We start from the raw sequence: 72,089 nt of genomic DNA, 5'->3' as shown, positions 1-72,089 counted from the left end.
TTTGTTTATAATTTTTAGAGATAGAGTCTCACTTTGTCATCCAGGCTGGAGTGCAGTGGCACTATTATAGCTCACTGCCACCTCATATTATTGGGCTCAAGGGACTCTTCTGCCTTGGCCTCCCAAGTATCTGGACCCATAGTTGCATGACACCATGGCCAGCTAATTTTTAAACTGTTTGCAGAGATAATGTCTCAGCATCTTGACAAGGCTGATCTCAAACTCCTGGGCTCAAGTAATCCACCCACCAACTCCTAGAGAATTTTAAAATTTTCTTCCTATTTTCTGCATTGTTTCAGTGGTTGCCCAGGAGCATATTGTCTAATTTCCATGTGTTTGTGCAAGTTTCCAAAGTTCTTGTTACTGATTTCCAGTTTTATTCCGTTGTGGTCAGAAAAGATAATTGACTGATTTCACGTTTTTCTTTTCTTTTCTTTTCTTTTTTTTTGAAATTTTTTGAGACTTGTTTTGTGATCTAACATTTGCTCTATTTTTGAGAATGTTCCATGTGCTGAGGAGAAGAATGTATAATCTGCAGCTGTTGGATAAAATATCCTATAATTGTTTATTAGACCCATTTAGTTTATGGTACAGATTGAGTCCAGTGTTTCTACATGTCAAGGGAGGGACCTGTAATTCCTATGTGTCAACAGAGGAAAGTGATTGGATTATGGGAGATTTTCCCCTGTGCTGTTTTCATGATAGTGACTGAATTCTCGTGCGATCTGATGGTTTTATAGTTGGTTGTTTCTTCTGCACTCTCACATGCTGTCCTCTCTCCTGCTGCCATGTGAAGAAGGTCCATGCTTCCTTCTTGATTGTAAGTTTCCTGAGGCCTCTCCAGCCATGTAGAACTGTCAGTCAATTAAACCTTTTTCTTTTATAAATTACCCAGTCACAGGTAGTATCTTTAGAGCAGTGTGGAACTGGACTTATACTATTTTCTTCTAGACTCTGTCCCATTCTAAAAGTGGAGTGTGAGTCAAACTCACAGCTGGTATTATTTTGAAAGAGGAAAAATGGAAAGCCCTTCCTCTAAGATCTGGAACAAGACGAGATGACCACCTCCATCACCTTTATTGAACATAGCAATGAAAGTCACAGCCAAAGTAATTAGACAAGAGAAAGAAATAAAGGACGTCCAAACTGGAATGGAAGATGTCAAACTTTTCTTGTTCACAGATGATACAATTTTATATTTAGTAAAACTTAAAAACTCTACCTAAAACAACTATTAGGACCGACAAACAAATTCAGTAAAGTTGCAAAATACAAAATGAACATACAAAACTCGGTAGCATTTTTATATACCTGCAGCAAATAAATCTGAAAAGGAAACCAAGACAGTAATCCCATTTAAAGTTGCTACAAATGAGATAAAATACCTGGAAATTAACTAACCAAAGAAGTAAGAGATCCCCAAAATGAGAACTATAAAATATTGATGAAACAATTTGAATAGAATATAAAAATATGAAAAGATATTCATGTTAGTGGATTGGAATAATCAATATTTTTAAAATGTTCATACTACTCAAAGTGATCTACAGATTTAATGTAATCCCTATCAAAATAGCAATTACTTCTATTTCACAGAAATAGAAAAAAATCCTAGAATTTATATGAAACCACAAAAGACCCAAAAATAGTCAAAGAAATACTGAGTGAAAATAACAAAGTTGGAGGCATCACATTACCTGACTTCAAATTTTACTACCGAGCAATAGTAAACTAAACAGTGTAAAAACAGACACATAGACCGATGAAACAAAATAAACAACCCAGAAATAAATTCACACATTCAGAGTCAACTTATTTTTGACAAAGGCACCAAGAACATACGTTGGGTAAGGGATGGTATCTTCAATGAATGGTGCCTGGAAAACTGGATATCCACAGGTAGAAGAATCAAACTAGACCTCCTTCTCTTGCCATATAGAAAAATCAAGTCAACATGAATGAAAGACTTAAATCTAAGACTTAAATTTTCAAAATTACTAGAAAATAACATTGGGAAAACTCTCCAGGACTTTGGTTTGGGCAAAGATTTCTTGAATATGACATCGAAAGCACAGGCAACAAAAGTAAAAATGGATAAATAGGCTCACATCAAGCTAAAAGCTTCTGCACAGCAAAGAAAACAATCAAAAAAGTGAAGAGACAACCCACAGATTGGGAGAAAATATTTTCAAACTATCCATCTAACAAGGGATTAATAATCAGACTATATAAGGAGCTCAATCAATTCGGTAGGAGAAAAACCCCAAATGATACAATTTAAAAATGGGCAAAACACTTGAATAGACATTTCTCAAAAGAAGATATGCAAATGACCAACAAGTATATAAAAAGGGCTCAAGGTCACTGATCATCAGAAAAATGTAAGTCAAAATTACCATGAGGTATCATCTTACTCCAGTTAAAATGGCTTTTATCAAAAATATAGGCAATCATGGATGCTGGTGAGGATAGAGGGAAAAGAGACCCCTTCTCCATTGTTGGTGGGAATATAAATTAGTACAATGACTATGGACAATAGTATAGAGGTTCCTCAACACACTGAAAATAGAACTATCATATGATCCAGCAATTTCACTGCTGGGCATATATCCAAAATAAAGGAAATCAGCATATCAAAGAGATGTCTGCCCTTGCATATTCATTGCAGTATTATTTACAATAGTCCACATATGAAAACAACCTAAGTGTCCATCAACAGATGAGTGGGTAAAGACAATGTGGTGTATATATACACTATGGAATATTGTTCAGCCATGAAAAAGAATGAAATCCTGTCATTCATGGTAACATGGACGGAACTGGAGGTCATAACATTAAGTTAAATAAGCCATGCACAGAAAAATATCACATGTTCTTACTAATATGTGGGAACCAAAAAAACTGAACTCCTGGAGGTAGAGAGTAAATGATGGTTGCCAGAGACTGGGAAGGAGAGTGAAGGGGAGGAGGAGATAAAAAAGAGATGGTTAATGGGCATAAAAAATGCAGTCAGATAGAAGGAATAAGATGTGTTTGCAATAGAACCAACATAGTCAGCAACAATTTATTGTATACTTCAAAATAAACAGAAAAGTGGAATTAGTATGTTCCTAACACAAAGAAATGCTGCTTGCCCTTCTGCATTGGTAGGATGTGTGGCTTAGCACAACATCCAGCCTGTATTCACCAGCCATCTCCTGCCTTTCCTCCCCACTCAGATCTCCAGAAATGCAATGTGGCATGCTCAAAAGCTAGCTCCAAGCCTATCCTCTTCTGGAAGCTTCTATCTCCAAATTGAATTGCAGAGGTGCGGAGTAAGGTGCTTGTCTACTATGAAAAACAATGCCGGAAGTAGAGGAATAGGTCTCTGGGTTTTGCGCTATTACAGAATTGGCGATACTGAATCACGTGACATGGAATGGGAAACAAACATGGTATTTTTCCAGCATTTTTAAACGTTAGTACTATTTGAAGAGGCAAAGAACAGATGGAATACTGGCCACAAAACAAATGTCTTCATTTATTTGTCATCACTCCCTCTATTTAAAAATGTGTTTTATTATCATTATACAGGTATGATGAATCATCATTGAACCGGCATTCAACGGTCATTGAAAAACTGGTGGTGCTGTTTGTCCTTTTGATGAGTAGAAATCCTTGCACATTATCTATCCATCTTAGATTTACCTTGGTTATGTTAGTTTTTTTCTTTCTCTTTTTCTCACTCCACCTCTCTCTCTTATTTTCCTTGTACTGTTGATATGCCCTTCAATTTCACTTTAACTGGAATGTTTTGCAGTATTAAGTTTTAAGTTAGATTTGGATGCTAACATTTGGATGTTTGGATACTGAGCAGTCTCTTAACTCTGGGATTCTTCATTTTCCTGTCTGTAAATGGGACATGAGACTACCAATTTTACATGCCTGTGGAAAAAAATAAAAGAGAAAGGCAATTTCTGTAAAGGCAAAAGACACTTAAATGTTGTTTTTACCTACTTACCTACCTATCAATCAAAGAAGGTTGATTTATTTCAGGTTCCATTGTGACTTTTGTAGTACACTCAGGCACTATCTTCTCCTATCTATACTATAGAATTAATCTCCACTACCATTTCATTCATCTGTACAAAACTTCATGTGGTCTAACTTCCATCCATTGACCTTTTTGTTGATCAAGCAAAATTTCTTAATTTGACTTTGATTCTGGTGCTGTTTCTGTGGACACAGCATTTTCCTCCTCTGTCTTTCAAACACTTTCAGTGTTTTATACATTGGGCCAATGCTATACTCTTCTTGAAGCCTGACTTGCGTACATGATGTCTCCATTTATTTGTCATCACTTTCTCTATCTAAACATGTATTTTATTATTGTTATTCAGGTATGGTGAATCATCATTGAAATGTCATTCAATAGTCATTGAAAAGATAGTTTGTTACTCACAGATCCCAAGAGGAGTAGGAATGCCATACCATGGAGGTCCACATGGGGAAATACTAGGTTAGCTAGAAGGCAGAGGGAATAAGAGGCAAACATGAGCAAGAGCCTGCATTGTGGTTTCTGCAGGAAAGAACAGGCTGAGACAGTACAGACAGGCTTTGAATTGGCTAGTTTCAATAATTTCAGCACGCGCTGGGGGATAGGAGGTGTCCCTTATCTGCCACCTGATGCTGGTGTAATTAGGACAGGAAAGTAGCAGCCCTGAGTGTAAGTGTCAAAGTTGGTGGTCCAAGGTATAAGCTCTGGATTGGCTGATTTGCATATGGAAGGTACATTTGCAGGCAAGTCCTTTAATATATCTGGCAATTAGTTAGCCCTGGAAGGGGCAATCTTTCCAGAGATGTGGAAAGATTATCCATGTCTTGGGTTTAGAAAGGTGATTATAAATTGTCTCAGGCACAGTGGTGACCAATAAATGAAATTAAATAGAATATGCATGCTTTGTCTATCCAATACTCATTATTTGACCTCTAAATGAATCATTAATTAGTAATTTTAGCCTCATTGCTTTTCTTTCTTTCATTTTTTCATCTCTTAAAAATCTAATGTTTCTATCCTGCTGTCACATTTTTATCATGTGCTATATTCTACATATGTATTGAATCTCTAAAGAAAACCTCACAAAATGTGAAAGTGCTAGTAATTCATAAAAGAACTGAAGCATAAGCCCTCCTATTTAAACAATGCTTATCTTTCCTTGACTTGCTATGTATTTTCATGTCTTTATTCTCAGCAAATCCTAACAAAGCTCACTATTAACTCAGTGACAGTGACAGCCCAGGGGACTTTTCTAATTAAGTAGGCTGAATATAAAAATGCACATTTATTTTACACATGTGTGTATGAATATGTATGGTGACTGAATTCATTTCCTTTTGGTCACTTGAGGAATCTGGAGAGGTGTTCTCCAACTGCTCCCGGCAGCTTGGGCTTGGTGGCCCTGCTCACACTGCTGAGGTGATTCCAGGAGACAAATGCAGGGTCAGAGACCCAGAAAACCACAAGACTCTGGGAAGCTTGCCATAGCTTTTCTTCAAACCAATCTTTCAAATTAGATTTGCAGTCGCCTCTTTTTCTCAGTGGGGAATTTGGAGGATAATGGAATATTTGTACAGTATGTGTTAATCTAATGATCTATCTCTTTTAACAACTTCAAAGCATCATAAACACAAGACACTCGTTAATGCTTACATGTGAGGCACACAGCTGGCCGGACCATTCTGATTCTGAGTCTTGACAACAGCTTTTGGGAATTGCTTATGTCTCGCTGTTACATGAGACACCATCTCGAGAAACATCTTTTAACTTTCCTTTTTGGGCACAGAATTTCAGGAGTAAGTATGCCACAAGTGTTCAGTAGAACTGTCTACAATATAGGGCTGATGAGTTGAATGAGCTGATCCCATATTGCCACCCACTTACTAGGGTAGTCCTCTTGCCTCACCAATCCACACAATGAACTTCATGTATGTGTCGGATAAACTTAAGGGCACATTCATCACATCAGTGATGTTGCAGCTGGGGAAGAATTGCAGGTGGTGTCGCTGGTTCCAAGCTCCTCTGCCGTGCTTCTGTTTTAGATGGACAAGCGCTCCTCCTCTCTATCAATGCCGTTTCTTCTGTCCACGCTCTGGATTCTGTCTCCTGAACTCCTAGCTTGCCCTGGATTCTTGCTGCTAGTACCTCAGTTCTCTCTCCTGTTTCTTCTGTATTTTTCTCTTATGTGGCTCTCTTTCTTTTAAGAACGTACCCACTTCTTTCCTACCATTAAAAGGGTTTTCGGAGTCCGTGGCTTGCTTAAGCTACTATCATAATGTTCTTCTCTTTACTGCAAAAAGCCTGAACATCTCCCTTTCCACATCCTACATACCCCGAGCAAATACCAGAAACTTCTCTGTAAATGTCACTCATGTCATCTGGATTGCCAAATACGATAGCCTTTTTTTGTTTTTCTAGCTAAATTGCTTCTTCTCACATTCTTTTTCTTTAAAAGACAGGCCCTAAATTCTGTGTTCTTCCATTCTCAACAGATGGTGCCTAAATCCACAGTATTGTAACCACAGGTCTGTTCTGGATGCTATCTAGAGCAGCAATAAGGAACACAGACGCCAGACTCCACTCCCTGTGGGACCTGGGCAGGTCACTCCATGTCTCTGTAATCATCTTTAAATAAGGTTAACTACAGCCTCTACTCACAAGATTGCCACAAGCTTTGGATGTGCGAATATATGAAAAGTTTTTGAACAGTTCCTAGAATGCAATAGGCTTGGTCATCTTTGTTATGTTTTTGTTTTGCTTTATTTTATTTTATTTCTAGTCTTAGCCTCCACTTATTTCTGGTCAAACACTGATGTTCATGCTAGATATTGGGCACAGGCTTTATATAGGAACTCAATCTATGTTTTTTCTCATCACACCGCATAAGATGAACATTTTTTGTCACCCTTTGTCACCAGCTGTCCAGTATTTGGTTTCTGAAGAGATGGAGACCTACTGGCAAGAACAGAGAAGACTGGCCACTTTGCATGTGGGTTTGAATTGTACGTAAGAGGAGGACCGATCGTATGTCCGGAGTTAGAGCAGAGAGCTTCTCAACTCTTCAATACCACTATTTACCTTTGTTAAGGAGTAAAATTTCGGAATTAATTCAAGTGGCACTGTGAGACTTTTCCAGATTTGGCTAACACTTGTCGAGAGCCACTCATTTCTAGTGTATTTCGTGTAAGCTGTGCACTAATTCTGTTGGGTGGTTACTATTTTCCATTCACAAAGAGGAAAACTTAAAAAATCCCAAACCAGAGAACATTATTTTATCATTTAGGGAGTGGCAAATATAGTACTTGACTCAGAGCTCCTGGGTCTAATTTTATTTTATCACAATCTACTAACAAAGTGAATTTGAATTTTAGTAATAAAGAAAAGAAGATATGAAAAAGACAATAAATCATGAAAGAAAGATATGCCTCCTGATCTTTGGAGGGCAGCCACTGGCTGGGGGTCTTCCCTACTCAGTTCCTCCTGCCCTGTGCCTACGTTGCCCTGCAGGCTGGTAATTATGAGAGTCAAGTATGGTTCATGCAATACTGGAGCCGTTCTCATTAAAATATGACACCTTTCATGACAAGTGGCCTTGATATTTCAGGGGCATTTGTAGACCTCAGGCTCTCGCCTCTTTCTTCACCATTGCTATGATAAAAACCCGAAGCCTTCTCCTACACTTTCTCCTAAAGGAACAACAACAACAACAACAAATGCACCTCCAGTCACATTGCTAAGTTTCATTGTCTTTATTCAAGGTCATCAAAGAGAAAGACAGACCACTGTAAACAATGACAATAACAAACATACTTAATGAATAATTTTAATATAACAAGTGGCAGTTTTTATAACCAAGAAGATGATGCTTGCAAATGAACAACCAGAAAATAAAATGTTTAGAGATTAAAGGATTAAACAAACAGAAAACATTTTCAAATATTGATTGAAAACTAGAGTTTCCACAATTTTGAGCAAGAAGAATAAAGCTGGAGGCATCACAATTCTTGATTTCAAAATATATTTAAAAACTACAGTAATCCAAACAGCATGCTACTGTTGTAGACACAGACATATAGATCAAAGAAGCAATAGAAGAGAAGGGAGTCCTTGTACACTGTTGGTAGAAATGTAAACTAATACAGCCATTATGGAAAACAGTATGGAGATTCCTCAGAAAAATAAAAATATTTACTATTAGTATTAAACATAACATATCACCCAGCAATCTCTCTTCTAGGTGTATATTCAAATGAACTGGAAAAAGTGTATTGAAGAGTTATCTGTACTTCCATATTCATCTGTACTTGGCTATTATTCACAATAGCCAAGACATGGAAGCAAGTTAAATGACCTTCGATGAATGAATGAAGAAAAAAATTGTGGTATATATACACAATGATATATTATTCTACATTAAAAAAGAAAAAGAAGATTCTTCCATTTGTAACAACATGAATAGATGTGGAGGGTATTATATTCAGTTAAATAAGCAAATCCCAGAAATACAAATACTATATGATTTCATTTACATATGGAATCTAAAATAGTCAAACTTACAGAATCAGAAAATAGAATGCTGGTTTCCAGGAACTGGATAGAAGAAAATAGGAAGGTGACAGTTGAAGGATACAGAGTTTCAATTATGCAAAATAAATAATTTTTGCGACCCTACTATGCAGCATAGTGCCTAGAGTTGATAATACTTTATTATACACTTTACAGTCATGAAAAGAGTGGAAGAAGTTAAGTGTTTTTATCACTATAATAATAATAATAATAAATAAAAGGGTAGAAGGAAAGTTTTGGAGGTGAGGAATAGGTTCATGGCATAGATTGTGGTGGTGGCTTCATAGGTGTATACTTATCTCCAAACTCATCAAGTGCTACACATTAAATATCTACAACTTTTTCTTCATTAATTTAACAGAATGGTTAAAAAGACTAGACTTTATATAAAATATAACTTGTTTGTTTGTTTTTCCATGAAACAACGACTTAGAGAGGCATATAAAGAATGGTTAATTTTGTTTCAGCAATACAAGAAAAACAAATGTGTTTGGTTTATTAAATATAACCAATTTAACACATCCAGCACTATTACCTTTGTTAAATTTTTTCAGCTCAAATAAAATTCTCTTGCCACTTCTAAAACATGTGTTTTTCCTGGCTAACATAGTGAAACCCCATCTCTACTAAAAATACAAGAAATTAGCCAGGCGTAGTGGCAGGTGCCTGTAGTCCCAGCTACTCCGGAAGCTGAGGCAAGAGAATGGCTAAAGGCGGGAGGCGGAGCTTGCAGTGAGCAGAGATGGTGCCACTGCACTCCAGCCTGGGAGACAGTGAGACTCCATCTCAAACAAACAAACATTTGTTTTATGATTTTCTATTGAACTGTTACTGATTGAGCATCCATTACAGCCTTCCCACTGGTGTTTCAGGTCAGGTTCTGGATGAAGATCTGATCCCCCTTACTGCCTCCTCAATTTCTAGTAAGTGAAAAGAAGAATGGGGTAAATGGAAGAAAACTGGCATTGGCACTGACACATGGGAAAAGAAATCCAATATGCCATCCATACACAAGAAACGCTGAAGAGTTTCTGCAGGGCAGAGGAAAGGCAGGGCTTGAGGTAAGAACCAACAGGTAAATAATGTGAGACAATGCCCACTGGGGAAATCAGCCCAAAGGGAATCTGGGAACACAAGCCACTGGGGAGACAGGGCTGGAAGCCAAGACCAGAGCAGGCGGGGACAGAGATGAAGGGCAGAACCAGACCAGAACCTTACACAGTCAGTGCCTACACTCCAGAGCTGAGATAGAAGAGGCTGGGATCATTGATAATGGGAATGGTGTCAGGGAAAGCCAATGGGTGGGAATCTGAGGTCTGGGTCTGCAGGTGACCCTTGCACCTGGACAATGAATGGGAGAATCAAAGGGAGCATGCCTGCAAGAGACCCTGAGAGGGGACAGGGAGGCTAGATGAGGGATGGGAACAAAGTTTAGGAGACTCCCAAGTGAAGATGATGCACAGAATACCATTTGGAATTCTTTTTTTTTTTTTTTTTTTTTTTTTTTTTTTTTTTTTGAGACGGAGTCTCGCTCTGTCGCCCGGACTGGAGTGCAGTGGCCGGATCTCAGCTCACTGCAAGCTCTGCCTCCTGGGTTTACACCATTCTCCTGCCTCAGCCTCCCGAGTAGCTGGGACTACAGGCGCCAGCCACCTCGCCCGGCTAGTTTTTGTATTTTTAGTAGAGACAGGGTTTCAGCGTATTAGCCAGGATGGTCTCGATCTCCTGACCTCGTGATCCGCCCGTCTCGGCCTCCCAAAGTGCTGGGATTACAGGCTTGAGCCACCGCGGAATTCTGACCATTGAAAATTCACTTTGTGAAACTATTTTTAAGACAGAATAGCCTTTTCTAATTAATTTGTAAGAGCTTGCTATGGTCTGAATGTTTATATCTTTTTCAAATTCACATGTTGAAACTGTGGCCTTCAAGGTAATGGTATTGGGGGTGGGGTCTTTGGGAATTGGATTAGTGCCCTTATAAAAGAGAGCCCTGAAAGCTGCTTGCCCTTCCAGCAGCTGAGAACGCTGTGAGAAGATGGCCATCTATGAACCGGAAAGTGACCCTCACCAGATATGGGATATAGTGTCTTGATCTTGGACTTCCCAGCCTCCAGAACCATAAGAAATAAATGTGCTGTTTATAAGCCACCAGCTTAGGGTATTTTATTTTAGCAGCCCAGATAAACTAAGACGGAGCTCATTAATATTAAAATAGGAACATTTTCTCTTATACTGTTTGTGTTACACACATTTTCTTCCCAGTGGACAATGGACTTTTAGCTTTCTTCTAAATCTTTTAAGCACATGGGTTCTCAGGTCAATCAATGTTTTCCTGCGTGGGTTTTGGCTGTGGTGTCCCCTGAAAGGTCTTTCCCAAACTCTTCACCTCCCACTGGTGCCTCTTCCCCACTGAGTGATGGGAGGTTCTCCATTTATTCACATCTTTATGTCCTCTGAAAAGGCCTTATAGTTCTGTTCACAAAAGTCCTGTATTTAAATTCTGTGCCTCCTATTAATATTGTTTTCCAATAACATTTTCTAAGCAGTTACTTCTAATTTTTAGAAGCACTGGGGTTTTTTTCATTTATTTTTTAACCAGTCTTGATTTTCTTGTGTGTTTCAGCACACCAATGTGCTTTTTATAAATAATGATTATTTACTGCTAAAACTTTCCGTTATTTGTGACTTCTCATGTTCCTTCTGGTCTTGTAGTAATACTTATTGCTTACAGAAAAATGTGAATTACAAAAATAACGACAAATAACCTTGCTTCATTACAAACTTCAACAAAAATAACACTACTATTCCAAATTATTTATAACAACAGCCAGGCATTAGTCAATCACTAAGTGTGGATCCGGAGTATGCAATTGTTTCTTGGTATCCACAGGGGATTGGTTCCAGGACTCCAGTGGATACCAAAATCCTCAGATGCTCAAGTTCCTTATATAAAATGACATAATACTGTTGGCCCTGTGTATTTGAGAGTTCTGAACATGAGGAGTCAACCAACTGTGAATGGAAAATACTTTTTAAGAAAGAATAAAATAATAATACAATAATAAAAATTAATACAAACAAAAAGTAGCAGTATAAGTATTTACATAGCATTTATATTGCATTAGGTATTACAAGTAATTTAGAGTTGATTAAAGTTATATGGATGTTCATAGTTCTATGCAAATACTGTGCCACTTTATATAAAAGATCTGAGCATCCACAGATTTTGGTATCCATGGAGGTCCTGGAACCAATCCCCCATAAATACCAAGGGATGAGAGTATTTGCATGTATAACAGTCTACACATCCTACTGTAGACTTTTAAACAACTCTGGATTACTTATAATACTTAATACAATATAAATGCCATCTAAATAGTTGTTATACTGCATTGCTCATTTGTTGTTGTTGTTGTTTTGAGACAATGTCTTGCTCTGTCGCCTAGGCTGGAGTGCAGTGACCCGATCTCACCTCACTGCAACCTCTGCCTCCTGGGTTGAAGCAATTCTCTTGCCTCAGCCACGCAAGTCGCTGGGACTACAAGCATGTGCCACCACGCCTGACTAACTTTTGTATTTTTAGTAGAAAGGGTGTTTCATCATGTTGGACAGGCTGCTCTCGAGTTCCTGACCTCAAGTGATCCTCCCGCCTCGGCCTCCCAAAGTGCTGAGATTACAGGCATGAGCCACCACACCTGGCCTCTGTATATCTCTTTATTTATATTTTTAAAAATTGTTATATTGTTATTTCTATTGTTAGTTATTTTTTCAAAGACTGTTGATCTGAGGTTCGTAGAATCTACAGATGTGGAACCTGAGGATACTGAAGGCCAACTTTATACAGTATAAAATTCTATAAAAAACTTTGTGAAACTACTAAAGTAGATTTTGTTTAATCCCTTGATACCACAATGTGATGAACTCTATTAATCTCCTAAAGTTAAATTATTCTCCAGTCAATATGGACTTCTGGGTTGATAGAATTTTCCCCCTCAGAGCATTGTTTTGGCAGATTTTGTTGGGAGTGAGATGCCTGCTCTCAATTTAACAGTGGTTCCATTGTTGGTATTTTTATTTTCTCTCCTGCAGAACCACCATACACAGTTGTTCATGTTATATACTTTACAAACTAAAAAGTGCCATTACAAAACTGTCCATGTGCAGTGCACAGCCAGTGAAGCTATGAGCAAAAGACTTTTAGCTTTCAGGTTTTCTAAAACACATTTATTTCCATTGATTCTAGTCAGCATATGACGTACACGTGGAATCTGGATTCTCATGTCTCTTTTATTCTGGAAACGCTTTAGCCATTAGCCATCGCCGGTTTCAATATTGGCTTTCTGTCACTCTTTCCTTCTCTCTTCTGGAGATCCTGTTTAGACATGTCCTTATTTCTGTCAATCTGCCCTACATATTTCTTAACTACTTCTCCTATTTTGTTTCAAAATCTTTTTATCTAATTAGATTCTATATCTGTTTATTGTTTTTCATCTTGTTTTTATTTTATTTTTTCACTCTGGGCTTAATCCTTAAAAAATTCTTTTTAGTACAACTATCTAATGTATTAACTATTTATTTGTAGCCAGCATATAGTTTCTCCCATCTGTTGTTAATTTCCATTTTAATGACTATTTTTAACTTTAAGTTTTGTTTATATTTTTGGAAGTATTTTTTATTTAAGTAAACTTGTTGATTCTAGCATGGTTTTAGAGTTTCAGAGAAATTGCAAAGATAACAGAGTTCTCTTATACTCTGCACCTGGTTTCCTTTATTGTTAGTGAATATTTCAGGTTAGTATTATACATGTGTCACAACTAATAAAGCAAAATAATACATTATTATTAACTAAATCCTTTACTTTATTAATATCTCCTTAGTTTCACCTACTCTTCTTTTTTATTCTAGAATCTCACTCAGGATATCATGTTACATTTAATCATTGAGGCACCTTGGTCTTTTCTTGGCTGTAAGTGTTTTAATTGAATATCCCAAAAACTTTATTAGGAAAAACTGGGACAAGCTCTTTTTTACTAACAGAAAAGCTGAGATCCTTTTTTTATATCTGTAGAACCCATACTGAATTTTTGTCTTCATGTGCACATGCTCTATAGGGAACTGTTAGATGAAAGTTGCTCGAGTGGCTTCCTGACTTGCTGAAATGGTGTAAAAAGGTATCTAAGTAGTGATCGTATCAACTGCTGGCATCAACCTGTTGTAGAATATACATTTTTTTCTTTTTCGAGATGGAGTCTCATTTTGTAGCCCAGGCTGCAGTGCAGTGGCACAATCCTGGCTCACCACAAACTCTGCCTCTTGGGTTCAAACAATTCTCCTGCCTCAGCCTCCTGAATAGCTGGGATTACAGGCATGTGCCATCATGCCTGGTATTTTTAGTAGAGATGGAGTTTCACCATGTTGGCCAGGCTGGTCTTGAACTCTTGACTTCAAGTGATCCGCCCATGTCAGCCTCCCAAAGTGCTGAGATTACAGGTGTGAGCCACCACGCCTGGCCAGAATATACTTTTAATTAATAATTTTAATCTTGATGCTTCTACTTTACTTTTTTTTTTTTTTTTTTTTTGAGACAGAGTCTCACCTTCTTACCCAGGCTGGAGTTTTAATTGTTTTAATGTAATAAAGTTTTCAAAAATCCATTTGGAAAGCAAGGAAGAATGCAGTAGAAAAATGGCAAAAGATCTTAACAAGAACTTCATATACCCTAAATCTAAATAAATATAATGAAATAAATATTAAACATGCTAACATTTATTCACAATGAAAAATGTAAGTCTACTTGGTGTCAATCAAATATATAGCACAATTGACTGATCAAGAGAACAGTAAGATGCTAACTCTCTTAGGTAACAGAATTATCAGTGGTGCACAAGCTTAAGAGGATTCTATGACAATGCTGGTGGCAGCAGATGCTGTTGCTGCCCCACCCACATCTCCTCTGTACCATAATGTCAAAGCAGACTAGTCTGACTTCCAGCTGCTGAGCACCGGCTTCTCTTCCACCAAGGGCTCACTCTGCCCCAGGCTGCTCATTCAGAGAACATAGGAGGTGGAGAAAATCACACCCACCCTCTAACCAATAACTTACTGGAGTTGGTGGTGGACACCTCAGTGCCCAGCCTTCTCTGGGGTGTATACACTGAGGTATATGCTTCATTCTCACTCTCAGGGTTCCTCGCTTGGTGGCTGGCTCAAACACTTACTACTTTTCTTTGCTTCTCTTCTGATGTTTCCCATCATCTGTTGACAGAGAAACTATTTGCCTTTGAATTTTTATGTCAGGGTCTGTTTTTTGGGGGAACCTAAACTGAAACACTGATATTTGTGTAACTGTGAACAGCTTACAAGGGGCTTTCCATTCATGATGTCAGCCTTATGACGTGCATAGGAGGAGTTACCGTGTGAATTTTACATCTACGTTGAGGTTCAGAGAGATTGAGCGATGTGCTCATGTTGGCAAAGCTAATTGAGGAGCAAATACTAAAACCAGTGCTCTTGAGTACCATCTCCTTTCCTCATCTCCAAATTTGCCAGTCAAGTAGAGAGAGTCAGTACACAATTCTCAGTTAGAAGGGATAAAAACTGAAACAGTTTTGTAACTAGTCACATACATGAAAGCTACTTGCCTCTACTTTAAGAATTTTTCGTTTTAAGGAGAGTAGCCAGGCACAGTTTGCCAACAGAAGTTATAGTAGGAGAGAAGGTTTAAAGCATAATCTTTGAAACTCAGATTTACCCACAAGTAGATCAAAGTTATGTAATGAACACATTTTCTTTGCAAGAAAGAAAAACCTCCCTAAGGTACAGAGAACTGGGCAAGATCCTGCATGAGGCCAGTAAGTGCTAGGCTGATTGATCTGCTAAACTCAGTTCTACACCTGGCTTGTTCTCTGAAAACAGGGCTCTTAGTTCATGTTGGCACAGGGCTACTTGACAAAGTTGGACCCAAATGTTGTGCTCTCATTTGATAATTACATTCCAGCCTTATTTTTGGCAAGTTTTTAACATGGAAAACTATGTAAAACATACACAATATAAAGTAACAAAAGTAAAATCATGAAGTTTAACTCAAAAATACGTGAACTAAGAACTCTTGAGGTATGAAAATATATTTTATGGAGAATTTCTTGGAAAAGGGGCAGAATGTGAAAAACAAACAAAAATACAGCAGGTGCGTGTACATATCTATCCACGCACGCACTTAAGCCCAGGATGAAGAGAGACCAGAATTAGCAAACCTGCTTGCATTTCCAAGTCCTTATTGAGATTATAGCCACCAAAGAAATATTTTATAAGAAATTCATGTTGGAAAGAATAAAATGAATATGCTTGCAGCCAAGAGAATACTTCTCAACATGTGAAAGTCATATACAACCTGCATCCATGAAGCCAATGAAATCTATGATCCCATGTTGGCCAGGGGGCCCAGTGCCACCACTACGTTGCTGATGGAATCAAAACAAGAATGAAGGTTTTCTATTTGGAAGGTTGTGGAAACATTCTGGGTGTCAGGCTTCAGATGGCATAGGAGCCACGTGTGGCCAGAGGGGTGACTAAAGGAGCCAGCAGTCTGTGGGGGTGCTTGGAGCACTCCAGGCTGTCTACCTGAACCCTACAAATCAATCTTACCCAGGACCTTGGGCAGAACTCTTCCTCTTCCATACTACGATGCTTTCAGATGCAAACTTAGTCCTGGTCACTGGGCCATCTGGGATAGTCACAGAACTTAATGCATTTATGTAAAACAAGAACTGTCGTTTGTAATATTGTAAGCATATCCTTTTTAAAAAAAAATCCGGAATACTTGTGAATCTTTTGCTTTTCCTACATGCTTTATGGGGCATTACAGGATAGAGATCATTTCAGTCTAGAATGTCTGAAGCACTGTCAGCTGGCCCTGGATGTCTGTTTGTGGGAACCATGGTTTATATCTTGGAAGAGCCATTTAACCTCCTGAGAATTAATTGTCCAAATAAAGATTGTCAACCGTTCATTTGTTATACAGAATGACTTTTGAGGCCCACCATTTTTCTCTTAACAACCCAACATTTTATTATTGATGTAATACATATTCATACTTATAGACCCAGTTTACTTACTTAAATTGCTATGTAATATTCCAATCTATGAATATGGATTATTTACCTGTATAACCTTTCCAATGACTATAGTAGGGTGGAAGTGGAAGTGGCACCACTCACCATCACCCCTAGTAATCCACTAGCAAAACTTTTGCTCCCTGTTCTGCGACATTATGTTCTGCTGGCCTAGAGGTCTTGGTTCCAGAGTGAGGAATGCTGCCACCAGGAGACACAACAATGATTCCATTAAACTGGAAGTTAAGGTTGCCACCTGGACACTTTGGGCTCCTCCTGACTCTAAGTCAATAGGCTAAGAAGAGAGTTACAGTGTTGGCTGAGGTGACTGATTCAGACTATCAAGATGAAGTCAGTCTACTACTCCACAACAGAGGTAAGGAAGAGTATGCATGGAATAGAGGAGAGACGCTTCAGGAATGAAGGTTTGGGTCACCCCACCAGGTAAAAAACCACTGCCTGCTGAGGTGCTTGCTGAAGGAAAAGGGAATACAGAATGGGTAATAGAAGAAGGTAGTCATCAATACCAGCTATGACTGCATGACCAGTTGCAGAAACGGGGACTGTAATTGTCATGAGTGCTTCTTCCTTATTTTGTTAAGAACCTGTTTGTGTGTGTATAAATGTACACTAAAAAATCTTTATTTCTTTTTTCCTTTATTATGTGACATAAGATTTATTGACTCATATCAGAATTTAAGTGTTGTTAACTTTATGTAATAGCATTTAGGTTAAGGATTAATGTGCTTCTGTTGTATGAAGGATAGCTGTATTATGTTAGATGTAATTATGACTTTATTATTGTCTTCATTGAAGATTATGTCTGATTTCAGGAGATGTGTACGGGTTCAAGTTGACAAGGGGTGGACTTGTGATGGTTAATATTGAGTGTTAACTTGATTGGATTGAAGGATGTAAAGTATTGTTCCTGGGTGTGTCTGTGAGGGTGCTGCCAAAGGAGATTCACATTTGAGTCAGTGGCCTGGGAGAGGCAGACCCACCCTCAGTCTGTGTGGGCACCATCTAATCAGCTGCCAGTGTGGCTAGAATAAGGCAGGCAGAAGGAGGTGGAAGGAGCTGATTTGCTGAGTCTTCCAGCCTTCATCTTTCTCCCATGCTGGATGCTTTCTGCCCTCAAACATCAGACTCCACGTTCTTCGACTTTTAGACACTTGGACCTACACCAGTGGTTTGCCAGGGACTCCAGGGTCTTCAGCCATAGGCTGAAGGCTGCCCTGTTGGCTTCCCTACTTTTGAGGTTTTGGGACTCAGACTGGCTTCCCTGCTCCTCAGCATGCAGATGGCCTGTCGTGGGACTTCACCTTGTGATCATGTGAGTCAATTCTCCTAATGAACTCCTCTTTCTATAAACATATATCCTGTTAGTTCTGCCCCTTTAGAGAATGCTAATATACCGTTTTGGGGAATTATCAACCCAGCATCTGGGATTGCAAAACCACAATATCTGATACCTAATATGTGCTAGTCTGTCAGGAAACACTGGTGGAGTTTTTCTTTGGGGTACTATTTATTCTTTATTTACAGTGTTTATAAATTCAACTGGAATTAACTTCTCTTATTAAAACTTTATAAATATATTAGTTTCATTTTTAAAAAAAAGAAAAAACCTATCAAAGCATTTGGAAACCTATTTCCACTTCCTCTTTGGGCTCCTTTGAGGTAACTGGCATAATGGTAAAGTGAGGAAATGAATGTGAAGGTCAAGTTCATGAGCTAAGGTCCTGTGCTGTGTATAGAGAGACAATGAGGAAGAGATAAGACTTTCATTTGCCTTTGAAATTCTGAGTTGCTAGTTACAGAAACTAATGTAAATCGCATAATAATTTTGACTCAATATCCACATTTGTACCTGAGAATAATTCCTTTCTTGACCATTTTACACTTATGACTGTGAAAATCACGTAAGATGACTTAGGCCAAACCGTATAACAGCACAAAAAGTTAAGTAATTTAATATTATGCTATTGATAGTTACAATCTTCCCTAGAACTGTATACCTTTATAGCATCATTTTTCTAGTAATTTAGAAGACCTTATTAGTAATAGGGGAAAAGTATTAAAGGAATTAGGGGAAGGGAAGGTGGAAGGGAAAAGAGGGAGAAGGCAGGAAAGGGCTCTTTCCACACTGTTGGTATCTCATCCACCAGCTGTCTTTACTCTAGAGTTCAAATACGGTTTTAGAAAGCCGTAGGTAATAATAGTTTTTACTGAAACAAAATTAATTACAGGTAGTGAGGGTGAAGCTGGTTTTGAGGGAGCTCCCGGATTATAGTCCCAGGGACCATAAGTAGAAAATCAGCAGGGTTTGGTTAATATCTGACTATCAGAGAAAGACACGGCTTTCCTCTGTACTCATACCCAACACTTGTGTGACGAGATGTGTGTGTGTGTGTGTATGTGTTTTCCCCGACACCAACCCATTCCTCAACTTTCCAGAAACCAACTGGATGTTCTACAACCAAATTCAGTTCTGACATTCTCTCTCTGGAGTTGATGTTGGATCCCATAAGATAAAGGCTCTGCCCACGTCACATGCCAATCACAATCCATGTTGTCCCTAGAGCTGCTCTCCTTTCTTCTGACCAACTGTCTATAAACCAGAAGTTCCTATGACCCCCTCCTTGGGCTTGATCATTTGCTTTAATGGCAAACAGAACTCAGGGAAAAACTCACATTGCTGATTTATTAGAAAGAATATGATCAAGAATACAGAAGAACAGCCAGATGAAAAGGTGCATAGGGCAATGTCTGGAAGAGACCTAAGCACGGAAACTTCTGTCTCCATGGAGTTGGGATGCCCTACCCCCTTGGCATAAAGATGCATTCTCCAACACAGAAGCTCTCTAAACACTCCAGTTCAAAGATTTGTATGGAGTCTTCACCATATAGGTATGATCAATTATTAACTCAGTCTCCAGTCCCTCTCCATTTCTCACAGGATAGGGGTGTGGGACTGAAAGTTCCAAGCTTTTAGCCATGGCTCACTATTTCTGGTGACCAGCCCCCATCCAGGAACACACCAAACCATAGGAACAATAGATGCTCCTATTGCTAGAAAATTCTATGGGATTAGGGGCTATATGTCAAGAACTTTGGTCAATGAACAAATATTCGAACAGAAGATGCACATAGCATTTCTGTCACTCAAAAATTACAAGGATTTTAATTGCTGTGCCAGAAACCAGGGGCAGAGATCAAATAAATATTTCTTATTATAAACCACAATATCCCAATACCACATAAAATAAAATACTCATATAAATGCTAAGAGTCTCAACATAACAATTCATCTCTGGGGAAAAAACTGGCAAGAATGAGGCATATAAATTCATATTAACAAACCCGTCATTGGATTCGAAACAATAGCCGTGTAAAGAAAACTGGCCACTAAATTCGTTTTGAAACCACAATAAATTGGCTTGTCTATGCTTATAGGGAATTAAGTACAAGCAAAGTCTGCAGCATCTTACTGCCATGTCATCTAAAAATGCATTTTAGTTTAACCAAGTCTCAGGATATAGTGTGAGGTCCCACCTTGCCTGACCAGGCACTACAGTGGACTGTGTCTAGAACTATGCCTGTGAGGTTATGTTACTTCCTTCCCATCTCTTACTATGTTACTTACCATCTATAAGCCTCAATTTCTGCACCTATAGAAAGGGAGTGGGGTAATATTTCTACCTATTTTTAGATTCTCTTGTAGCAGGACAAGCCGCAGACAAGAACCCCTCAGACACCGAGTTGTAGAAGGAAAGGGCTTTATCCAGCTGGGAACATGGGTGGGCTTACATCTCCAAAAGACTGAACTCACATCTCCAAAAAACTGAGCTCTGCGAGTGGGCAATTCCTCTCCCTTTTAAGGGCTTACTACTCTGAGGGGGTCCGCGTGAGAGGGTCGTGACTGATTGAGCAAGCAGTGGATATGTGACTGGGGGCTGCATGCACCAGTAATCAGAAAGGTACAGAACAGGACAGGGATTTTCACAGTACTTTTCCATACAATGTCTGGAATCTATAGATGTAACGGGTTACGTCAGGGGTTGATCGTTAACTACCAGGCCCAGGGCATGGCTCCGGGCTGTCTGCCTGTGGATTTCGTTTCTGCCTTTTAGTTTTTACTTCTTCTTTCTTTAGAGGCAAAAATTGGGCATAAGATAATATGAGGAGTGGTCTCCTACCTTACTCTGAGAAAAAATAATTTGTTACAGGCAAAGTTAACACACACACGTATTACAGTGGTGAGTGTCCACAGTGGCAACTGGAGGAAAGAAATCTTTTGGATTCCTCACAGAAACCATATAAAAATGACCATCCTGTTTCCTGGATAAGATAACGGCATGTGGAGTCTGCCAGTCACTGGGACTGTTCAGAAATTAGGAAGGCCTATGGTCTATGAGCCTGGGATGTGAAGGCATGATATTGTGATTTTGGTGATCCTCATGGGCTGATCAAGAAGTCTATACCAAAAGGATAATTCCCAATAGGTTGTTAGACACGTTTATCAATTATAGGATAAAAACTTAGAATGACAACACAACAGGCATATGGACTAAAGTTGTAGTTGTACTTCCAAAATGCACTTAAAGGGAATTGTAATGGTTGAATTACACATTTCAATGCATGTTAAGATGCGGTATTTTTAGAAACAGCTCAAGTATCAGAAAAGTAGAAAACAAGCATCCAGTTGTGGGGCCTAGGGAATGTTTACTCTTTACCTTCTGAAGGTTCACTGAAAATCAAATGACAAATGGAAGCTTAATAGGAGAAAAGAGGCATACAAATTTATTTGACTGTGCTTAGCATGGGGGAGTCCCAGGCATATGGTCACTCAGTAACTCAATAGGGTACGAATGCTTATGTATTCATCTTCCTAGGGGAAGGGAAGCTGAAATGTGTAGGAGCAAGTGATCTTCAAGGGAATGAACAGACCCGAAAGACAGAAATTATCTTGTGAATGATTCTTTTTGGGAATTAAATGGGACCTACAAACAGACAACAGTTTAAAACAAAATGCGAAGTGATTTTTTAAAAAAGCGAAGTTGACTAGCTTCAACTTCAGGAAAAATTTTTTAGTGATTCCAAGCCAGAAGGGTGGGAGAAAAATGGAAAACATTAGTCTGGAGGATCAACCAAGCCCAGATATTGGAAGAAACTAAAAATTCAGGATTGCAATCCAGATTTTTTTTTAAAGACAAAATCTCAGAAACAGACTGACAAGGGTAGAATCAAATAAGTACAGTACAGTTTTTTATTTTTTCTGAAACATGATTTTTCTTTTTCTAGTCTCTTCATTTTTACCAAAGATAATCACAGTAGGATCAATTTGTTTGCAAAATTAGTCTTTGTTCTGATTATTTATATACCTATACATACAGCAAGGATAGTGATGTATGATATAGAACTTTGCTAAGTCGGGTTTGTTGAAACTTTTTCATAAGGAATCTCAAATCAAACCATTAGAAGCTTCTTTAGAGGCCGGGCGCGGTGGCTCAAGCCTGTAATCCCAGCACTTTGGGAGGCGGAGACGGGCGGATCACGAGGTCAGGAGATCGAGACCATCCTGGCTAACCCGGTGAAACCCCGTCTCTACTAAAAATACAAAAAACTAGCCGGGCGAGGTGGCGGGCGCCTGTAGTCCCAGCTACTCGGGAGGCTGAGGCAGGAGAATGGCGTGAACCCGGGAGGCGGAGCTTGCAGTGAGCTGAGATCCGGCCACTGCACTCCAGTCCGGGCGACAGATCTAGAACAAGTAGCCAACCCAAAGATTTGACTTGCCCCACACTGCCTGTTTAAGTTGGGTTAATTATTCTCTTCTTGAGGTCTTCCAAGTATCTTGAGGTTCCTAGGCCTGTCAGAAAATGACATTATTTACTTAACGATGGTGTCAGTAATCTTGTAAGGAAACTGTGTAGAAAAGGTGCCAGGCCAGTCTTTCCAAGAGACTTTTTCTTGGTTCCATGAAAGTTAACCTCAATCCCTCAAAGCAGTCTGTTCACATATGAAAATATGATATTCCATTCTTATCTGTGGTAAAATAACCAGTGTTTCTAATTGTGTCCTGCTACAAAAGAAAACAGATTCATACTGAATATATGCAAATAACGATAGTGTCATCAAAAATATCCGTGAATAGCTTCTAAATTCTGGAGGGATCAGGTAGAAAGAATGATAAATGCTTTGATTCTATTTACAAAAGTATACCAAATTGCTGCGAGTAATAGATAACTTAAAAAAAAAAAGTTGTATAAACTCTGGAAAACAAAACATGAAAAAGAATCAGAACAAGTCTTAGAAGAGCCAATTAGGGGAGATGTTAAGCTTTCCAAAAGGCCAGTAATGTTTTAGTTAACAAGGCTTAGAAAAAATTTTGTCTAGTTGACTAAGACATTCCCACTGAAGATATAGTATTTAAAAGAGATCACAAAAGAATCAGAGCTCCTAATTAAGCTGACATTTGACTGTAGAGCTCTAAAAAATTCTTTTAAATATATGAGTAGAAAACCTTCTGTCACACAAGCAGCTGGCCTCTGCTGGAGCCAAAGGAATGGCAGCTGTGAGTGCAATGTTCCCCCACCCAGTCCCCTGTCTGGGAGGATCCCAGCTTATCTGTTCACCAATTCAGATACCAGAGGTGGTGGGAGGCATGTCTCTTCGGCCCATTAAAGGAAGAAAAATAAATGAGAAACAAGATACTATCGCACTCTAGATATAAACCAAAGCTTTAAGCCAGAGATATACCTAAACAAATGACTTAAAACCAAAACAAATAAGCACATGTGATACTAAAACCAAGAAGCCCTTTATGGGGTTAACCAAGGTCTCTAAAAAGGAAGCAAAAGCTGCAGCCTTTTCAAGATCCAGACCCCTCACAATGACAGTTGAAAGAAGGGAAAGTTTGCTGGTGGCAAATGGGGAGTGGCCCACATCTCTGGCCATATTCTCCAGGGCTCTCACCTTTTTGGTTGGCTACCTGTACTCAAAAACCCAACAAGCTTGTATACTGATCGATGGAAAATTCAAAGAGACAAACAGTAAAACAAATAGGAAATCAAAAGCTATCGCTGGAGGAAGAAAGAATGATAATAAGTGGGTACCCCAAAGGTCAAGGAACATACAAATAGTTTAAACTAATTCTCATAAATGCTTTCTTTTTCTCCCCTGAGGAAAGGGCTTACGTTTCCAAGGGACTGGCCCCCTGAAAGGGAGTCAGGGAATTGAACCACATTCAGGCTACAGCAGTGTAAGTGCCCAGTTTTAACCACTGGTCTAAGAGTAGGTGCCTTTTTTTACAAACCCCTCAGGAAATCCAAAGAAGACAGTTGGAGCATTCAAGGATTTTAACTATTGTTTCAGGTTAGATTTTTGTTCTTCTGTTTGGTCAAGAGAATTTTAAGGCTAGTCATGACATTATTATGCATCTTTCTCTTAACTTGATCCTTCCATAAATATAAATAAGACCTTGCTTAGAATGAACGATTTCTACAATATTTTTAAAATATAGGGGTCTTCTAATGCAAATAATTTATCTTCTGGTCACAGATGATTAGACCTTCCAGTGGTGTACTTATTTCGATAGTGACTCAATCTAATAAGCCTCTTTACAGAAAGACCAGGAGGTCACCTTCCAGGCTTAAGATATGTTTTTACTATATAAACAAGAAGCATTCCTGGAGAGGGCATAGAAGGGGCAGTCCTTACGATCCTCAAAAATTCCAAGCTAAGAAAGCAAAAGGACTTTGCTGCCCTGGGCGGTTAAGGATGGTGCACTGTGAGGGATGCCTCTGGTCTCAGAATCACATGGATCCAGGGGCATGTGGAGGTGGCTCCAGTAACAGGCCTGCTAACCTGGGTTGCCAGGCGAGCACTTCTGGGACTGAACTTTTCCAGTACCAGCCAGACAATAGAGATGGAACTTATTAAGACAAACTCTCCTGAGAGCTTGGCACATTCAGAACAAAGAGTGCTGCTTACAATTTTACATGTCTTGAGATTCCCAGTCCTTTCAGAATGGTCACTAGGTGAAATCTGAAGTCATGCTCCCAGCTGGCAGAGACCGGGGGAGAAACTTCTCACTTCGTTACAAAAGCCAGGTACTCAGGGTATAAATCAAGATGAAGGGAAACCTTATCAGGTTTTCCTAAGGTATCCCTCTTTACAACAAAATGACAAGAAGACAAAGACAAAAGAAAAACGAAGACTATTGCTGGAAGGAAAAGGTTCAGACCGTATAAATATTCATACCAAAAGTATACCAGAGTTGCTACCCCTAAGACTGGCCATACAATACTTTGCTCTCATTAATCTTAAATTTGGAAGGGAAAAAGAGATGTGTAGTGATGACATTTCACAGAGAGAAAGATTTCAGAGAGAGAGAGACTGGGAGTGTGAGAACTTATCATCTTTTTTTTGTTTCTTTGTCATATCCTGGGTTCGCTTGACTGTGGCTTCCAGAAGAGCAGAGTGGTTTGGGTCTACCCTGCTCACTGTGCCAAATCTGTGGGAGTGAAGGGAAAGATTCCCCTTTATCCCCTGAAGGTTGGCTGAAAATCAACCCACAAAAGGCAGATTAATAGGACAAAAAGTCTGTATTAGTCTGTCCTCATGCTGCTAATAAAGGCATATCCTGGACTAGGTAATTTATAAAGGAAAGAGGTTTAATTGACTCACAGTTCAGCATGGCTGGGGAGGCCTCAGGGAACTTAACAATCATGATGGAGAGGGAAGCAAACACATCCTTCTTCACATGGCAGCAGCAAGAAGAAGTGCCGAGGAAAGGAGGAAAAGCCCCTCATAAAACCATCAGATCTTGTGAGAACTCACCATCACGAGGACAGCATGGGAGTAACTTAACTGCCCCATGATTCAATTACCTTTCACCAGGTCCCTCCCACCACATGTGGGGATTATGGAAACTACAAGTCAAGATGAGATTTGGGTGCGGACACAGCCAAACCATGTCCAGGAGGTACAAACTTATTTTAATGTGCATAGAAGGGAGAAATCACAGGAATATGGTTACCCAATAATCCAATGGGGTATGGATTCTTATATGCACTTCATCATAGGAAAAGGGGAGATGGGGCTGTAGGAGCAAATGACCTTAGGGGAGAATGAATGGACCCATGGGGCAGACATCATCTTGTGAACAATTATTTTTGGGAATTGAATGAGACCCGTGAACAGAAAAAGCTCAAAGTCTCTCTGGGATCCGGGTGTGGTATGTAATTTTCAATCTCTTCCTCTGTGACACGAGTTTTAATCTTCTCCGGTTAACGAAATATCAGGGAAGGCAAATGTGTTTCCCTCTGACATGTCTGGTTTCTCGATAGATAAGGACATTTCAGAGAAGTTTTGTCCTGTGCTTTGGGAGAGTCAGAAGATTGAGAGGTGATGGTGTGATGGTGCGGTGAGGGAAGGACTGACAGATTTTGTGACTTTTACTTTTTTGGTTCACACATATTTCAAAGGGAAATATTCTAGTTTCCTACACAGTCATGGCTCCAAATAACCCAGAAACATAAAAAGAACTTGTAGCACAAGGTGAGTTTCACCTCCGTGAACACTTGAACAATCTACTCATGTCATAAGATGAACGAACATGACTGAGCTGGTCCAGTAGCTCCCAGTAGGGGTTTTCCCTTCTTGCTGAGTAATAAGACCCCTTGTTTTTTATTCTAAGTTGGGCACAGGGGCCATACTGAATAAAGACTACATTTTCCAGTTTTTGCTGAAGCTTGTTGATGTCAAGAGGTCAGTTCTAGCTAGCAGAATATAAGCAGAGCAGAAACAGGTAATGTCCTCGGAGGAAGAATGCTCTTTTCTGCCTCCTTCTTGCTGGATGGAAATAGATACAATGGTTGGAGCACTAGTGACAATCTTGGACAATGAACTGGTAATTGTGTGCGGAGAGCTGAGGAGGGTGCTGTCCTCAAAGATCAGGGGCCTCGAAAATCCTGCAAAGCCCATCCCACAGCCTGCCACCACCTGGCCAGCTTGTCTTTCATGACAAAGAAATGCATATCGGTTTTGTTTAACCCAAGTCTACTATTCCTAGGGACAGAAGAAGTGATTAACTCTCCTATATGTGACCGCCAGGTTAGAAGACTAAAACTCAGTTCCAGAATGACTCACAGTTATCTATAAAGATGAGATAAGAATAGATATTTTAGGACACAAAGGGGGCAATAATTTCCTAAAACGATAGAAGGAATTAATGTTCACTTTTTCAAGCCTTGTTAATAGTTGAAGTAAGAGCAATATGTTTTTTCTTTATTTATATTGGTATTCACATGTTAACTATTCCCATGTTAATGAATTGATGTGTTTCTTACAGTTTGTCACCATAATAGGGTGGCTGTTTTGAATGTTATTACTTTGCTCACTGTCAGTGTACTAACCACCATTGTTTTTTCTTGGATATCAAGAACTGAAATACACATATTCAGCTTGTAGATTTAAGTGTCCGAGTCCTTCTGCACATTGCCAGTTTTCATGCTGGGTTTTACATGAAGCCTGCAGGCACATGGGAGTGAAACTGAGGACATAAGACAGCCAAGATGTGATGAAGCAAACTGGTCTCCCTTTTGCATGATGAGCAGTGATGGACGCTGTGAAACAGCATCCTACCTGACCCAGAGCTGATGGGACAATGCCTGGGTGACCTGTGTTGCTCAAACCAACTCTCGACCTCGGTTAATTGTTCACTCTTTACATAACTTATTTCTGACCCCAAGTGGTATTTCTACTGTTCCAGTGACCACACTCATCACTGAGTAACTGAGGTTAACACAACACACTGCCGTAGTCTCTCAAATTCTTTTTGAGCCTCCTTACTATATCCTATCCTGGGACTTCAATTTCCCTCCAGCCGAGAGAGTCCCCCTTCTTCCAAGAAGAGTGAACTCCTTAGCTCCCAGGGTGGTGGAGCCACACTGAGGATCTTGGCTGAGGTATGGCCACAGACCAGCTCACCCTGTGCTAAAAGTGGAGGTTGTGGCAATCTTGCCTGAACAGGCATAGTAGCTCTCCCCCGACAAACACACAATACACACACAAATACACATCCACTCCACTGTGGGCAGAGACAGAGAGGAAAAGAGAGAGAGAATGTTCCCCCATATTCCCTGGAGTGTTCTCAGTTTTTTTTTTTGAGACAGGATCTCACTGTCATCCAGACTGGAGTGCAGTGGCGCAATCATGGCTCACTGCAGCCTTGACCTCTTGGGCTCAAGCGATCCTCCCACCTCAGTCTCTGGAGTAGCTGGGACTACAGATGTGTGCCAGCACACCTGGCTAATTTTTGTATTTTTTGTTGCCATGTTGCCCAGGCAGTATTCATCTGACACTCTGGCTTATAAAAATAATTTTCTAAAGTATCAACTTTTTCCAAAGTTGAACATACTGAAGCAGTTTGTCCAAAGCTAATGTTTTAAATAAATACTGAAAAATAAACAGAAGTGACCAGCATGGTGGCGACGTCACCCACAGCAGCCCCTGTTGGGTGATTAAAGGTTCGGTGGTCCTGCCTCCTGTATATACAACTTCCCACTCATTGCATGGGTAGAAAAGCTCATCCTGAGGCCCCCAGCTTGTATGCCAGCATCTCCTCAGTGCCAGCAAGGCCTGGAGCATGTGTGGGGCAATAGCAGTGAATGGAAGAGCAGCGATGTGTGAAGTTCAAGTTCTCCCCTGTTTCCCATGAGGTCCACTGCTGTTGTGTTCTCTTCTCCCTATCAGGTTACTCTAGGCAGGTTAAGAGCAACCCTAATTATCCAGAGAATCTTAAAGTCAGACCTGGCCACAGTGTTCCTAAGTGTACCAGGAACACAACAACCTCCATTCTGATGAACAACTCCGGGTAACAGTCATACAGCACACACTCTGTGCCGGAGACTCTGTTTATTAATTCTTTAATCACCACCAGTCACCCTTTAAAGGAGTAACTGTCAGAGGCATTCGAACCAGAGTGACTCCATCTTGAATGAAGGCTAGGGAAAATGAAGCTGGGACTGGTTGGGCTGCATTCCCAGGAGTTTGGCATTCCTAGCCTCTAGATGTTTACAGCTAAGAGAACAGATTAATAATGTTTACTAAACAGACCCAGGCTCAGGAATGTCCTGATATTCTGATATCTTGAGAACAAAAGCATTCCTAATTTTGCTTTAAAGATAACAATATTGATTCATGCAAGGTATAGTAATTAATGAAAATTAATCCTTTATCACAAACTCTTGTAGTAGAGCCCATCTCCCATGATTTGTTGTTGTTGTTGTGATCCTGTATATAAACAAGCATTATACCTAGGGTGGGTGCCTTCCTCCTCTTATTTTCGGGAACACCCTGCTCTGCCTATGGAGTAGCCATCCTTCCTCACTCTCCTGATAAACTTGTTTTTTCTTTATTTTATGATTTTGTCTCAAATTCTTTCTTACATGAGATCCAAGATCCCTCTTTTAGGGTCTGGATCAGGACGACTTTCTGGTAATAATACTGTTATTATCCCTACCTACAGATGAGGATGAATTGTGACAAAGAGGTGTTAAGTGGTGGTCACAGCTGGAGAGCACCAGGCCATGCTGGGGTTGGATGGGTTCTCCTGGCTCAGAGTCTCTGCTGTCATCAAGTATCCCCTGAAGGATGCTCCTGTCTTCCCCAGGAACCCTTTTCAGGTTCTCAGAGTTTTGTGTCCCATTTTACTCAAGGGGTTTCTTTGGCCCTGGATGTGGAGGACATGCTTGCTATTGACAGCTAGGGGTCATCGCGCTCAAGAGAGGACTATCTTCATCTCACTGTTTTGGCCAGGACTTAAAAATTTACCACTTTCACGATGATTCTCCACTCCTCCGTTCCCCTGGAACACCAGCTTTCTGTGCATGAATATCCTAACCTCCCGGAGGGAAATCATCACTGGCACAGGCTGCCTTTTGAGGTTAAGAAGGTCCTTAACAATGAATCCTTATGCTAAGCACATGGCTTATGCTTGCTTTTTTTTTTTACCCCACTAGGGAATGAGGAAATGCAAGGTAATCACCTGGTTTATACTCTGGTTTCCTTTCAGTGCATTAAAGAATGCCCTTAGGTTGACAATCCAAGCATTAACAGTTAGCACGTGTTTGTTTCATGTTTGCACATTTCTTTTGGCAAACACTCAGTTTCCTCTCTACCATTTCTGACCATCAAGGCTCACTCTTGTCTTGGGGGTAACTTGAAAATTGAGTAACCAGGATTTTAGTTAACATAACCAAAGTCACAGGTGCATGATATAAGTGCTGATTTTGTCCCTGGGATGCCCTTGCAGTTAGCTTTTGAGTGCTCTCCACATGACCAAGCTGTGCTAAGCACCTTTTCATTGTGCTTCACATGCCTTTTGGGGGTTGTTTATCACAGATGAAAAAGAACAAAGACAAAAACAAAACTATTTTGGTGCTTTAAAACATCATGATCGGTAACCAGTTCCTATTCTACACAAGAAAACTTTCTAGGATCACACCCTCCCAAAGGGCATGCTACAGTTAGTTGTTTCTTGATCCAAGATATCTGTGATCAAACAAGTTCCAGAAACGCAGGATTAGACCAAGCAAGGTGGGTTTCTTGGAGCAGAACAGTCCTAGCCTTTATTCTGCTGGGGAATCTGTAGCTCCCTGTGAGGGAAGTCCATCACTGGACAGCACAGGCTTAACAGACAGAGGAGAGCTTTCCTGAGGGTCATTGCAAGGGATCAGTATCTGTTAAGATATTATTTACAAAATGATATACTCGATTTACGATTCTAAAGGTGAATTTCTGTGGCTTCTGCTTGCAAACTTTCACGTATTCTAGCTAGGCATACATAAACCAAAACTAAAATTCTAAGCCGCCCAGCCAACGGGATGAACCTCCCTTCTTGGCCAAGGGAATCCCAAAGAAACTTCAAAAACCAGTTCAGGTCATGATGGAAAAGGCAGCCAGACATGCATTATTATGCCCTCCTCCCTTTAGGAATTTAGGTACAACAGACCAGCATTAATACTGAAATGGAGATCTTCAGACTGATAACACGGACTCTTTGTAGCAACAAGATACCAAATTCGAATTCCATCCTGACTCTGGTATAGCATCACATGACAGAAAACAGATCCTGAAGGAAATCAAAGTATTTTACCCCACTATATATTAATATTTCTTTGACATATTTTGGAAGGGCTCTGCATAGCCTTCCCTTGTGAGGGAAATTTGCATTTTGTAGAGAATCTCCTTCCCTTACTAGATCTTTTCCACAGAGTCTGACACCTTTTAAGGTTTGAAAAGAGACATTTACCGTGAGTGTCTCTGAAGTCTGCTAACTGGAGGCTTCATCTACATGACAAGAACCTTGGCTTCTACAACCTCCTTTATCTTAACTCAAGTATGTCTTTCTGCTGACTACAAAGCTTTCAACAAAGCTTAACTCTTTCAACCAATTGCCAATCAGAAAATCTTTAAATTCAACCTATGACCTATGAGTCCCCTCGCTTCTAGATGTTCTGCCTTTCCAGGCTAACTGAATGTAAAACTTACCAATGTATGTCTTTATCAATGTATGTCTTTATCAATAACTTATCAATGTATGTCTTTGCCTGTAACTTCTGCCTCCCTAAAATGTGTAGAATTAAGCTGTAACCTGACCACCTTGGCGTGTTCTCAGGATCTCTGAATATTGTGTCCTGGGCCAGGGTCACTCAAATTTGGCTCAGAATAAACCTCTTCAAGTATTTTACAGAGTTTAGCTCTTTTTGTTTTCATTAACGCATGTAAGACAAAGTGAAAAATTAAGTAAATTAACTATAACATTATGCATTTACATTTGGAAAGTTCCAAAGGTGTGGTGGGTGGTGGAAGGATTCATGAGAGAAGTGCCTAGGACAAGCAGCATGCCATTTAACAAATGCTTTCATGTTGCTCTCCTTGAATAACTATTGCTTTTTCTCTTTACAAACTAAAGTTTATAAACCAAAGTTCTGCTCACATGGATGCTAGAAAACATTTTCTACAAGCAGCCTGGCAACTCATTTGATGGCATATATGACCATCATATATATATGTACATATATATGTACACACACGTACACATATATACACATGTATACATATATACCTGTATATACATATATGTACACACGTATATACATATATACACATATGCATATGTACACAAACACACACATATACATAACTGACAAATGGATGCCCATTTTTTTCTGAGGATAATGAGACATAATTTATACATTGTGGAAAGAAAAGAATGAACAGTTAAATATTGTGCTTTAAAGTCAATTTTGAATCATGATGTAATTCTTCTCCTATATTATCTGCCTATTTACTTCATAAATAAATGTACTAACTGCCTCTGGATTGTACACTTAAAATGGTTACACTTTAAACTGTTTAATTCTATACTATGTGTAATTTAGTTCAACAAAAACAAATCAGCAGAGGCTGGATGTATCCATTAATATTTATTGTCTCACCAATCAAAACTGAAATGGTATACTTTACAAAGAATAGGGTTCATTGATATATGATAGTTTTGCCAGAGTTCTCTATTTGTTAAAATAATTTTAAGTAATTTGTTTTCACGTATGAAGTCAATGTAAAAAAAAATTACAGCATCTTACCAAAAATCTGTAACTTCAGTCTAATCATGAGAAGACATTAAATAAATCCAAGTTGAGGAATATTCAACAAAACACCTGACAAGCAATCTTCAAAACTGTCAAATACAAGGAAAGACTGAGAAGTTGCCACAGTCAGAGGAGATGAAGGTAACGTGAATAAATGCAACTTGAAGAATTGGCCGGGTCCTGGCACTGCTTGGGCTTCATGCCCAGGAAACCACTCTGATGAAGTGGAATCCTGCACCGGACAGAAAGGCATGTTCTGTGGAAAGACTGCTGAAGTCTGAATGAAGCCTGGAATTTAGTTACTAATACTGCACTCATATAATTCTTTTACTTTTGATAAATATACAACAATAAATTATATGTTGGGGCAAGAGAACCCTCTGTCTCCCCTGTTGAGGTCTGATACTTGAGTCTGAGAAATGAACTGAAATATACTGATTAACAGGAGATAAGACATAAATTTATTAGGTGCTTGGAGACACACAATACCTAACAATCCAATGAGACTTATATAACCTTTTTCATAGGGGAAACAGAAGCAGGGACTCTAGGCACTGTTAGAAGAAAAGTAAAAGATTTTCAGGGGAGATGAGTGGGCTTGAAGAACAGACAAATGCCTGGGACAGTCTATCTGGGCTCTGGGTGTGATGTCCAATCTAGTATCTTCTCCCATGAGTTAATCTTCATTGTTTTATGAAATTATAAGAAGCAGGCTCTGGACAACTGCATTTGTTCCAGAGGAACTTCCCTTAGTTCAGGAAGTGAACCTCAGATAAGGTCTCCTTGCCTGTATTTCTGAAGTGGCAGAAGGACAAGAGTCTTGTACGTGGGGTCATAGAGACCTTGGTTCTGGGGCCACTCCTTTAGTTCGAAGAGGCCAGCAGGTCAAAGCATTGTACTTTGAGGCTTTGTTTTCTGAACCCCAATGTATGTAAACTGATGGCATTAGAGGCAGCTGGGTGGAAGATACTTGGAACTCTCTGTAATATCTTTGCAACTCTTCTGTAAATTTAATATTATTTCAATGAGAAAAATTTTTAAGTAAGAAAATAATGAGATTGAGAATTTTAAAAAGTCTCTTTTAAAAGTTTATAAATAAATGGGACTCAATCATCTAGAAATTCAGGTAATTTTATTTAGGTTATCTAGAAATCGAATGCTTCTGTCAGCTTCAAATTAATTGGTTGGATGCATGTCAACTGAAATAGATGAAAGTTTCAACCCCCTTCCATCTTGGGTTGTATGTCTAGGGGAGGTTCATTAACCTCTTGGTGCTTCAGTTCCTCGTCTGAGAAACAAGGTATTTTAGTCAGTTCTGGCAGTCATAACAAAACCCCATAAGTTGTGAGCTTAAACAACTGAAATGCATTTTCTCAGAGTTCTGGAGGCTGGAAGTCTGAGATCAGGGTGCCAGCTTGGCTGGTTTCTGGTGAGGGCTCTCCCTGGCTTGCTAACAGCCACCTTCTTGCTTATGGGTCTTTCTTGCTTGTGGGAAGGGACAGTGTGAGCTCTCCAAAGTCTCGTCTTATAAGGGCATTAATTCTGTCATGGGTACCTGTATTTAATCCTTTCTCACACTGCTATAAAGAACCACCTGAAACTGGGTAATTCATGAAGAAAGAAGTTTAATGGACTCATAGTTCTGCAGGCTTAACAGGAAGCATGACTGGGAGGCCTCAGGAAACTTACAATCATGGTGGAAGGTGAAGGGGAAGCAAGCACCTTCTTCATATGGCAGCAGAAGAGAAAGAGTGGGGAGGAAGTGTCACACAGTTTTAAACCATCAGATCTCATGAGAACTCACTCACTATCATAAGAATAGCAAGGGAGAAATTCGTCTCCATGATCCAATCACCTACCATAAGATTTGTCCTCCAGTTGGATATGAGATTTGGGCAGGGACACAAATCCAAACGTATCAGAATCCCACTCTCGAGACCCCATGTAAACACAATTATATCCCAGCGTCTCACCTCCCAATACCATCACACTGGAGATTGGGGGTTTAATTTATGAATTTCAGGGGGACGCAATTAAGTCCATTGCATGGGGACCTGCACACCAACAAGGCAACTTGTTTCTGCTGAGTGACATTATGTTTACAATGTTCTGTGAAGTTGCTGCCACGTGGCTGCCCTTCACTGAGCACCAGTACTGTTGTGTGACTGTCAACGTGATTCCCCAGCACCTCTGTGGATATGGACAGTGATTCATGGATTTAGGTTCAGCATCTCCCTAACAACAAAAGGGTAAGATATTTAACTACATTAAAAAGTGACAGATGACACCACTGTCAGGAATAGATACAAACTTGTCAACTCTTAATTTAATCCAGATCATTTACTTGACACAAGTAACTTCGCATCCATCAGGAGCAAAACGGGTTTAAAAATCCATCCATACCAGAGTGATAAGCTCAGACAGTGCAGGATAGGGGACAATAATGCCACATTAGAAAGGAGGATGACACAGCATGGAAGGCAGAAGGCAGGACCTCCATCCACACAACAGTGATGGTAGCAATGCCACCAGAATAGAAAAGGTGTCAGGGAACCCTCTCTGTGGAAGGGCATTAGAACGGGATCCCGAAAGATCTGGATCTGAGGGACTCACCGGAATAGAAAGGGGACAAGGAAAATGCAATGACTGCAAAACAGTCTGCAGGCCTGTCCCCAGAGATTTCAGGCTGGAAACAAATCTGACTGGGCTGTTCTATAGGTACACCTCTCTGCATTTCTTTGACCATGGTAAAATACTTGGGAACACAAAGCCAGCCAGCAGGACCGTCACCACCACTTTATTTTGACTGAGCCCCAGCTCCAGAGAAGAAGCTTAGAGCCAGGACAACTTCCTCCTGAAGACATCCTCTCACTCACCTCCTCTGTTCCCTGAGCTGTGCCTGAAGAAAGGGCTGTAATCAGGAAGTGAGTTTTTGTCTAAAAGGGTTGAATTTCAATGGGTCAAGACTTGGATGTCATAGTGTGTGATGGTTAATACTGAGTATCAACTTGATTGGATTGAAAGATGTAAAGTATTGTTCCTGGGGGTGTCTGTGAGGGTGCTGCCAAAGGAGATTCACATTTGAGTCAGTGGCCTGGGAGAGGCAGACCCACCTTCAATCTGTGTGGGCATAATCTAATCAGCTGCCAGCATGGCCAGAATAAAAGTAGGCAGAAGAATATGGTTCAGTCTCCCAGCCTACATCTTTCTCCTGTGGTGGATGCTTCCTGCCCATGAACATGGGACTCCAAGTTCTTCAGATTTGGGACTCTTGGGCCTTTGACCACAGACTGAAGGCTGCATTGTCAGCTTCCTTACTTTTGGGGTTCTGGGACTTGGATTGACTTTCTTGCCCTTCAGCATGCAGACAGCCTAGTGTGGGACCTCACCTTGTGATAGTGTGAATCAATATTCCTTAATAAACTCCCCTTTTTAGATACATCTATCCTATTAGTTCTGTTCCTCTAAAGAACCCTGATTAATACACAGTGCCATATGCAGCTTTTATTCCAATGAAGTTAAACCTGAGAAAGAGGCCACACAGGTTCTCCTTGGTTCTCCTCTCTGCTCCTCAGAGGAGAAGTCCGCTTGCTTTCCTGGTGACTGACATGCTCTGAGGTTCCTGTCTCATCATTGGTCATCCTTTTTCCACCCCAAACTCGACAACAGGTCAGGACGCTCAGAAGCTCAGAGAACTGTGCATGTTTCTACACTGCTGGACAGCTTGATGCTTATGTCCTTCGAGCTCTCCAAGGCTGACCTTCATGTCCTACAGGAAGGACATTTCAGCCAGCCTGCATCCCCCACAAAGCAGAGCCTGGGGTGAGAAGTAGGTGCCAGTCCTTCATGAGGTGGTGAGGGTGGAGGATAAGGGAGGTGAGACAAGAACACTGTGAAGCAGAAGTGGTGTGATGTCCAGCATTGCCCCTGCTCCAGGGGCTCCCAGGAGACCCACCAGCCTCTCAGCAGGTGGCCCTATGGTCCACAGGACTTCTCCAGGAGAGCTGATGGGAGGCATCGCACCTCAGAAAATTCTGGAGAGGGAGGGAGGGGTTCTTCCATCTACCTTGCTTCCTCCTACCTCCCTCCACCTTAGAAGAGCTGCCTTATAGGCACTTTCAGGTGTCCCCTCCTGTCCTGGGCAGTGGGAAGTCAGGTCAATGTTCTGGGTCATGGAATTGCATCAGTGTCAAGAAGGAGGCTGACCAGACACAGGCAGAGCACAGAGCCTGAGGGAGAAAGAAAGAAGGGTCAGAGGAGGCTGAGAAGGGTCACAGGGCTGAGCTCTCAAAATGGCCCTAGAAGTGTTTTATCTTTCCTCGTTTTTGGCATTTAAAAAAATGTCATTCAGGTATGACACAGCAGGGCTGGCCCAGAATATTCCGCTCACCGAAACATGCTCAGCTGTTGTTCTGGATAAAGGATGTGAGGTAATGAATAATTCCTGAAGTTTGGTGGAGAATTTGGCCACATTTTAAAGGCACTGGAAAGAAAAACATTGTTTCTGCATGTTAGTGAAAGAGTAGTGAAGAGCACAGCGGGGCAGTGAGGGTCAGGGGTGAGAAGCAGCCAGGGAAACAGGATCCTGAAGAGGATGCATGGTCTTGATTATCTGGGATGATGCTGGGAATGCTGATGTGGAACCTGCTCCTTTTTAAGTACCACCTTAGTGCCATCAAAGGACTATGGCTGTGAGTGTGTTGAATAACATGTAGATACGCAATCTGAATGTCTTAGTACAGATTGCCAGGTCTAAGAGAGAGTATGTTTTCATTTAATAATAGCTTTGGAGTTCTCATTTATCTCTGGTGGCATTATTTGTGTCCCTCGGGCTCCTGGTTTAAAATGAAGGGTTCATGGATTGGTCTGATATCAAACCACCAACACAGCCAACACCAAAGTGAAAAGAGAGTCCCAGCAAGGGCAACGAGCCCAGGGATCTCGCCTTTTTGATGGTTCTCATAAATCCAAGCATTTGCTAAAATTAAAATGGCAACCTCAAAGTCAGGCACAGTAGTAATCGAGAAGCAAAATTAGTACATTGCTGGAGAAAATAAAGAGAGAAATTAGAGACTAAAGCCCATTTAGACTGACAAAGGATGGAGAGGGAGAATTCAGAGGAAACAAAGGGAAATTATACATTATACACATACACACTTAGGATCAGGGACTACAAAGCCACACTGTTACCATGAAAAGCAGACTGTTAAGTTTTATGATGCTAGGAGACAAATGCCTTCCAAGAAGAAGTAAAAAATCCCACTAGGTCTATACAATCCTAGCCAGCAAAGTTTATGCTTTCAGAAAAATGTGTCTGAAAACAGGGAATTACAACACAAACCATTGTGTACTACCCCCTCCTGCCCTGGGGTTCCATGAGGGCTTTCACAGATGGACATAGGAGATATTGAGCTCGAATTCTGCGGTGCATGGGGTTTCTTTGCCTCTGGTGGAATTCCTTTCCCTCTGAAATGCTGTTATTCTCAAGGACACTTTTCTTTCTCCCTGGTTTATTGTCTGAGCAAGGCTTTGTTGCAGGCAAGGAATCTTTGGCTACACTGGGCAGTGCCAAGAACAGTCAACAGTAAACAAATAGTCATAAAATTCAGCAGCATGTCAGTTATTGGAATGCGTAAGATAATTGTGGAGCAGGCTCAGGGGGCTTTGCATGTCTCTCCCTCCAGTCCCGGGGATTGCTTGCAAGTTTTCCGTCACGTTTTAAAAATATTGGAGCTGCTCCTTAAATATTTTAATGGCCTTTTGCTCCCTCACATTCACTTGGACCCAGCTTTCTGACTTAGCTCTAACAGGACACGAAGCTCTCATCTCTAGCCAGTACTTGCTGTGTCTACTCAGAAGCCTACTGTTTAAGTTTATTGCCTATTTCTTAGCTGGTATTCTTAGCTATCTCTTTCTGATATGGTCAACTCATAGATTTTGCTCTCTCATGCTTTGTGTCTATGCTTCTCTGCCAGGCAGCAAACCCTGCAATTTGCTTTTGAATCCTACGACTGAGTACTTGGATGGACGGGGTGGTTGCAGGATACCTTTGAGGGATACCTGTGAAGGCGGAACACCGTGGCGTGGAAGCTTCACAAATGTTGCTGTCTCCATGGATCAATTGCAAACACAATGACCTGATGAGCAGAGAAATCCCATCTTGGAAAAAAGAGAAAGCTGAGTCTACAGAGCCCCTACTTAGGAGTCTAAGACTTGATAATCAATTGTGAAATGTGGAATCTAACAGAAATTTAAATTCTGTCTCTATTATATTAGGGTTAATAAAAAAGGGGCATATATGAGTAGTCTTTAAAAATTCCTTCTTCTGACTCCAGTTAAATAGGCTGAAATGAATTCGTTTAATATGCCTTTCCACATTCTCTGTTAGCCATTTTATTCTTTGAATGATCACATACACAACATTCAATACTATTTTAAAAATTAATATCCTAGAGTCCCACCTCATACCATTTGCTGAGATTTTCCATTTAATTTTCTTTGACGTGGCTCCTGGTAATGTGGATGTGCCTGTGTGTGGATGCGTGTGTGTGTGTGTATGAGAGACAGAGACAGAGAGAGAGAGAAATAAATGTGTACAGTCACCCTGGAACAGCAGGGGATTAAGGAAGCCAATCCCTGCAGAGAAAAAAAATCCATGCATAACTTTTGACTCCTCAAAACCTGAATCACTAATAGCCTACTGTTGACTGGAAGCCTTACTGATAACATAAACAGTAGATTAATGTGTATATTTTATGCATTCATAACATATCTAACATTTTGTAATTGTAAAAATATTTCTAGGCTACACAATTCATCTGTGAGTTTTTAAAAATTGTTGAAAACCTCCAAAATTGTTCCAATATATTGATTGAAAAAAAAATCCACATATAAAAACCTGTGCAATTGAAACCTGTGATGTTAAAGAGACTATTGTACTATGCTTTCAGCATGCGGGCATTTAGTTGGTGCGGGGTTGGTTGGCTGGGAAACTTACCCTAAAGCTTTCGCTGATGTAGAATACACTGGGTATACAGCACAAAACAACATTACCAGGAGGACTGCGTTTCAATGGAGTGAAAAGAATGTTCAAAATGAATAAAAGATTTTCAGTGAAGGTCAGCACATTTGAAGAAGTAGGTAAAAACGTAGATAAATCTTATGTAATATTTACTCAGGATAGATGATTTTTGTTGTTGTTGTTTCTGAATAAACTTTATTTTTAGAGCAATTTTAGGTTTATAGAAAAATTACACAGAAAGTACAGAGTTCTCATACACCACCCCCTCCTCTCCAGTTCCCCTTTTATTATTAACAGTGTGCATGACTGTGGTATATTTGCAACAACTAAGGAACCAATACTGATGAGGTAGTTTGAATACTGATTTGGACACCTAAGAGTTCCCTGCAGAATGGCTGACTTAAGATCTGAATCTGGGTTCACCTTCTTTTGCATTTACGATAATGATAGCCTACCTGGTTTTATTTGACTTTCTTCAAATTGAAGCCTTCTTCTAAAGCAAATTTATGGAGGTTGTCTGCAGGAAGAAAGTGGCTGAAGAAGCTCTTCTTGCAGTCCACTTCCAGGAAAGACACTGCAGGAGCAGAAGAGCCAGGGCTCCACTTTTTACTACTCTCATATCCTCAGCAGGACTTGGTGTGAAATCGGGAACCGGGTACTGTGAAGGCAACTATAAATTACTAGGAAAGAGTACAACTTATTTCGTAAGTGTATTTACACACCCTTTTTAACAAAAATACGTAGTTTGAAACACGCCAATTCAACCCAGCAGAGTTGCTGACTGCCGAAAGCATACGGTCTGCGACTTCACAGTCCTGTAGGTCTTATGAGCTCAGATTTCTGAAAATATGTTTTTATTCATCTGGACAGCCCTTACTCAGAAATCGGAATTGAGGGAGAAATGTCAAAATGGAGAGGACATTAAGTGTTTGCTAATGCATTTGACTTTAGTTTCCTTGAATTCAATTTGGCAGCACGTATTTAACTTAAAACTCCCTTAATTGTTTCTAAGAATAAATGGAAAGAAAAAAATTCCCTTGGCAGAGACAGAGATTAAATGTGTGAGACCTGGAGTGTGTTGGGGTGGTCGGGAGATGGCCAGCACTGGCTCTGCCTCCGCAGTGGGATGATCACGACTCGACTTTATCTGTCTGGATTGCCATTCATTTTAATTCTAAAATGAGTCCTTCTAGCTCTAAAGATAACTGTATCTGCAGTTAAATAATTCTTAGTACATGATCATAGGAGGACCAGAAATATAATATTTCTTGAAATCAAATTAAACTCAGTGTCAAGTTAAATCCATTTATTTGTTCCAAAAGTTGTTGAATTGCCCTTAATATTTCATCTATTGCAATGCCACACCAGGTGTTTTCATGGCACACTCTCCACGGTGTTGACATCTTTCTGCGGAAAGAAGGTTGAGGAGGAGAGGGACATCTGTGCTTTGGAAGCATCATGCACTGTTCATCTCTTGGAGACACTGTGATAGTGAGTAATTTCTTATCACAGTTGTCATCGACTTCATTGGGCAATCTGTTAACTAATGGTGTTTCAACTGCTTTTCCTGAGGAAAGAAAAGAGAATTAGATCAGTGCCAAAAAAAAAAAAAGTGGGCTTTTTGTCTTCTTCTTTTAAAAATTTTAAAATAAATTACTTTCTTTTCTCCTCCTTAATCAGTGTTTCTCAACCCTGGAAGGATGTCAGAACCACCTGGAGAGCAATAAAAATACCAATGACATCATCTGGGCCCAGGCCAACTAAACCAGACTCTCAGGGGAAGAGGGCTGACTTCCCCCCACCCCCTTGAGGGTGGGGGCCTGTTTTTGTTTCAGTTCTTTTCAGTTCTTTCCCCATAGAAAGAACTGGTGCTGCCAGTTGTCCAGAGACGACACTTTGAGCCACTGCCTCCTCAGTGACTTTTAAGGCAGTAGTTCTAAAGTGTGGTCTCCGGACAACTAGCAGCACCAGTATCTCCTGCACAGGAAGTGCCAATTTCCTCCCAGCCCTGCTGGCTGAGAAGCTCTGGGTGTGGGTCCAGCAGTCCGTGCTGTAAGGAACCCTCCAGGTGCTGCGGCGGTGGGCTGAAGTCTGAGAACCACTCATCTAAGATCTGTGGCTTCAACTCTCCCATCTCAAGTGCAGTTTCAACTTTCTCTCTCCACCTTCGTTCAGCTGGCTCCCGGTGTGCATCTAGGTATCCCAGCAATGCCTTGTATTCATGTCCAATACAAGACCGAGCCTTTCCTTGTTGTTTCTTAAACTATCTGTGCTCCTCACCATGATTCTGACGTTTGGGCTCAACAACTAGGAGCTGTCTTCAGTTTCACCTTGTTTCCTATGTCTGGCAATTGATCTGTCCTCGAGCTTGTGTGCCTCTCCCTCGCCCTCCCCTTTGCCACGGGGCTGACTATGCTCTAATTATCACTCTGCCATGAGCTCCTACTGCCATGAGCTCCCACAGAAAGCCTTCTGGAGAGGAGGAGAACTCTTTCTTCATCTCCCCGTCTATCATCCTTATCACCGTGTTGCTTCATTCCAAAAAACCTTCAGTTCTCATCAAAGCCCTCTGCCTCCCTTAGCACCATAAACAAACAGATCCATTACTTCACAAAAATTAGTACCAGAGCCAAGTCCCTGTCTCCCATCTGATCTGGTGACATTTATCCAAAAGCAACCAAGTTGCTTTTCTGTGTGCCCTCCTCAGACCCCAGAGGCTGGCAGCATGAGCCACCCCAGGCTTCCTGCCTCTACAGCTGGCATCACATCACATCGCAGCTTCTGCTGGAAGCTCCCTCCTGAGGTTCAGCCTGGATCTGTCCTCATATCTGTCATTCATCCTTCAAGAGTCAGCTAAATTTTGACTGCCTCCCACCCAGAAGGAATCACTTCCTCATTTGTGCTCCTGTAGGATTTTCTTCATAACATTTATAACACTTGGAATGAGTCTAGCTTTTTTAATGACAAACAGGACCTAACCTTAGGAGTCAGTTCTCTCTCTCGACACTCAGGCTTCATACATGGGTTAAGTGTTGGCTTATTTCTTTCTCTCCTTGGATTTTACTCCTTTACCTTTAACTTCTTTTTTTTTTTTTTTTTTTTTTTTTTTGAGACGGAGTCTCGCTCTGTCACCCGGGCTGGAGTGCAGTGGCCGGATCCTGGCTCACTGCAAGCTCCGTCTCCCGGGTTCACGCCATTCTCCTGCCTCAGCCTCCCGGGTAGCTGGGACTACAGGCGCCCGCCACCTCACCCGGCTAGTTTTTTGTATTTTTTAGTAGAGACGGGGTTTCACCGTGTTAGCCAAGATGGTCTCGATCTCCTGACCTCGTGATCCGCCTGTCTCGGCCTCCCAAAGTGCTGGAATTACAGGCTTGAGCCACCGCGCCCGGCCACCTTTAACTTCTTTAACCTTTTGCTCCTATCATCTGCTTGGATGTCCGTGGCATCAGTCAACACGTATAAGCAACGCTTTGTCAGGGGCCTCTCCAAACAGGTTCCCTATAGAATTTTTTCTAATTTTCTTAATGGTATGACTACTGTCAATGATTCAACGTGACTCCTTGAAGGTGTTTCTGACATATTCCCCTTCCATTCCCATATCTATAACTTGCTCTGAAGTGTTGACTCTTTCATTTTATTTATTTTTTATTTTTTTGAGACTGAGTCTCGTTCTATCACCCAGGCTGAAGTACAGTGGTGCCACCTCATCTCACTGCAACCTCTGCCTCCCGGGTTCAAGGGATTCTCGTGCCTCAGCCTCCCGAGTAGTTGGGATTATAGGCACCTGCCACCACATCCAGCTAATTTTTGTATTTTTAGTAGAGATGGGGTTTGACCATGTTGGCCAGGCTGGTCTTGAATTCCTGACCTCAAGTGATCCACTTGCCTCAGCCTCCCATAATGCTGGGATTACAGGCATGAGCCGCCATGCCCAGCTCGTTTTATTCTTTATGATAGGAATTTTCCTCCTTAGTCAACAACCCACTTGATCTCTTATACGTTTATGCCGGCTAAATGTGGAGCAAACAGGCTGGAGCAAGTCTTTGGGCAAGGATGACCTTCTCCTGTGTTCTCCACTGTGAGTGCTAAAACCCTAATGTCATAGCCAGGCAGGACAGGACCCCTGGCAGCTATAGCTCTGTACAGAAGGGACAATTGTTAAGAATCTAAAGAAGGCAAATGCAGATATGCTTATGGATGATTACCCCACATTAGGGTAATCATGGTGCACATTTCACTTCCATTCATAAACAAGAAATTAACTTCACTGTCTTTTGCCTCACCTCTGGACACATTCTCAGCTTATCAAATCTCCTGTCTCACCCTTGAACACTTTGTCAAACAGGTTTTCCATCTTTTCCATTAGTTTCAGTAGGACATGCTCATTTTTTAGCAATTTAGAAAGTTGAGACTGTTTCTTATTTCAATTTCTCATGACACCCAAGACATCCATCCTTCCCTATGGAGAGACTATCACCAGCTTGAGAATTTGGAGCAGGAGAATGCCAGCCTGCCTGGTTTTCCTCACTCCTCCTCTTGGGTGGAGGCCAGGACTTGGAAAGTGGAGACATAAAGGGTTAGAAACTCTTTCTTGATGAGACAGCAGTCATCTGGGTTAGTGCCATGTTCCTGACAAGCAGTAGGGGCATGCTGGCTCTGTCTCTCTCTCACGGTACCTACAGAAACCTCACAGACCTGCTGTCCACTCTGAGCCTGTGGTTCCCTGGCAAGGTCTGAGCTCTGCTCCTATACTCGATTGTGGCACCCTATGCCTTCTGTTCCAGGATACCCCGAAGTTCCTTTCTGCTAGAATTGCATCCACTGGTAGGCAGGGTTCTTGGTAGGGCCTTCCTCATGATGCAATCCTAGCTACTTCTGGAAGCATCTTCTTGGGCCATGGGACAGGTCAGTGTCATGCCCTAACCACTGGCACAACAGCTCCCCTCAGCTGGCCAGCAGGGGCTGCTCCTACCTGCCCAGGCGAGAGTCTAGTGTCAGTGTTGGTCTCCGACAAACTCTGGGAGGCGCACATTGAATGCTGTCCCCAGAGAGCTCCCCGAAGGCTTCCCAGGGAGCTTCTGCAGCTCAGAAAGCCCCCAGCAGGGGTAAGGGTAGGGAGATAGATGTGAGTCTTCATTCCAGCAGATCACCTTTGCTCTCTGATTATTTCTCTCCAAGACACTTGTTTGTTTTGATGTGGGAAAGGAATGTAGAGCATTCCAATAACTGTGCCTGATAAATCCTCAACCTTTTTCTCACTGTAAATCATTAACATTCTCTGTTATACTCCAGAGGTGAGTGAATAGTCTCAGAACCAGTTTTGGGCCACCACATGGACTATATGCACAGTTCTGCATCTCTTTTCAGAATGTGGAATGATTGAGACACGTTTTTCTCAGCTTTGACGCCTCAGGTGAGACCAGAAAAAAAAAAAAATTAACATCTGGCTGCACAGTTAATTGTAGCAAAATATATATGAGGTGCCTTAGAGTAGCAAGTTCAAATCCAGATCAGAGCTAACTCACTCCAGAAAAGACAGAAGCTCCATAGCCTAGGTAGTATCTGTCTCATTCAGTCCAACTGCGTCTTCTCCCACATTGGCCATGTTTCGTGGTCTCATCTGCTTTTCATTCTCTTATTTTTCTCGTCAAGCCTCCTGTAGCATGGGAGATTTCCCATGTGCCTCTGTGTGTGCACACATGCTCATGTCCACTTAGTGTACACTTAGCTGAGCATATATTCTCAGATTTTAGAAATTTACTTGATCAATATTAAAATTGAAAGGGGAAATTTTAGTCAGTTTTGTTCTCAGGGCAGTTTTTCTTCTTCTGTTAAGCTTTACAAAACTATGTATTATCAGTGTGTGACTCCTCTCCCAATTCGCAGCTCCCTGGGGCTTACACTTTTAAATTATTTTAATAACATCCTGGTGCACAGTGCTCTCTGCATTTTCTGACTGAGCACCCTGGGAAGGCTTAGGAGGGTCCCAGAGGGAGTCAGAGACAGGAATCTTCTTTTCCCAAAGCCTCAGTGGTTGGTGTTTAAATAGTAAGTAATTTCCTTTTGTCTCTAGAAGTTCCATAGGCAGATTGCCAGCTGCCTTGGGTCTGCAGCTCTTGACTTTGTCAACCTTGAAGATATTGACTAAGCATAGTAGATTAAAAAGGAAAACTCTCTTTTCCCATTATTTATAATTACTATGTTTCCAATTCAGTTTCTGTAAATATGTATCATTATTATTGAACAAATTCTACATTAAATTAAAATGAAAACATTTCATTTTACTTATAATTCACAACCATGCTTATTTCCTAATTATTTTACTTTGAATTATTAGATCAGCTTTCCAAGTTTAGCTCCGTGTTAATTTGCACAAATGATTGGAGGTGGTTTGGGGAGTGTATAAAAAGCTCAACCATTTTTCTATCCACAAGGTGAACATGTTCTTTGCAGTAGTAGAAACCGAACTCTTCTGTTTTTGGTCACTGAAACATCCATATTAAAAAAACAGTTTTAAAGGAAACCCTTTAAATGCACATCAGCAAACACATGAAAAGAGTCTCCCCAAAACGATAGATTAGTTTTATTCCAGGAGGGCAGCAGAAAGAATCACGGGAAGGGTCACTGACACGGGTGTTTTCTTCTTTTACCGAGAGGCTGACCAAGAATTGCCTGTGGAAAGCACCTCTAAAAAGAAAGAATTCATCAGGACGTGGGCGGCTAGAACTCAAATCATATATGGTCGCCATCTTGTCGCCTCACTCCATATCCTTCATTTTGGTTCTTCATTAACAGCAGAGGCCTCGGCCTTCCTTGGAGGACTTTTTGAAAAGGTTTTCCATTCTGCAATTTCACACTCACATTTTGAAAGAACATATAGTCAAATCTCGATTTCTTAATTAACATCAAGAGTGAAATAATACCTCCTGGATGAGTATTACTCTTCTTCCTTTATCCAGTTACTATTTCTGAGTTTGGAGTGAAGTCATACAACATTTTCAGTGCAAATTTAAATTTTAAGTATAAAGCAACAATGTTTTATAAAGTATTTGCATTAAGCTTCAAAAATACATGCATGGCAATTGTTTCTGTTTAAATAAATGCTTTAATGTTGTCCGTTTCTCAGATTATCTTTGTTCTGTACCATCCTTTCCTCTTTATTGATTTCTTTATCCTGGTTCACTTAAAAAATTCGTGTGTTACCATCCTGGCTAACACGGTGAAACTCCGTCTCTACTAAAAAATACAAAAAAAAAAAAAAAATTTGTGTGTTACAGGGCGGGGAACATCACACACCGGAACCTGTCGTGGGGTGAGGGGATGGGGGAGGGATAGCATTAGGAGAAATACCTAATATAAATGATGAGTTAATGGGTGCAGCAAACCAACACGGCACGTGTACATATGTAACAAACCTGCACGTTGTGCACATGTACCCTAGAGCTTAAAGTATAATAATAAAAAAAATTAAAAAAATTCGTGTGTTAAAAGAAGTATTAAATGATATATTTCCTATGTTATTTATTTAACTTTTAATTAATTTATTTTGGCTGTTGCACATGTATGAGGGTTAGCTGAGTGTTGAACTCAACAGTCATAATCATTTTCCCTTCGAACTAGGTAAATATGACTGCACAGACATCTAAAGCAACCTGATTCTGGTTTCTTTGCAAGAAAATTGTCCATTCCAAGTAGATGTAGGTTTTATTTTCTTTATATTAAATAAAAGAAATTAAATTAATTTCTTTATATTAAATTTATTTATATCAAATTAAATTTCTTTATATTAAATATATTTTATTTTCTTTATATTAAATGGTCCTTCGATGATTTTTAATTGAAATTTAGGAGTCAAGCCATAGAATTGGAATTGTACCAAAGCAGTACCTCAGAATCTTTTTTAACATAGGCAACCACTATCAATCAGTAATAATTGGTGCACAAGATGAAAGCTATTTTCTACCTCTTCTCTAAATAATAGGAGGTTTTTAAACTAACTTTCTAATTCATTAATTAGATTTTCTGTAGTAGCTTGTATGTTACTTACTTCTATTATATTTCAAAATTTGGAAGTCAGTTTTTTATTTCCCAGAATGCTTTGTTTCTTCCATATTGTTTTGTGCTCATGGCAGGCTTAGTATGGTGGTTTTGATGATTTAAGTTTTTCGATTTTCCCTCTAAATTTATAGGGTCTCACTCCTGTCATTCAGGTGGGAGAGCACTGGCATGATCTAGGCTCACTGCAACCTCCACCTCGCAGGTTCAAGAGATCATCCAGCCTCAGCGTGCTGAGTAGCTGGGATTACAGGTGCGCACCACAGCCCCCCTAATCTTTCTATTTTTAGTAGGGTATTTAGTGTTTTTGCATTTCGAGTATTTTAGTTTGCTTACATTCATTGATGAAGACATTAAGAATTGACTTCACTTCTTTGGTAATGGACTGAGTGTACCCTCCCCCAACTCTGGGTGAACATGACCAAGAAGACTTTCTGCTCACTCAGCTCATCTTTGGTCCTCGGACACCTGGATCCAAGAGTTTCTCATGGGCCCTGGAAATTCCGGGGCTGAGAGGCACTGCCCCTGTTTCTACAGAGGCTTCCCAATAGTGAGTAGGTTGTGCCTGCTCAGTCTTCTGCCAAAGCTGCTCCACGTATCAGGCACGTAACTAGACCCTCTTTATATTTTACAAATTTGATAATCTCTTTTCATATTGCATTGGTTTTGACATTTCAGCAAGAAATTGGGAGACGTAAGGATTTGCACACTTGGCTTTATACATTTTTGAGGGTATTTAAAAAAGATCCTTTAAAGTTTTTTAAAACCTAGCACTTTAGAATCCCCATTTATAGAAAAATGTTCATATGATTAGCTATGATAAATTGAAATGTCACCTGAACTCTTTTCTCATCCCACATCAGAGTAATGTCAAGTACAAAGTCTATTTGTCTTTGGGTTGGAGTTTAAACATTTAGTGCTCTATAGTTAGTTAGCTTTCATCTATGACCCCCGAGCTGATATGAATGTTTTGTAGGATTATCCCTTAACAAATATGCAGGAGATAAAACTGGAACAGTTATTACTATTTCTCTCTTAAAATATGGGACTGAGGATGGAGTGATGTCTGCCGCTTCGTCATGGTCATGTGGTGATGTGTCTGGCCCACAGGTCAAGTATCTGTCCACGCAACTATAATGATTTCATGTTTTACACAACTTTCTCTCCTTTTCCACCCAATTTTAGCCTTTTGGGCTTCTGTGTACACATATACTGCCTTCATAGCACTCTCAAATGACTACATCCCATTGTGTTTTGCTACATGTGAAGACCATGGTAGATTTCAAATTCTTGAAGATGAAAGACCTTCAATTCTCTAAAACGGCAATCCTAAAAATTCAAACACCATTTTAGAAGACGGATACATTCTCCAAGTACAACAGAATGATTTTAGGCAATTATTGATCACATTTCATAAGTAGAATTTTGCTACAATTTTTGGGAAATTGACATTGAGTCTGTGCCCAAATTATTAAGTATTATTAAGTATAATTAATATAACAACTTATATAATTTAACTTATATTAACTTATATAACTTAATATAATTAATATATTAAAGATAATTATTAAGTATTGCCTTTTTCACTAACACCTTCATCAAAGTTCTGTTTTATTTGCATTCCAAACCATCTTTATGCTGTGTCTGAAGTGCACCTAAAAGTAAAGAAGGAGCTGGCATGGCAGGAGGGGTGGAGATCTATAAGCCAAACTGTCAGATCTTGCTCTCCGAATCTATAGCTCATCTGTTCCTCTGCAGAAATCTATAATGCAGACACTCATGCAGAGGTAGCTTCTGTACCAGCAAAGCAATCAACTAATCAATTAGAAGGAACAGAATCTAAACCTTTGACCACTAAAATGGTATGTATTTGAATCATAACAAATGAATTTGGTAAGGTAACCTCAATCTAATTTGTATGTAAATTATCATGTTATTCTAAAATATTAAGCTTTTACTCTATTTAAATCATAAGCAAAGAAAAAATAAAGAAATTCTTCAAATGTCTTATTAGCAAAGCCAAATATTGATAGCATTCAGACTTCTTTAAAAATAAATAAAACTTGGCATTGGCTGGCTGGAAAATCACTTCAGGACTAACAATATTCCAGGAAATATATCTCAGCTTATGTTAAGCAAGAGACATAAACTGTGTGACTTACTTCAGTTGCCTGGGATTGATTAAAGTGTAACCAGTTGCAAATATAATAAGAACCTATCGGTGTGCTCTAAGCATAAAACTAATGTTGGTTCAAAGTATATCTTCTGGGTCATCAAGCCAACATCAGCCATTAGGTCTAGAAAGATCACTGAATGGTTACCCTCCGCTACCTTTAAAAGATATTTTACCCCTTGATGACAATGAAAAGTAAAAGAATCAGTGTATCTCAGCCTTTTCACACTACTATAGCAAAATACTTTAGATGGAAAAGTTTATAACTAATAGAAATTTATTGATCATAGTTCCAGGGGCTGGGAAATCCAAGACCAAGGTACCAGCAGATTCATTGTCTGGTGAAAGTGTACTCTCCCTCAAAGATGGCACCTTCCAGCTACGTCTTCACATGGCAAAAGAGATGAACAGACTCCCTCAAACCCTTTTATAAGGGCAGTCATGCCATTCATGGGGCCAGAGCCCTCATGACCTAATCACCTTATAAAGACCCCACAACTTAATACTACTGCATTGGGAATTAAGTATTAACATGAATCTTTGAGAGACACAAACATTTAAACAACAGCAAAGTGGAAAATCTAGCTTAAACAATTATTGGAAGTTAAATTACTTGATCTATTAAGAATGCAACATCTTTCTTCCTAGCAATCTCTAAAATTAATAGTGGGAGATAATGTGGTTATCATTGTGAAACAAATGTCAACAAGCATTAAAATAAATTTCCATTTCTCCCAAATCCAAATTGTATCTTTATTTTCCATTTGTGAAAAACTCGTGCTCTCTCTCACACACATACACATGCACAATATATATATATATATATTTTTTTTTTTTTTACAAAAGATAACTAAATGGACACCACGAATTATAAAATAGATGAACATAACCAAAGCAACAATGATTACAATGACCAAAAATGAACACACTCATACTATGTTGTAATAGTGACAGATTTGGCCCAGTAACTTCCCTTGTAGCAGTTCTTTTATTGTCTGCGATAATTGACTTACATGTGTTCTGACTTTGAGACCTTGTAGGATTTCAAGTTCCCTTTCCTTTCTCTTCCTTCCTTTCCTTTTCCTTTTCCCCCTTCCTGTCCCTTTCCTTCCCCTTCTTCCTATCCCTTTCCTTCCTCTCCTTTTTCCTTCCTCTCTTCCGTCAGTTTCATCTTTCAAAAAAAGTATGTATTGGATCTCTAACGGGGATCTCTGGGGCTGCAGTGCAGAGTCCACTGAGACGTGCCTGCAGGAGAGCGCAGCAGCGAGCAGCGTGACTCAGAGTAAAGTTCTGAGAGCACACAGAAGAGGGGGAGTTTTGTTCGCCTGTGTACTCTGGAAAGTTTCAAGAGCCTAATACTTAAAAAAATGTGTCCTGAAATTGCAATTTATATTTTACCAATAAAGAGGGAGCAGAAAGCTGAGCAACCAGAAAAGCGAGTGGGAATGTGCAGAGCCAGTGCGCGGTTTTGCAAACAGAGCTGGTTTCCGGGGTGAGCAGCTCCTGGCATGTCTGGGGGAGTAGGTCTTTTTTGGGATGCAGCTTGAGGTAAGATTTAGAAGGATTTTAAGGGCAACGATAAAAGGATTGACATTTATTTTGAAGAGAGTGGGGCCATGTCACATTTCTGAGAAGGGGACTTTATGAACTGATCTGTGTTTTCAAAAGGCAACTCCCATTATAAGACTGGTAATAAATCAGCAGGGACATGTCTGGAAGCTTTATTGTTTTATTTTGCACACTGAATTCTGTGGTCCAACTAAATCAATTTTCTTCTTTGACGTAAGTTAGAGGTCAAAATTCATTTTTTCTATGTAGGTATCAGATTTACCTAGTGCTACTTATGGCGATTCTAAGACTTATCCCACTGATTATCAGTAGTTTCTTCACCACAAACCGGGTAACCATGTGGTAGGTTGGTTGCAGAAAGATCTTAATAAGTCTCCCCATATCCGCTGCTTCAGTTCTATAATTTTTACTTCTCTCCAACTCTGCCTTGGACTCAGCCATGTGACTTGTATTAACCAATTGGATGTAAAGAAAATAATTTCAACATACACTAAATTTCCATGTGCCTTTTCGCGTAACTGGGCTTGCTGGGATTTGGCTGTCTGCATTTACCATGATGACATGTGTGGAGGGATTGAGGGATATGAGAGGCCGGTGGATGAGAGCCCAGTTATCTCAGCCATTGCAACTGAAACCAACATAAACTGGTCACAGCCGCTGACCCCAAACATGTCAGACAGCCCAGCCTCCATCAGCAGAGGCACTCACCCAACCTGCAGCCAACCACAGATGAGACCTGCAGTTAACCACAGATGCCCAGGTGAGAGTAGTAAAACTGCCCAGCTGACCACTAATGCATGAGCAACAACAAATTTACATTGTTTTAAGGCATCTGAGGATAGTTTCTAAAACATCATTATCATGACAATAGGTAATTAAGGCAGAAATGCTATGCACAATTGAGGTGCTGGTGCTGCTATAACAAAAATCTGAAATTCCTGTCATTGCATTGTGGTCAAGGTTGGAGGAAGTGGAGGAAAATCAGGAGTCTGGAGTTACCAGTGACCCACCACATGTCATGTGGTGGTGGAACAAATTGTAAAGCCCTCATGCATGCTAACTTGGGAGACAGCAAATGTACTTAATAAACTTTTGGATTTGAACAATTAAATTTTGAAGCAGAATGTTGAATGTTCAGCTGGCTCTTAGAGCTAAGTGTAATAAGGTATTGCAAGAAAGAGGTGAGCTAGAGGAAGAATGGAGCATTTTGCAATCAAAATTTAGAGGGAATATGGAAGAGCCAGAATTTTCAAATTCGGGAGAGAAACTTGTTTCTCATCTCCAATGTTTCCATTAGGTTAAAAAGGTCCTCAGGATAAAATTATCATCGATGAGTGGAGACTAAATTAACAATATATTTGTAAGAGCTTTTCTGATGACCTCAGTACATCCTCTCAGTTAGACAAAGGGATTTTACATATCAGTACAGTAATCAAAATTGAAAATGTAACATTGACTCAATACTATTTTTAATCCATATTTCATATTCAAATTTTATTAATTTTCCCAATAATGTTTTCTGTAGCTACCTTTCTTTGTTATATGCCAGGATCCAATTCAGAATTTGACATTAAATTTAATTGCCATGTCCAGTTTGTCTCCTTTAATCCAGGAAATTTACTCAGCTTTCATCTTTTATGATTTTGACTTTAAGAATTCCGCCCAATTACTTTGTAGAATGTTTCTCAGTTTGGGTTTGTTGCATGTTTCCTCCTGATTGAATTCAGGTTATGAGGTCATGCTTTTCTTTTCTTTTGGCAGAAATATTAAAGAAGTGATGTTTCCTTCCCAGGGCGCCATAACTGTAGGCAGATGATGTCCATTTGTCCTATTATTGAAGATATTAACTTGGATCACTTGGTTAAGGCTGTGTTAAGTTAACCCATTCCAAAGTTTTTATTCCTGTTGTAAAAAAGCAAATAACATTGAATCTATGTAAATATTATTATTTAGCAAACTTACATTCATTAGTTTTTGTGTCCACTGAAGAATGCTGCCTGGATCAATTGTTATAGTACCATGGTGAAGCTGTATTTTCCTCAACATGCATAATGCCATTCAGAGTTGTTGGCTATACATTACACATCAATTCTAGTTTAAGCAGGAAAGAGACTTATTTAGGCATACTAGAGACCCTCAGAGTGTGTCACAGAAGGCCAGAGAACCATCCTTTGGTAGAACACCTACGTGGTCCAGCAGGACTGCCCCAGCAGAGGAACACGGAGCTGTGGGCGCAACCCCTATAGACAGCACTGACAGTGCTGGGCCTGGGTGCTATGGCTGGCCTGGCAGAGGAGGTTTCCTCCCTTACCCTCACTACAAAGGATGCTGCAAAGCACTTGCTTTTGAGATTCTCTGGTCTCTGAACAGAAGCCTCACTCGTGCCTATTCAAATATGCTTACTGTTAGAGCCAAGGTCACATGCTTGCACCTTAACTGCAAGGGAGGATGCAAAATGAGAGCTTACTTCTTCCTTATGAGGGCAGAGCACCAGCTCACAACCTGAGGAATTCGCCACCACTGGAGAGAAATGTTAGGAAGACTTAAAAACTTGATCATTTTTAGCAGGAAAGCTTTTCTCTTTCTTCCTTCTTCTTTCTTCTTTTTATTTCTTTCCTTATGTTTTCTAATATTACCTTTTATGATATTAAAACAGTTATTTTATTCTCTTTTACTTTCTTTAAGTTTATTCATACTTAAATAAATGGGACTTATTCTAAATTTTTTCAACAGTGTCAAAAGTTATTTAGGTCCTGTATTCTCCTGCCACAATAGGACAAGGGGCATGGTATTCGTTAGCTGTTAACTAGAGGACCACTCAACCTGTTGTCTAGAACTTTAACCACAACTGTTTAATACACAGAAATCAAATTTAGACACAGAATTGGTTATATGAACACATAGATGTTAGTAGGGTCTTTACTGGGCATTGTTTCGTAATCCCCACCATGCCTCCATAGGCACTTTGCTTTTTTTTTTTTTAATACGTAGTCCTTCCTTTCAATGCAGAAAGCTTGTAAACTATCTTAAATAAGACTGAAAATGTCTTTATTTCACCATAAATTCGAATGGTCATGGATTAGAACATAATTCAATATTGATTTTCCTCCCTCAGTACCCTGAGGATACTTCATTGATTTCTTCATCAATTTGCCAGTGATGTGTCTGCGGTTATTCTTGCAGATATTGCTTTTCAAAGCATTTTTTATAACTTTTACTTTTTTTCTTTAACTTGCTGTTCTAAATTGTACTGGATTATGTCCCAATATGGATTTTTTTTCTTAACTCATTCTGAACTCAGATTGAGTGTCCTACAGAAGACACAGAGCTTTTAAGTTGGGAAATAACCATTAACTTTTAGACTATTCACTTCTGTGTCATTGTCTTTTCATCTTCTAGAGTTGCCACTAAGAGTGTTTGCAGTCTCTCAGTCTATCTTCTGTATCTCTTAGTTTTCCGTATTTTAAAAATAAACTCCCTTCTTGTTGTCTTTCTCAGTGCTATCCTACTATGTGGAAATGGTTTGAGGAGCTCGACTATATCTTGTTCTCCACTCCTATCTCCAGTTTGACTGCCTAAATGTTTGTCGTTTTATCACAAAGGTTCAGAGAGATTCATTTCCTTATGGATTCATACATTCACGCATTTACGCATGCTTTCAACAAGAATTCATTGAGAATTTTTTTTTTTTTTTTTTGAGACAGAGTCTCGCTCTGTTGCCCAGACTGGAGTGCAGTGGCCGGATCTCAGCTCACTGCAAGCTCCGCCTCCTGGGTTCACACCATTCACCTGCCTCAGCCTCCCGAGTAGCTGGTACTACAGGCGCCCGCCACCTCGCCCGGCTAGTTTTTTGTATTTTTTAGTAGAGACGGGGTTTCACCGTGTTAGCCAGGATGGTCTCGATCTCCTGACCTCGTGATCCGCCCTCCTCGGCCTCCCAAAGTGTTGGGATTACAGGCGTGAGCCACTGCGCCCGGCCAAGAATTCATTGAGTATTATTGCCCAGTGCTCTATGCTGGGGGTGAATATTCCAAAGGTTTTAGGTTAGAAAATGGACTTTTTTGTTTTTTTAGATTTTTATTATCTTAGTTCAAGATAAGGAAACGTGATCACTGATAACATAAGTCTCAGGATATCGTTCTTAAAATGTATTAAATTTAAATTCCAGAAATTGGCTATTGATAGAAAACAGAGGTTTTTTTCTCTCTGACATCTTACTCCCTGTGAATAGGTGTATGATACTTTCTTCCTGTGGGTCATTTAATGATAAGAGCCGCATTAATTTTTATACAATGAAAAAATTCAGGCCACCTTCAGTTGTCTTTTAGTTTTTTTTATTTCTACAATAGAAGTAATTAATATTCTTTTCAGATAAATGGCTATGGTTAAATCATATGAAAAGATTGACAGGGTCTGCTTTTTTCCTTCCTTTGTTCTTCTTCCCCTTCTTATTTCTTTCCTTCCTCTGTGTTTTTCTTTTTCCTCCTTTCATCATATATATGTTACCTGTATGGTACTAACTGCTGGCAGTCCTCACATCAGCAACATATAGTCCAGGTATCCCAGGACTTCAGAGTCTCTAGAGCAGCAGAGTTATGGCGATTCTAACCATAGCAAGTTGACTGCTGTACCAGTGTGGAAGTGAGACTGCTGCGGCTCAACTCCAAGACCTCTCTATAAATCAGAGAAACTCTACAGAAGAGGTGATGATTGAATTGAAGCTTTAAGACAGGCGAATAAGAGAAAGGAAACAGTGGCAGAGTTTTAGCATAAGCAGCAGACAGAAAGATCAATTGAATTCAAACCCCAGGTTTGCCTTTGACTGGCTGTGAATTTAACAAGTCACTTAGTGATGACTGTAAGGTTCTGTTACCTTATTTGCAGCATGGGTTAATGACAGTATCTACCTCAGCTGGCTTATTGTGAGGAGTACAGCAGGTACAACACACAAAGAACCTGGCACAGCGCCTGGTGAAGGGGGAGCCCTCCCCAGGGATGAGCAGCTACAACTTTTAGTTGTTCGGGATGGGCCGGTGCTAGTGTTGCTTCCCTTCACTGTCAAACCACGAACACTCCGCTGCTTGCATCAGCTTTGCTGAGGTCGTGGAGCTCACTGGAATAATGGTGTGCCCCCTGCCTCCAAGCATTAAGTGCCATGTTATGATCGCTGACCACTACTTTTCTGGGAAACTATCCACTCATTTGCCAGCAGCCCTCATCAGCTCCTAGAAACCAGGTGCTTCTGCTGGGCTTCCTACTGGGACCAATGAAGCAATGGAGCGAAGGTCTGGGGATGACCAGTCAGATGCTGCTGCCCATGGGGAGAAGCACATGCCCTGAGGGCCTGATCATGAGGTGTCCAGTGTCAGAGCTCCCTGTTGGGAGGGAGTGCAGAGAACCTGAAGTCAACCATCCTCCGGTGGCTTTGCTCTGTCATCCTGAAGGACTTTGCACAGACCCTGATCAGAACAGAAGCTGCTGAGGCTGAACATGTGCCCAGGGACTTAAGTGACTCTGAAACATCTTGATCACTCCTCCAGCTCCCAGCAGTTATCCCAAAGGCAGGAAGTAACTTTACGATCACTGTGATTAACATGTAATCAACCAATCAATTAATCAACCAAATAGAACTTGCTTTGGCATTAGCTTCTAAAGGAAACAAACTTGGTAACTTTGTTGGATGACTCAGAGCAAACAAGCCAAGTGCTTTGATAAAATCTGAACCCAGTTTGTTACAAGTCCAATTACTCCAACTTTTGAAGTTAGAGGACATTCCCATTATTTTACTGAACTTCTGATTTATTGTGAGGTGAGAGATACCTGTGTTTGTTAAAGTCCCTTTATTCTTCATTCTAAGAATAGATCAGGATGCAAGAAAAGCCTGCATAGAAAAAGATCTGCATAGAAAAATACCTGAAGCAAGAGAGTGACACAAACTACTTGCATGGAATCCTTGGCAAAGAGATTATATTTGAGCAGGGGCTACTCTCAGGAATCTCCTTCCACCAAACCCCTAAAACATCCTAGACCACTGGCCCAAATTTAAACTGTGGAAGTCTGGGAGTAGCTCTGTCAGGCTTTTTCTTTCCTTTAGAAAAATATTAACCTGAGCACTCTATTTCCTAAAGGCAAATACTCCATATTCCATCTTTCTCTCAATTATTGTTAATAAGTATTGAGTACTTGCTTAGTGGGCCATCCTTTGACCCAGCAGTGGGAATCTAGGGTCCATTCATCATCCTGCTATTGCCATCTAAAGCAAATACGGAGGATGCTTGGATGCAAAATGCGGAGAGTTGTTAGACTTTAGGTAAGGAATTGACAAAATTTGAACTTCATAAAAAATTAATTAATAAATAGTAAAACTGTATTTCTCACCTGAGCTCCCCTTTTCTCTTTCCTGAATGGTGCAAAAGGTTCAGATATGCTAGTAACAAGAATAAAACAACATGTGTCATTGAGAAGAAAAAATAAGAAGGAAAACTTAGCCATCTGCACCAGAGAAAGCTCTTTATCTGTTTACAGTAAAGCTAATAAAGGGTTATACACGGTGGGGGTGAGATCTGCTCCTGATTCCCGTCATGAGGGAGAGGGAAAGATGAAATTGAGTTCTGAGTCACCCACGGTCAGGCCAGGAATTACTGTGTCAAGTTCTGTCTTAAGCTTCAAAACAGAGGAAAGAGGCAGAGGAAGAGAACCAGACTGATGACCACAGCCTGCATCTGGAAGACTGAGGCCAGACCCAGCACCCACACCCACATCCAGAGGCCCATGCAGCCCAGACATTCCATAGGCCAACAAGGCACACACCCCCATCCAGAAACCCCTGCAGCCCAGACATGCTGTAGGCCAGCAAGGAGATGCAGGTGATTTCAGGTGTGTCTCACCCAACAAATGCTTCTGTGCCATCTGCTTGCTTGGACCCCTCTCACCTGGGCTTTCATTGTAGAAGAAGAAATTATAAATGTATCCTGCCAAACAAAGAAAAACTCTCCAGTTTCAGTGAAAACTTACAAGTGATTTCAGAACAATGAAAGGCTTCTTAGAGACTAAATAAAATGAGTTGAGATTACTTTGGATTATCAAGGCAACCAAAGAGATAGAATCAAACACAACAGTTTTCTGCCTTTAGCTGGAGAAGCCCAGAGGTCTTTAATGAGGCAGCCACTCTGCATATCCTTGCCCTTTCCACGGATAGGTCCATATGCTACTATGCTAAAACTGGCTGCAAATGCTCATGGTCTCCATGTGTGCCCTAAGCTAGCTCAACAAACTCTAATTAGGTGACAGTCTACTGATACGGCACTAGAATCCCTTCTACATAGCATAAGAAGAGAAAAGGGAAAGGGTTTTGATTCAGGGTCCACCTTCACATGACTCCTGCACTAGGCATTCTGGGAGGATCTCACAGAACTGGCTCTGTACACGGTGCTGTGACGTTTCAGGTGAGTAACTACAACACAAGGCGACACGCTGCTCCTGCTGCCATTAAGGGACTGGATGAGAGTTCATCAGTAAAGGGATGATGCGTCCAGTGAAGGAGGGATGCTGGATGCGGGTCATTAAGGGTCTTGGCAGGCAGGGGAATCTGGTTACATTTCTTTCTGGGGATGGTGTGGAGGTGGATGGAGGGCAGTATGTTCTAAGGCGGGTTAGGGCTAAAGCTTGACCAGAGATTAAGAAACCGGAGAGGAGAAAAAGAGGAAAATGCTTACTAATATTACAAAGGACATTTCACGTCAATCTAAGAGACATTTATTTTACTAGTTCAGCTATAGATAGAGGGCATTATTAGGTTTCAAAATATCATGGCACACTGAAGTTAAAACAGATAGGACAGGGGCTGGGCGCAGTGGCTCACATCTGTAATCCCAGCACTTTGGGAAAGTGAGGCAGGTGGATGACCTGAGGTCAGGAGTTCGAGACCAGCCTGGCCAACATGGTGAAACCCTGTCTCTACTAAAAATACAAAAAATTTGCGGGGCATGGTGGTGCACACCTGTAATCCCAGCTACTCAGGAGGCTGAGGCAAGAGTATTGCTTGAACCCGGGTGGCAGAGGTTGCAGTGAGCCGAGATTATGCCACTGCACTCCAGCCTGGGTGACAGAGTGAGACTCTGTCTCGAAACAAACAAACAAACAGCAACAACAACAGCAAAATACAGATAGGACAGGACACTGACTATAGGCCAGCAGGTACAGCCAGACATTGCTGCTCTACTCCAGACCAGTGCTTTCTCCTATGCTAGTCACTGGCTGAACAGAGCCACTGAGCAGTTGAAAGTAGACTAGCTGAATTGAAATGTACTGTGAGTATAAAGCACACTGTATTTAAAAGATTTAGTACAAAAAGAAGTAAACTATCTCACCTACGTTTTAACATTGATTACATTTTGAAGTGATAATATTTTTAATATATTGGGTTAAACAAAATACAAAATATATTATTGAAATAAGGTTCAACTGTTTCTTTTTATTTTTCAAGGTGGTTACTAAGATTACTGAAATAACTTTTTCTTTCTTTCTTTCTTTCTTTCTTTTTTTTTTTTTTGAGACAGAGTTTCCCTCTTGTTGCCCAGGCTGGAGTGCAATGGCACGATCTCAGCTCACTGCAACCTCCACCTCTCGGGTTCAGTCAATTATCCTGCCTCAGCCTCCCGAGTAGCTGGGACTACAGGCACCCGCCACCTCGCCCGGCTAATTTTGTATTTTTAGTAGAGACGGGGTTTCTCCATGTTGGTCAGACTGGTCTTGAACCCCCGACCTGAGGTGATCCACCCGCCTCGGCCTCCCAAAGTGCTGAGATTACATGCATGATCCACCCTGCCACGCCTAAAATAACTTTAAGCTGCCTATGTAGCTGGAATTCTTTCTCTGTTGGGCAGTGCTGCATTGGACAATGAGAGCCTGGAAGGTGGGCAGTGGACCCAGGGAGGATCAGAAGAGAGGCTGATCGGCTGCCTGGATGGGTCTTTCAGGTGAGGAGGTGGAACCCCAAAAGAAGCCCATTGGGAATAGGAAGAAAGACATCCTGTTGGAAAGATACCCTTTTTGGCTTGGAAACGGTAAAATGTGTGCCGTGCAAACTGTTTTTAAAACACTGAGGTGTTTAAGTAGTTGGTCCAAGGTCACATCTCAGTGTAGGTCAGTGTTGGGAACTGTAAACCAAGTTTGTCTAAAGGAGGTCACCTCCCAGGGCTCACTCCTTTAGTAGAAATTCGGAGACACAAGCCAGGACAATCTACTTGAGTGGGCAAGAAAAGTAACATGCATGGACAGGTGGTCACCTGTGATTTCCTTTCAAGCACTGGCAATGTGTGCCTCTTGGTGAAAGCTCTAGGTGGCTGCCTTTCCCTTGGCTACAAAGAGGGGTCCAGTTAGCGTCAGGCTTGCCCACCAACCTTTGTTCATGGGTAGGAGCCTAAGGTTGCTGCCCACGTGTGTTCAGGAGGGTGCCTTCCTAGACCTGTGGAGCTCTTTTAAACTTGTGCTCTTCTTTCAGCTCCTACAGGAAAAATCTCTATTTGATGTGTCTGTGGCCCTACAACTTCCCTAAGCTGTGATATTTTAACTAGGATTAATAAAGAGGGGCTTTGCCGATCAATTTTGAAAGGTTATACTTTATAAGCCCATCTATTTTCTAAACCTACAACACAGATTTCTGTATTTTTTCCATGTGGATAATTTGAATTCTTGGAGTGCATTAATCTGTTTTAACAGTATTTTCAGTTGCCAGGTAAACCTAAATTGCATTTTTAAGCTTGACCTGTGGAATATCAATGTGTCCTCTCATTTTGGCATTTAAAAAGTTTTCTTTCAATTCGATGAACATAAAACTATTCCTCCAGAAAGGTACATACAATGGAGGCTTGAAAACATTTTGGTAATGCATTCAGCAAAATGAGATTGCTTCGTAATTGGATTAAGATGTAATAGTCTTTGGGGAAATCATTTAACCTCATGGAGCTTGGACAGTTTCTTGGCTGGTGAGGAAAGTTCACCTACAAATAACTTACGAGAAACCGTAGGGAAAACACTTTCCAGAACAATTATGGATTTGACTATGGTGGGGATTGTTCTTTGCACAATCTCTCTGAGGCAGGGCTGAAAAGGAACTGGGTCAGAGGCGAGTTTCGTCTCCCTCATACCCTTTCCATGGGGCGGTATCAGATTCAGGCTCCTGACAAAGGAAGCCAGTCGAATGACAGCCCCTCTGCAAAGTTTTCCAAAGTCTTTGAATCAATTTCCTTTGTGTTCTCAGGCCACTGAGATTTTCAGACACAAACCAAGAGGATTGAAAAGATCTCTTTTCAGGGGAAAAAAAATAAAATGAGTGGATTTCAAAGGCATATATCCTGGTTAGTAATTCTTCTCAGCTCTTCTCCATCACTGAAACTGAAACACATTACCCTGCTTCACTAGAGTTTTCTGTAAAAACTACACCCAAATCACCTGGTTATGCTTGAGCCAGGACTGATTAAAACACTATTAAAATTTGGGCAGTTTTTTGTTAACATGGGAAGTCCCATGGACCGAGCTCAATTGTCCTATATGAAGCTGAACTTTCGTCCTAAAAATCAGAAGTAGCTGGTGTTGGACTCCACATGATCCCAAACTCACCTAATAGCTGCTTCTGATAATGCAATTTCAGTCAGGAGCACAAGAGAAGTGCTCATTAAAAGTGCTCATGGAACTTCATTAAAAGTTCCATGTTTGACCAAAACCCTAGAAAAAAAAAATCAGTCAGTATTTTCAAGGTCCCACCTGGCTTGGTTCATCATCCACAACCAAACGATTGAACAAAATGCATGTGCCTGACCCAGGTTCTTACTCATAATGTTTCTGTCTGAGATGTGAAGTTGCTATCACCTGCTTGTAGACAGAATATTTAAAAATGAGAGTTCATGGTTTTAGTTGAGACTGTGTGACAGCCCCAAGAAAAAAAACAAGGGGAAAAAATGGGATGTGGAAAACTTAAGTTTTCTGTAGAGTTTGACAAAAATCACTGTGTCTATCAACATGCGGCTTCCAGCTTCAAGAAGTTTGTCTCTTTATGTTGAGAACAAGGACAGAGTAGAAAAGCAGAATAAATATTGGATCTAAGGTCTAAACAGATCTGCAAAGCGCATCAGCCCTCAAGGACCAGCTATGGTATCTGCCATCTTTTTCTTAGATGCTTTGCTTGTAATTGCATGGATACAAAATGTTATTGTAGATGAATCCAGTTATACAAATGGGACCAGGAAATCCAAAGTGAAACATTATAAAACAGTCACAAAAGCTTATTATATTCTAAAAGATATCTTGTCATAATAAAAGAGCAAAAACAAAAAATCAAAAAACAAACAAAAAAACCGCCAACTTCAATTTAAATCAAAGAAGAGAATAAGTGAGCAAATACTTTTTCAGGCACATCTGAGAAATTTTGTTTCAAATATCCTGTATCATGACACAGGACAGAACTCAGTAAAGAATAGATTAAGATGTGCCAACACATGAATCTACACTCCCTGGAAGACAGGAAATAGGAAAGAGAAAACTCATTGCAGTGGTGGAAAGTCCACTTTTGCAGACAGGCATGGGTGAGTGTTCTCTGACCAAACAGGGGAGCTGTCAGAATGAGTTCAGATGAAGCCTGCACCCCAGTGCTCTAGACTAGAATTCTTGCCTCTGTCATGGGTACATAAGACTTGATTGTATAGATAGTGGGGAGCTGAGCCTGCGATTGAGGATTAACTGTTGTTATTTATTGGGAGAAAACTTGCACCTGACTTGGTTACTCTGAGTCAGTCTGAGGTACCCACTGTCCACTCTCCTACTGGGGAAGGTCAGCACCAGCTTCATTCTCCTGACTACTGTGCCCTCCGCATGCTTCCAAGCCCACCACGTTCCACCAGGCTCTGCTCACCTTCTGTGAGCCTTGGCTCTGACCCTCATTGCAGCTCATGTCTTGCCCACGTGGCCTGGTTGCTTGGTCTTTGGCTGATGCTCAGCTCTTCTTCAAGGGCTTGGCTTGGACCCCTGCTCTAAGGATTCTTTCTGGGTCAAAGCCAAAGGCAGGAATTCCTGCCGCGTTTGTTCCTGATCTAAAGCCCAGCCGAAGGTAGAAAACAGGGGTCCAGGCCAAGGATGTTGTATGGAGATCCCACACAGCTGTTGACTAATAGCAAGCAGCACTAGTATCATTGACGGTACAAAAAAAGGTACTCTGCTCTCATCACCTTGTTGCATCCGCTCTCTTATCTTGGCAAGAGAACGATTGCTACTGCTGTTTTGTAGATGAGGAAACCAAGGCTCAGAGGTAGAGGAGCACAGTCTCAAACCCGGTATCCTCAAGTGTCGGTTTTCATGAAGAATAAATGAGATGAACTGAAATGAAATGAACTGATAATATGAGATGAGCAATTACTTATCAGTTTCCATCAAGGTAATTAGCCTCAACAGGCTTTTCCTGTGAAATCTACTTTGGTTTGCAGGGCTGTTTCGAATAACCTCAATACAGAGATTACTTGGTTTTGAGGTGCAGAATTCTGTTCACGTCCCTTGGGTTTCACAACTGCTTAGAGATTTTTGAATAACCTGATCTCTTTGAGCAGCTATATAGAAATTTTATCATGTGATTATTAAGCAAAATAAAACGACAGAAAGAGAGACAGAGCAAAGGACAGAAACGTATATTTACCAACATACATGCACAGATACATATGTATATATGCATAAATACATATTTGTATATATGTATATGCATACACTCCTCCCTCCTCACACACACATCTTTGATTCTTGATCCTTGGCTTGGTGTGGTTAGATGGATGGATGAAAAATTAATGCATAGATAATTGTATACATAATACTCCACTCATTCCTATAATCGTACCATGAACCTCTGAAAGTTCATTTAAATTTTAGCAATATCATTGCTGTCGTGTAAGCTGTTTTCTTTATTCTATCAGGAACACAGGATACTGTAATGATTATGGAGCATTTATTTCTCTAAACTCTAAATCCAGTGATAAAATTAAACTCTGAATAGAGGATCACTGAGTTATGTTTAGAAAATGGTAGCAAAGCTGTTAAAAGATAAGAAAAATGTTCTAATGCAGAACTCGGGTCACTCATGCTTCTCACTGGTGTGTAGCCAGATACACATGAGCCCAGAGAGCAGGACCAGATGCCCATGCAGTGACATGGAAACCTGCCATTTGAAAATAAATATTTTAGCAGGTTTGGAAAGAGATATCAAGCATATTTTGAATTCCTAGGTAATCCTCACCAACTATTTGAACTATCTAAAGAAGACATACATATGGCCAACAATCATATGAAAAAATGCTTAACATTGCTGACCATTAGAGAAATGCAAATCAAAACCACATTGAGAACCATTTGACACCAGTTAGAATGGCTAGTATTAAAAGTAAAAAAATAACAGATGCTGGTGACGTTGTGGAGAAAACAGAATGCATATACACTGTTGGTGGGAACGTGAATTAGTTCAACCATTGTGGAAGACAGTGTGGTGATTCCTCAAAGACCTAAAGACAGAAATATCATTTGATCCAGAAGTCCCATTACCGGGTATAAACCCAAATAAATCCAAATTATTCTATTATCAAGACACACACATGCGTATGTTCATTGCAGCACTGTTCACAGTAGGAAAGACATAGAATCAACTTAAACGTCCATCAGTGATAGACTGGATAAAGAAAGTGGTACATATACACGGAATACTATGGAATACATGGAATACTATGAGGCTATGAAAAGAATGAGATCATGCCCTTTGCCGGAACATGTATGGAGCTAGAGGCCACTATCCTTAGCAAACTAATGCAAGAACAGAAAACCAAATACCACATGTTCTCATTTATAAGTGAGAGCTAAATGATGAGAACACATGAGCACATAGAGGGGAACAACACACACTGGAGCCTATCAGAGGGTGGAGGGTGGGAGGAGGGAGAGGATCAGGAAAAATAACTAATGGGTATTAGGCTTAATACCTGGGTCATGAAATAATGTATAGAATAAACCCCCATGACACAGGTTTACCTACGTCACAAAACTGCACATGTACCCTGTATTTGAAAGTTAATAAATGAAATAACAATTAAATATTTATCTTTTTAAGTTTTTAAAATTATATATGTTTAAGGTGTACATCATGATGTTCTGATATAATTATCTTGATATATATATATTTTGACATACATATCTTGATATATATACATCAAGATAAGTATATCCTCCCTCCCTCCCTCCATCTTTCTCTTCCCTCCTTCCCTTCCCCTTCCTTCCTTCTTTCCTTCCTTCCTTCCCTCCTCCCTTCCTCCCTCCCTCCCTCCCTCATTCCCTCCTCCTTCCTTCCTTCCTTCCTTCCTTCCTTCCTTCCTTCCTTCTTTTCTTTCTTCTTTCTTTCTTTCTTTCTTTCTTTCTTTCTTTCTTTCTTTCTTTCTCTTTCCTTCCTTCCTTCTTTCCTTCCTTCCTTCTTTCCTTCCTTCCTTCTTTCTTTCTTTCTTTCTTCTTCTTTCTTTCTTTCTTTCTTTCTTTCTTTCTCCTTTTCTTCTTTTTGTGGTAAGAGTATCTAAAATCTACTGTCTTGGCAAATTACAAGTATGCAATAAAATGTTTCTTTTAAAGTTAATAAATAGACACACAGATACCTGTTTATGTCTATATCTATGTCTTGTATTTACATCCATCAAACATATATATGCATGTGAATAAGGTAGTTGTTCCTCCAAATGTGCAGAAGGATTGCAAATCCAAGCTGGGCTGATGAATTCAGAGCCATTGCCTTTAGCATAAATGCTATTTCTGGACCCTTCCTGGCCTGATCCCAAGTAGTGGTAAGGGATGTCAACCACCACAGAGGAGAGAGGCAGAAGGCATCCTGCTGTTTTGCTGTCTTGTATTACAAGAATCCCAGGGTGATAGACAAATTTAGAATGCATTTATAAACTGAAGTTCATTGTAGAAAACCAGTTGGTCCTCTTTGAACTTTCCCAGAGGGCATATTTCCATGGAAGCATGGGAATTTAGATTACATTCTTTTTCAGACTGGTCACTTTTCTCAAGGGTGTTTCAAGTTCAAGTTCAGAACACTGAGTTATTCAATTTTCCATTCACAAGGTAGAGTTCTGTAATTCCTCAGACATCCATTGTTGAAGCATCTGTTTGTCAGCTCAGAGAAGCTCTGAGTAAGAATCCCATGAAGACAATTCAGAGATTGGTCGGTTATTGGGTTTAAAGTATTCAGAACTTTCAAGCAAGGTGAGAAAATGAATTTCGTATTTTCATGGTAAAAAAAAAATCCCATCTATGCATTCATTATTAATATCAAGTGCATGACCCGTACTCTCTGACACAAGTTCTATAATCTAGATAGCTGAGGTTTAAACCAAGAGAGAGAAGTTGCCTTTTTAGTCAGAAGCCGGGTCCCTGAAGCCCATCATTCTGTTGCCAACAATAGTTTCCCGGGATATTCTATGAAATAGCCTTTTTGCTTGTCCTGACATTGACCTCTGAGGTTCATTTACGGAACTGCTTTTTATTTTTTACTCAAACCAGTTTTACTTTGTTGCCCTTCTTACTGGTAAAAATCTTGGAGTCATGAACTCCGTAATCTGATTTTCTACTCTGAAGTAGCTTCTTTTTATGTATTCTCAGCCTGCCTTGCTCATGCTGAAAGTTGCTTTGTTTTAAAATTATGATCTCTCTATTTCTGTCCTTTTATTTGTTTTTCTCTTTTTATTATACTTTATCTATTTTCAAGAATAATTTGGGCAAGAAGTGCCCAGGTTTTAGTATAGACACCAAATTCATGCCTCTTTTAGTCACAAGAGAGAACTTTCCTTACCTCATCTTCATTATAATACAGTTCAGAGAAAAGTTCACGTGTTCTTTTTTTGAGACTATTAGTATACTTACCACTTAGAGTTTCCTGCTAAAACAGGCCTGATTGTGTGCTATCACAATTCTTTACAATGTGCATTGAAATGAAACACAAAATACATTATTGTGACCATAACTTAACAAAAAATTTGGCTGAAGCTCATAGAACTATAAAAATTAGTATTTTGGTTCTCACAAATAAAATTTATCATAGGCATTTCTTCAATAATTCAGCAGGCAGCTTTGCTTGCCTTCTAGGGTTCAGATCTGTGGCTTGGAGAAGCATAAGTACCCTGGAGGCTTGCTGAGCACTGGCCACTGCTGTCCACCTCCTCCCCATGTGACCTGGCTTCCCCCTCTCTGAGAAATGGAAACAATAAGAAAATAATGCTCCAGACTCCCTCCTCTTAGCTCTTCATCTGCCAGCACCCGTCTCCACTTTCTTCCCCTTTATACATCTTCCCTGGATGCCCTGTCCATGCTCCTGCCGAAGCAACCTTCTCCAGCAATGTGTGCTGCCCCCCTGTTTTCCCCTGACTCCAGGGCACGGCTCCCAGAGCTTTCTCCACTTTCTCCCACATTGCCAAGTTTCTCCTCTTCACTGGATTATCGCCATCTATGCAAAAACATGCTGTCATTTCTCCCATTTTTGATGACCCTTCTCCTAACCCCATTTCTTCTGCCTGCAATCACCAATTTCTTTGCTCCCTTTTTCAATAAAGCTGTCAAGAGTTATCTATACTCAAACTCCATTTCCTCTCCCCCTCTTGTCTTTTAACCTCACTCCACCAGCTTCTGTCCCCTATACTCCACAAACACATCGTGGAAGATCTTTGTGATGCTAAACCCAATGGGACCAGTTACATTCCACTCAGCTGACCCCTTCCTCTCTCTTGATTCATGTCTTCTCTTAGATTCCACAATACCACACTCCTGTGGTTTTTCTCAAAACAAGTTTTCCTTTCTTTCCCCTCTGATTTTTTACTTTTTTTTTTTTTTTTTTTGACGGTGTCTCGCTCTGTCGCCCAGGCTGGAGTGCAGTGGCCGGATCTCAGCTCACTGCAAGCTCCGCCTCCCGGGTTCCCGCCATTCTCCTGCCTCAGCCTCCCGAGTAGCTGGGACTACAGGCGCCGCCACCTCGCCCGGCTAGTTTTTGTATTTTTTAGTAGAGACGGGGTTTCACCTTGTTAGCCAGGATGGTCTCGATCTCCTGACCTCGTGATCCGCCCGTCTCGGCCTCCCAAAGTGCTGGGATTACAGGCTTGAGCCACCACGCCCGGCCTCGGTCCAGCTCCTTTTAAAGCCACATGAAAAGTCAGCTGAGAATGGTCTGGGAGTTAGCCCAGGCCGCGCTGTCTTCCTCCCTGGACTATTCCTAATAACTTCTACTATTGAAACGAGCCTCTAATCTGGTCTTCTGTGTTCTGTTTAATTTCCTGGATGCTTTTATTTTATTTTATTTTATTTTTTGCTTATCTTCTCCAGACCGATGCTTCCTTCCTTTCGGGGTCTCCCTGTTCCTTCGTTCACCTTTTCTCCATCACTTCCTCCACATCACCCCCACCAGGTGACATCCGACAATGAGCACAGCCTCACTGATCCCGTGGGGCACATGTGCTAGGCAAAATCTTGCTCAACAGAAAACTCACTCTTGGTGATAACTCACTGTTCTATTTAATCTGCTCTGTTGGAGCTGGGAGCTCAGTGGGCACTTGCAAGGAAGCTGGTGTTGGGCACCTTGTCCATTCTTAAGGATGAAAATTTGCCCAGTTTTTGGGTAAACACAGGCCAGCTGTCTTGGGGTGACAAAAAGCCCACCATCCCATGACTTTCAGGTAGGTTTGGGTTCTTCGTTTTACTTGGGTCTTTACCTTGGTTCCTGACTCTCAGATTCAGATCATGTTCATTTCTTTGGTTAATCGCAATGGGATTGGTAAGGGTCAAATGCAGGTGTATGCACTCATTTTAAGTCCCCTGAGTATGATGAGGTAACAATCCCAGGAGAGGAGTAAAATGGTCTTAATTTACAAATGAGGAAACTGCAGGAGGTACAGAGATTTCACAATGGAGCTAGAAAGACTTTCCTGGGCCAGTACCCTCAATCGAGCTATACAAGGCTCTCTAAACAAACAACAACAAAGATCTCACTCATTTAGATCCAGACATTCTCAGAGGCAATGATTTGTAGTCATAGGGTAAACAGTGCGGGGAGAGGCAACAATGACCTTGTCTGGGGTCTGGATCTTCCATTCTGTACCTAAACTGTGTGACTCTCCGTGTTGGGTTTCAGGAGACGGCACTGAGGAAGAAAGCTAAGAGGGTAATCTTGGTTTCCAAATAATGGTACTGAAGGGATGGCATGAAGTTGGAAATGTGAATAAACAGATGGCCTTCTTCCCCCTGTGTCTCTGTGACACTTCTCACTTTATAAGGAAAAGAGTCATTGCATCTAGGGCCCACTTGAATCCAGCATTGCCTCATCTGAACTTGATTAAGTTTTTTTTAAATGTTTTTTTTGATTGTTTGTTTGTTTGGTTGGTTGGTTAGTTTTCAAAGACCCTGTGTCCAAATAAGAGCCCATCCACAGGTACTGGGGGTTTGGACTTGAACATGTCTTTTTAGGGTGACACAATTCAACTCACTAGAATGAAGGAGAAAGGAGGTGATGCAAACACAAGGCGAAAGCTCTGTCTCCAATGCCCTGTGGTTAGAAGAGCGTCAGATTCCTTTATGGAATAGAATTGGCCATGAAATAAGAACTTTCCCATGAGAGACAGTTGGCTAGTTCTCTACGTTAATTACAAATCTGTCTGCATATTGGAAATTTTTCACTTCAGTTGAGCCCCTTGTGTCCATAGTGTAGACTCAAAGAATTCCACCACGAGTTGAAAACCACACACACTTGAATTAGTTCTATCAAACCAGTGTTTCTGGTTGCCCACAGCTGCCTGACGGTAGCTACAGGAGTCTAGCAGGTCTTACTCTTTCACCTCCCTTACTACATTCATTCAAATTAATTAGTTCATTAGCCACCCAGGTGGATCCTTTGTCGGGCACCAAGGTAAATACTTAAAGAGAAGTTTGAATCCCCTTTTATTTCACTTATGTCATGAAAAACACACAAACAGAAAAAAAAAAAAAACTATTTGAGGATATTTTCCCTTTGGTGTTTCACATTAGGCGAATGGTTGGGATGGTGTCAAAAGGCCTTTGCGAATGTCACACAGTTGCTGGGTTTTGCAGTGTACACAGATGTCTACAGGAGCCTCTTAGTTCCTAAGGATTCCCACAAGTTATTCAGAGACAAAGAAATAGATCAATGTTCTTTGGCATCCATTTTAACTCCCAACGGAAGTTATACTTTTCTGTATATTTGAATCTGCTTTTACATTTTTTAGATACTATTTGCAGTTCTCTTAAAAGAAATACCTAATTTTCATTAAAATCTCTCTAGTTAGTTCTTTTTCTGGGAGAGGATTGTGAATTTTTTTTGAATGCAGTTATGATATTGAAACTATGTTTTTATAAATAGGTTTGTCTAGGTTTTCATTTAAATAATTTTTATTAGAAAAATAATGACATGCTATTTTGAAATACCTCCTTGCAATACTTTTTATCCCATTATTATTTGCTTCTTTACTTTGTTCACTGAGTAAATTATTTGCTTCTTGACTTTGTTCAGCTTATAATTTGCAACACAATAATTACTGTGTTACATATATTAATCTACATAATCACTCATATTTAGAAAAACAATTTTGTAGGCCACAATTATTTTCAAAAATATTTCTTCAGGTAAGAAATAATGTAAACTCATTGTCATTTTCTAGATGTAAGTTATTTTAAAACCATTTCTTAACTAATCTATATATAGCCTTAACTAATTTATATATTCCTCCCTTAATTTGAACTTCTGTCTTCAATAAATACTAAGTTGCCATGTGTACTTGGTCTGTAGCTGGGCTCCTTGCTCTATCAGTCTATCTTTTAATTCTTCTTTAGTATGAACAGTTTTAGTTACTGCTGTTTCGTTTTGTATATTATTAGTGAGTGGCAAGTTCCTGTTCTTCCTGTGTTCAAAATGTTCCTGCCTAGTTCTGAATTATAACACTTTGAATTTTCAACTTCCAAAAATGGTGGAAATTTTGATTGAGATTGCCTTTAATTTACTTAGTTATGTGAAGGAATCAATATATTTAACATACTGGTCTTATATTAAGTACCAAACCTACTCTTAATTTATTCAAATATTTTATGTTTTCAGAAAGATTTTTATAGGTTTACACATGTGGTTATTTGTATATCTGCTTCATTTATGGGCTTTAGAGGAATTTTTTAGGACTTTGGTTTCTATCAATGGCATGGCTGCAACTGTAACCCAGGTCTTCAAGATTCCCCTTTTCTGAGGTTCGTATGTATAGACATTTTATGTAGAGGATGATGATGGGCCAGTATCGGCAAGACATATTTTACTGAAAGATTCATATTTTCAGTTCCCTAAAGAGTAGGTCTGGCAAATTGATGATCAAAAGTGTAATAAAATGCATTTGTGTAGCACTTTTCCTTGGAGATACATTTCTAAGGAACTAATTCAAGTGAAAAATCACTCTGATTCTGGAAACCTACTGAAAAAAATTAAGTAGTTCTCGTACAATGGAATGCACCTCTAGCCCCAAGTATAGGAGGCCCTGTGACGGGAGCCAGGGATGAGAGGTTCAGACATGTGACTTATTTCATTTCTTTATGATTTAATAAAATAACAAAAAGTTTCAAAATTAAAGGAACGTTTCTTCACTTCTGTACAGTAGGCATATAAAACATTGCAATTTGTTTACTGCATTACATATACAATGTATGCAAACTAAGTACACATTGTACCCCAAGGCTAATTTGGATCTAGTGGTAATATAGGCAATGGTTTGATGCGTTGTGTGTGTTTTCCCTCTGCATATTTTCTACCCCTATGTTCTGGCTCATGGGATGATGAAGATATGAAAATTTG

The 72,089-nt window shown here is 40.3% G+C and overlaps 2 long non-coding RNA genes across 2 annotated transcripts; one reads left to right on the top strand and one right to left on the bottom strand.

Moving 5' to 3' along the window:
* Positions 1-20,763: 20,763 nt before the first annotated feature.
* Positions 20,764-43,140, bottom strand: LOC117064383. Its single transcript, XR_004429425.1, has 3 exons — positions 43,097-43,140; positions 37,092-37,096; positions 20,764-20,918 (listed from the first exon to the last, which is right to left on the bottom strand). It is a non-coding gene; the product is annotated as an uncharacterized LOC117064383 (long non-coding RNA).
* Positions 30,205-38,669, top strand: LOC117064384. Its single transcript, XR_004429426.1, has 2 exons — positions 30,205-30,315; positions 38,348-38,669. It is a non-coding gene; the product is annotated as an uncharacterized LOC117064384 (long non-coding RNA).
* Positions 43,141-72,089: the final 28,949 nt, after the last annotated feature.

The sequence above is a fragment of the Trachypithecus francoisi genome, unplaced genomic scaffold (assembly GCF_009764315.1).
Source record: "Trachypithecus francoisi isolate TF-2019V2 unplaced genomic scaffold, Tfra_2.0 Lachesis_group2, whole genome shotgun sequence".
Lineage (NCBI taxonomy): Eukaryota > Metazoa > Chordata > Mammalia > Primates > Cercopithecidae > Trachypithecus > Trachypithecus francoisi.
The sequence above is the reverse complement of the archived record's forward strand: the minus strand, read 5'-3'. Positions and strand labels throughout refer to the sequence as shown.